This window comes from Ursus arctos, unplaced genomic scaffold (genome assembly GCF_023065955.2).
Source record: "Ursus arctos isolate Adak ecotype North America unplaced genomic scaffold, UrsArc2.0 scaffold_26, whole genome shotgun sequence".
In the NCBI taxonomy this organism is placed as follows: domain Eukaryota; kingdom Metazoa; phylum Chordata; class Mammalia; order Carnivora; family Ursidae; genus Ursus; species Ursus arctos.
Genome location: NW_026622941.1, coordinates 39,127,821 through 39,187,286, shown reverse-complemented (window position 1 = coordinate 39,187,286; position 59,466 = coordinate 39,127,821). Strand labels below are relative to the sequence as shown.

The 59,466-nt window shown below is 40.0% G+C and overlaps 5 protein-coding genes and 2 pseudogenes across 5 annotated transcripts; 6 read left to right on the top strand and 1 right to left on the bottom strand.

Moving 5' to 3' along the window:
- Nucleotides 1-1,623: 1,623 nt before the first annotated feature.
- On the top strand, nucleotides 1,624-2,571 carry LOC113257470 (olfactory receptor 8S1-like). The gene has a single exon (XM_026501621.1). The coding sequence runs from the start codon at nucleotides 1,624-1,626 to the stop codon at nucleotides 2,569-2,571; it is 948 nt and encodes a 315-aa protein (XP_026357406.1).
- Nucleotides 2,572-11,757: 9,186 nt separating this feature from the next.
- On the top strand, nucleotides 11,758-12,693 carry LOC113257471 (olfactory receptor 8S1-like). Its single transcript, XM_026501622.2, has one exon. The coding sequence runs from the start codon at nucleotides 11,758-11,760 to the stop codon at nucleotides 12,691-12,693; it is 936 nt and encodes a 311-aa protein (XP_026357407.1).
- Nucleotides 12,694-20,502: 7,809 nt separating this feature from the next.
- LOC113257369 (olfactory receptor 8S1-like) lies at nucleotides 20,503-21,426 on the top strand. Its single transcript, XM_026501568.1, has one exon. The coding sequence runs from the start codon at nucleotides 20,503-20,505 to the stop codon at nucleotides 21,424-21,426; it is 924 nt and encodes a 307-aa protein (XP_026357353.1).
- Nucleotides 21,427-28,847: 7,421 nt separating this feature from the next.
- On the top strand, nucleotides 28,848-30,136 carry LOC113257371 (26S proteasome regulatory subunit 4-like; annotated as a pseudogene).
- A 9,498-nt stretch (nucleotides 30,137-39,634) lies between these two features.
- Nucleotides 39,635-40,599, top strand: LOC113257473 (olfactory receptor 8S1-like). The gene is given in 2 exon segments (XM_026501623.1): nucleotides 39,635-40,097; nucleotides 40,100-40,599. Coding segments are annotated over 2 exon segments (963 nt in total).
- A 2,808-nt stretch (nucleotides 40,600-43,407) lies between these two features.
- Nucleotides 43,408-43,613, top strand: LOC113257372 (NADH dehydrogenase [ubiquinone] 1 alpha subcomplex subunit 1-like; annotated as a pseudogene).
- Nucleotides 43,614-51,583: 7,970 nt separating this feature from the next.
- LOC113257474 (olfactory receptor 8S1-like) lies at nucleotides 51,584-52,531 on the bottom strand. Its single transcript, XM_026501624.1, has one exon. The coding sequence runs from the start codon at nucleotides 52,529-52,531 to the stop codon at nucleotides 51,584-51,586; it is 948 nt and encodes a 315-aa protein (XP_026357409.1).
- Between the last annotated feature and the right edge of the window lie 6,935 nt (nucleotides 52,532-59,466).

Here is a 59,466-nt window from a genome sequence, read left to right as displayed (position 1 = left end):
CTGTTTCTCTGCCAGTACCGTACTGTCTTTATGACTATAGTTTTGTAATAGAGCTTGAATTCCGGAATTGTGATACCACCAGCTTTGGTTTTCTTTTTCAACAATCCTTTGACTATTCAGGGTCTATTCTGGTTCCATACAAATTTCAGGATTATTTGTTCCAGCTCCGTGAAAAAAGTTGATGGTATTTTGATAGGGATTGCATTGAATGTGTAGATCACTCTAGGTAGCATAGACATTTAAACATTTAAAATTCTTCCAATCCATGAGCATGGAACGTTTTTCCATTTCTTTGTGTTTTCCTCATTTCTTTTATGAGAATTCAATAGTTTTCAGAGTACAGATTCTTTGCCTCTTTGGTTAGGTTTATTCTTCGGTGTCTTATGGTTTTGGGTACAATTGTAAACGGGATCGACTCCTTAATTTCTCTTTCTTCTGTCTCATCGTAGTGTATAGGAATGCAACTGATTTCTGTGCATTGATTTTATATTCTGAAACTTTGATGAATTCCTCTATGAGTGCTAGCAATTTTGGGGTGGAGTCTTTTGGGTTCTCCAAATAGAGTATCATGTCATCTGCAAACATTGAGAATTTGACTTCTTCCTTGCTGAGTCAGATGCATTTTATTTCTTTTTGTTGTCTGATTGTTGAGGCTAGGACTTCTAGTACTATGTTGAACAACAGTGGTGAGAGTGCATATCCCTACCGTGTTCCTGACCTTAGAGGAAAAGCTCTCAGTTTGTCCCCATTGAGATAGATGTTTGCTGTGGGATCTTCATATATGGTTTTTATGATATTGAGGTATGTTCCCTTTATCCCTTCACTGTGAAGAATTTTAATCAAGAAAATGCTGTACTTTGTCAAATGCTTTTTCTGTATCTATTGAGAGGATCATATGGTTATTGTCCTTTCTTTTATTTATGTAGTGTATCACATTGATTGATTTATGGATGTTGAACCACCCTTGCAGCCCAGAAATAAGTCCCACCTGGTTGTGGTGAATGATCCTTTTAAAGTACTGTTGGATCCTATTGGCTAGTATCTTGGTGAGTACTTTTGCATCCATGTTCATCAGGGATATTGGTCTGTAATTGTCTTTTTTAGTGAGGTCTTTGTCTGGTTTTGAGATCAAGGTAATGCTGGACTTGTAGAATGAGTTTGGAAGCTTTCCTTCCATTTCTATTTTTTGAAACAGCTTCAGTAGAATAGGTAATATTTCTTCTTTAAATGTTTGGTAGAATTCCCCTGGGAAGCCATGTATCCCTGGACTCTTATTTTTGGGGAGGTTTTTGATTACTGCTTCAATTTCCTTGCTGGTTATAGGTCTGTTCAGATTTTCTACCTCTTCCTGTTTCAGTCTTGCTAGTTTATAAGATGCCAGGAATGCATCCATTTTTCCATATTGCCTAATTTGTTGGCATACAGTTGCTCATAATATGTTCTTAATTGTCTGTATTTCCTTGGTGTCAGTCGTGATCTCTCCCCTTTCATTCATGATTTTATTTATTTAGGTCCTTTTTCTTTTGGAATAAATAGTGAAGAGTGATGCCTTCTGGAAACTGTTATGGAAAGAAGAGATTTCAATCCTCTTACTAATTTTTCTGTAAAGAACAGTGACCACAAATGGCCTCAAGGAATCACAGTGGCATCACAGAGTTCATTCTTCTCGGGCTGTCTACTGACCCCCATGTCCAGGTTCTGCTCTTTGTTCTGTTCCTGATAATTTATCTCCTGACTCTGCTGGGGAACCTGCTGATAATACTCCTGATCCATACAGATTCTAACCTCCACACACCCATGTACTTCTTCCTGAGCCATCTCTCCTTCCAAGACCTCTTCTATTCTTCAGTCACTGTGCCCAAGCTGCTGGAGAACCTCCTGTCTCAGAGGAAAGCCATCTCAGTAGAGGGCTGCCTGGCTCAGGTCTTCTTTGTGTTTGCCACTACAGGGATTGAGGCTTGCCTGCTCTCAGTGATGGCCTATGACCGCTATGCTGCCATCTGCCACCCTCTGCTCTATGGACAGGTAATGAATAAACAGCTATGTGAGAGGTTGGTGTGGGGCTCTTGGGTCGTGGCCTTTCTGGATGCACTCATGAACATCCTCCTGGCTTTGAATATGGACTTCTGTGCGCTTCAAACCATCCACCACTACTCCTGTGAGCTGCCTTCCCTCTTCCCTCTCTCCTGCTCCGATGTCTCCACCAACTCTGCAATGCTACTCTGCTCTGCCCTCCTGCATGCCATTGGGACCTGCCTCCTGATCTTCTTCTCTTATGTCCGCATTCTCTCCACCATCCTGAGCATCAGCTCCACCACAGGCAGAAGCAAGGCCTTCTCCACCTTCTCCTCCCACCTCACTGCAGTGACCCTGTTCTACGGCTCAGCCATTGTTCGCTATCTCATGCCAACCTCAGGCTCACCTCTGGAGTTAATCCTCTCCATACAGTATAGTGTGATCACTCCCCTGGTGAATCCACTCATCTACAGCTGGAAGAACAAGGAGGTGAAAGCAGCTCTGAGAAGAATGATGATAAAATATCTACAATGTCTCAGCACAGAAGAGATATAACATGAAAGAAACATAAAGTAGAACTGCAGCAAGAAATCTCATGACTGACATTAAGTTTCTGATTTTCTGTTTTGTCACATGTTGCAATGTGTGTTGCTGATTCTCCCTTTTTAAAAATTATCAAGGAAAGTGCTAGAAGCTATTTTGTTTTCCATGGCTCAGAATCAATCCTATTCAGACACAGAGCACATAAGTCAGAAAACCTTCTCAGCTTCATAGATTTAGTTAATAACATGTCAATTCATGATTCACATTTTTTAACATCATTCAAATTATGATGGACCCTGAAATATTTTGTGTGCTGAATGTTTAATTTGAATTAACGTGTCTGGGGAAAGATTTTATAGGAATAAAATATCCTAGGTCTCTAAGAAAGGGAAAACAAAGACTTGGGCTTTATGGGGTGGAGGAAAGAGTTGTGGCTGGTGATAAGGTCTCTGGAAATAGGCAGAAATAGAAAATGTGGCCAACAGAAGGAGGTCATAATTTACTAGGTATACTAATCTCTATTGCTTTCTGTTACTGCCATAGTAAGTTACCAAAACTTCAGCAAATTCAAATAACATCCACTTATTACCTTACAGTTCTCTAGGTCAGAAATTGGAGAAGACTCCACTGGGTTCTGTTTAGGGTCTCACAAGATCAAAATCAAGGTGCTGGCTGGGTTGGGCTCTTCTCCACAGGCTCTGGAGGTTCAGATTGTTGGCAGAATTTGGTCCCTTGAGACTGTAGGTCTCAGGTCCCCATTTCCTTGCTGGATGCTGACTGGGGATCATTTGTCCTTATTGAAGCCCCTTCACTTCTTACATGGTCCTCTCCATTTTCAAAACAGCGTGTCGCCTACTTCTAACCTTCTGAATCTCTCTCATGTCCCCATCTTCTACCATCTGGAGAAAACTCTCTGCTTCTAAAGGACTGATAATAGATTAGGCCTACCTGTATAATCTCATATTTTAAGGTCAGCTAGTTTGGGACTTTCATTACACCTACAAAATCCCTTCACAGCAGTCTCTAGATTTGTGTTTGAAGAACCACAGAGCAGGAATCTTGAAGGGCCATCTTTAGAATTCTGCCTTTCACAGCATGTAAACATATAAACTAACACTCAAAACAACAAAACTAACAAACACAGAGCATAAAAGGGAATAAAGCTAAAATGATGAGGAGAGGGGAGAGCTGTGGAAAGGGAGAGGACTCAGTACAAGCAAATCGTGCTACATAGAGATGGAGAAGGAGTCAGTCTGGAGAGGGAGATCTCTGAGAAGCTGTCAAATACAGAGCATCTGTTTGTCCCAGAATATGTATGGATGTAGGGAATTCACTGCATCAATGCCTGGGACTGATCATGAAGAAAGACTTTTGCCCTGAATTTACAATGAAACCAAAATACAAAAAATGTGCCTACACAAGGTCTATGATGACCTCTTTCCACTTTGGAGGACTCTAAGCCCCGTGGTCCTTCTTATCTGTCTGCACGCCTCCCACTTCTTTATGTTCCTGTGCTCACCTGGTGCCCTCAAACCACCCTCTGCAGAACTCCACGGGCCTTCTGCCTAAAGGATATTTGTCTAAGCCATTTTTGCCAATTATCAATTCTTCTTGGAAAACATTCTCTTTCGATCTATAATTACCTAACTTTGGATTTTCATATAAGGTAAACATGTTTCAACCCATTTCAACATTCTGTTTCATTTTCAACTTATTTTCCTGTTTTGCTTCTTGCCTGAGTACTAGAAATAGTCAGTCTTGACTGCATTATTACCCAAGATAACAATATTTTATAACAACCTCAGCAGAGGAGTAACATAGAACCACTAAGGAACCTTTAGGTGTTCATGACTATCTCTTGTCCTGCAGTACACAAAAGCACAATAAGAGTTAATATGTCAACAAAATTTTGAAAAGAGTACACACTTGAATGGAATAGCTCACTACCTCATGTATACAATGCAAAGAAAACATTTTATTACCTCCTTCTGAAAACAATCTGCATACCCAAAAGCATTTTCTCTAAGCTCCCACACCACACTTCTCTAGGATACCAGATTTGTTTTAATTCAGTAACTTTAGTGTGCTTTGATATGTATATTATAATGTATGCTTGATATCACATATATTTAAGTTAAAAAAATCAACTGAGTAAATTTTAAAGATCTAATTGGCTTTATTAATTAATTCATGAATCGGGCAACATTCCGTCTAGCAAGTAGAAGGGAGCTCCAAAGGGAAGGCTTTCAAAGGTGGAGAGGGAGTGGAAAAAAGGAAATTATTAGGAAAGAATCCATTGTTTTAGGCAAGGTTGCTCTCCTAAGGAGAACAGAAGGGGCCTATCAGTAAATTTCCTAGTGTTGACCGGGAAATTCCCATGCTGACTGGCTAAAGGTTACCTTTCTGGGAGGTTGAAACTGCAGTTAGGTTATGTATTAAGTCTTGGTTTACTGACATGGGGCCTTAAGCTAAGTGATGGCATTTGGGGCCTGTGGTTTTCTTTTTAAAAATACACACACACACACACAAACACACACACATTTAGTGAGCACTAAATACATGCTTAATATTATAACTGTACCAAAAAGTAATTTTGTTACCAAAACCCAATTTTGGCTGCCTGTCACTCAAAAGGCCAATACTCAAGAGAGGAGTTTTGACTGAAAAGGAATATTAGCTTTATTCAGGAGGCTGGCCACCTTTGGAGAAGGCAAATTCTTGTCCAAAAGCCAACTCTGAGGTTTCTGCCTGGCCCAGAGAGTTTTAAAGGGGTTTAATCAGCTAAGGGAGTGCAGGGGTCTGTGACATTTCTTTATTACATGCAGGCTTGATGATGACAGCTACAGAGTTATCTTGGTGTTCTCAGGTTGTGCAAGAAGGTCCGGTCCCTTGGTGCCCCGGGGTGGTTGTTCAAGAGTATTCTGTTCTTTCTGTAAAGGAGGGCAAGGTCTAAAGAGGCACAAAAGAGGGTTGGTAGAGTCATTTGTGCAACCTTAAAAAAGAAAAACATTTTGCTAAAAGATTGCTGGCCAATGCAGTTTCAAGACAGACTTGCAGGCCTCTGCGGCTTGGGAAAGTTCTGGTCTTTCATTCCCCAAGACCAGTGGTCTGTAAATCTCAAAGAAAGCAAATTAGTTCTGTTACAGATCAAGGGCCCTAAGTCAGCAAGCAAGGAGTGTATTAATTTGCTAACCCTTAAGTTAACCCTTAAGACTGGATGGAGTGCTGCTATCACTGTACCGAATAATATACTTAAATGACAATATTATTTGTTCCAAAAACTCCACCCTTTTAAAAGAATCTTATCTAGCATACTATAAGACAATATCTATAATATGTTGCCTGATTTTATATCTTAAATTGAATGTTATGAAAATTTTTCTTTCAAGTAGGTGAGAATGAAGAAACTAAAACAAGGAGATTGTAATATGACTGTGTTATTTTCTGTTTCTTCCTTTTTGAATTCTGGTTTCATTAGAATTTCTCAAGATTAAAAGAAAAAAGCTTACTAATTCCGCAAATGCTGTATGAATCCAAGGTTTTAAATCAGTTAGGATACTTACACCTCTAGGGAGGAAACATACCTTTTTCCTCTACCGTTTCATGTTCATGAGTGAGACCCCTGTAACAAAAGACAAATTAACAAGAGAAAAGGATACAAATTTATTTAAGATAAGTTTTGTGGGACATAAGAAAAGGAAGACCAGAAGAAACAGTTAAACTCGAGTGGGTTATTTTCCCAGGTTTATTGAGATATAATTGACATACAACATCGTGTAAGTTTAAAGTGTGTAACATATTACTTTGATACACTTATATACTGCAATTTGATTCCCACCATAGCTTAGCTAACACCTCACAATGGGAATATGTTGATCAAAGGGTACAAACCTGAGTGTTTTTACAGAAAGACAGGAAAGTCATGGAAAGATGTGATAAGACAAAGGTGAGCTAAGTATAGTAAATGGGAATGGGGAGGTGGGGGCTGGTAATTAGCAAGGCCTATTCAGATTCCTCTCTGTGTCCCTTCACCTTTGGCAGTAAGGATGCTCCTTTCCTCCAGGTATAGAGGGCACTTCTCACATGAGGGTTTTATAATTTCCTTTAGGCAAAGATCAGAAAGTCCTTCCTGCACTTGCCATTTCTCAAATTCCTTCAGAATGAAATATTCAATACTCGAAGGGGCTATATTTTGGGAGAGTGATCTTACCCTAGGCTATAACTTCAACACAGAAGTTCCAAAAGACCATACTGAATAGAATCATCTGAGGCTCTTACAAATTGCAACTTATCTAGTTAATGAGTTTCAAACTGGGCTTCAAGCTATGACTTCAGGGAATACAAGACATTGGCGCCTTCACCTCCTAGGTTGCCAGGCTCAGTCAGCCAATTACTGACTGCGTAATCTATATATACCCTCTTCTCAAGGGTTTTCGGGAGAATCACTCACTATCCAGACTCTTCTATGACAGTGTTTAGAATCAGAGAGAAAATGAAATAAAGAGATACCTTAGTGGTTGGGCCTATGACCATTGGAGGGAAGCTCCTCACAGTTTTTGTTGAGGATTTGATAGTCTTACCATGTAATGAGTAGGAGAGAAAGGCAGGACAAGGCCAGAGCTCAGAAAATTCTTGTCTTGAAGCTTCTACCTTTAGGACTATCTAGCCTTGGGGTAATCAGTTTTCTGTTCTCACTGTGACTTCCAACCAGGAAAAAAAAAATAAAAGGACTGATTGTCTTTCCTGTAACGAATCTACAGAAATATTGGTTCTCATGCGCATAGAGACCATCCCAGTCCAGATGAGATCCCACCATGAAAAGACCAAAGCGACAGGAAATCTTCTGAATCAGAAAATGCCTGGAACTTGGTAATGTCCACTATGATTGCTCTGAAATTTCTCCTCTCTCCTTTCTGGTCCCTATCTTTCACTCTCCTAATCCAGCCTTCTTTTCCTATCTTCTCATTAACTTTCCGTCTGCTGGAGATTGAGGTCACTGACGCAGGAATCACATTTTCCATACAGTGGGGCCTTGGACCTAAGCAGCTACGTGGGAAGATCTCTCTATCCTCAATGAGTTACTTTGAGCATTGGGATCTGGCACATCTTGCATACTGGGTTCAAACTCTGCCCTTGTCTAGGCTCTAATAGTTCAGTGAAACCTGGGACCAACATGTGGAAGTAAAAATGTCAAGATGGGGATAGTGGAGAGTACCAGAGTATACAGTAGGTAACATCAGCAGATAACATCAGTAGAGGAAACCCTCTTCTAGGATGCCAAACCACATGTACTATAAAAAGCTCTCTCTCTCTTTTGCATTACAAACTCCCCTTGGCCCCAGTAGATACTGATGATATGAAGCACACAGAGAGAGGAGCAGATTCTGAACAGGTTTGAGGAAAAATATCTGGATTCAAAAATATCTGGATTCATTTTTCAGTTCTTTCCTATGATTTCATCCCTTCTCCCCAGTCGAGGTGCCTATCTAGATATCCAGGGTCTTTATGCCACTTACCACTGAGTAAACAAATTCCTACTCCATCCCACCTCCATTTGGTCATGGAGAATATTCCCACATTCAGTGAATAGAGGAAACACCTGACCTCTCTCTCTTCTCATTCTCAATAATCCATCAATCCCAGCGTTTGTTCAATTAACTGACATTTAAAAAATTAAGTATATGTGTTGGAGAAATTTTCAAATTCTAGAAAAGAATGATCAAAATTAATTATGGCTATTTATCATGATGGTTATTTTGCTATTGAAGATAAGTGCAGAAAATACTCATTTGGGGGCACCTGGGTGGCACAGCGGTTAAGCGTCTGCCTTCGGCTCAGGGCGTGATCCCGGCGTTATGGGATCGAGCCCCACATCAGGCTCCTCCGCTGTGAGCCTGCTTCTTCCTCTCCCACTTCCGCTGCTTGTGTTCCCTCTCTCGCTGGCTGTCTCTATCTCTGTCAAATAAATAAAATCTTTAAAAAAAAAAAGAAAATACTCATTTGTTAGGAATTGACAAATTCAGAGATGAGAGCCTCCTTAAAATAGACTTTTTTCCTGCAATTTTCTCTCTTTGTTTACTGAATCAGAGTTAATTTGGGCCATCCTAAACTACAGATACACCACAAGACAGACTGAGATGTAATCTAGATCTAAGTTCTAAGTCAGATCTCTGTGAATAGTCTGGGGATCTCTGTGAATGTTTAATATTAATAGTGGAGAAAAGATTCTCTACTTTTTTTGTCCAAGCAAAGAAAACGACAAAGACTGGAAAGTCGACTAGTTTTTCAGGATTTAATTAGTTGTGAGTCCTTTGGGCAATACCAACAACAGACTCTGGTGTCAGATCAAAGCTAGAGAATAAAAGGCAGGCTAAGAGGTCAAGGGACTTGTCAGAAGACTGTATGAAGTTACCAACCAAGGGGTGCTTCATAAATTAGCACAACTTGAATGTATAGTGCCATGTCAAGTGCAAATGAAGCATAAGGAACTAGTCTAGAAAGATAAGTCATCCCTGGATACTGGACAAGAGTGACTTAAAATCTAGAAGACAAATGTGCATGCATATAACAGTTCAACATAAGTATCTGCAAGGTGGTCTTCTTTAAGCCCAGCATAATGTAACATATAGCAGACAATTTGTGAATGAATGATTGAGTTATGGATGGATAGATGGAAAAATGACCAAAGAATAAATGAATAGAAAACTAAGTTAACGGAAAGGATGCATTAAAGAACCAATAGATAAACTAAATAAATTAATGTTCAGAAACATGAATGAATGAACAGGGAATGTCATGGGTTTTAGCCTTTCTGAGTCTGAAATGGGATAGTAGGCATGGAATATGTTAAGTACACCACCAGTTGCTCAAAACTGAGATTATCTGTACACACACATGCAAACACACATGCATACACACATACCATTTCTTTACTTCCTACTTCGTTGTCTTCTTAGTGCTGAATCCTTATCAAGTTAATGAGCCTGAAGACTTTTCTAAAGAAGGTTAGCTAAACAGTCTGTTCAATTCACTTCATTGCTTTCTTTTTTCATCCAACAAAAAGTGATAAAGGATCTACCATATGTGCTTCTCACTGGGCCAAATGTTATGGTACAGAGATGCCAAGTAATTTAGAGCATAATCACCTTCATCAAAGGACTATAGTGTCATTGCTTGGGGGGAAAAAGAAAAGAAAGAAACATGGCATAAATATTCTAACCACTAACTGCCAAAACAAGATGGTGATTCAGCAATGGGATAAAATGAGGAGAGCTGCTTACAGCGAGTTAATGATTAGCACAGAGTGGAAGTATATTAGGTGAGGTCCTTCCAGAAGAGAGGTTGATATAGAAGTAGGATTACATGAAATTTGGTGAGGTGGGACCTGTGAAAGGTAAAGAGAAGGAATCAGGGTTGAGTCAGAAAAGCCTTCAGACCATGATCCAGACATCACACTGGCAACAGGAAAGACAGAAGGAAAGCAGAAATGTCTCAGACAGCTTCAGAGTGCAGTACAGATCTGATAAACATTCCTACAAGCCAGTGGGAGGTCTGGAGCAATGACCACCCCTTACAGAAGGCATGCTTAGTCAATGACTGCTTGGGAACACTTTGCCTCTGCTAAAGCTGTGGTCAATCTCAAAGGTACTGCAACTGGATGCTTGTCAGGTAACTGCATCTTTCACTGCTGAATGTTAGTTAGTTTCTTTCTTTAAGGCAGACCCAAGTGGAGCACATCCATGGCTGCCACAGGAGGAGAGCTAACATCCTTGCAAAATACATAAGAAAAGGGGAGGCAGATTGCTCAGCAGGGATCCTGCTGCATCTCCCTCTCCCTCTCCTTCTGCCTGCCACTCTGTCTGCTTGTGCTCTTTCTGTCAAATAAATAAATAAATAAAATCTTCAAAAAGAAAAAAAAAAAGAAAAAAAAAAAGAAAAAAAAAAAAAGGAAAAGGGGAGGCAGAGGTGCCAGATGAGAAGCAATTATGAAAATGCAGGTGAAATCCTGATGTAGCCACTCATTCACTCTGGGAAGGCAAAATTCTAGATTTGAAAAATTAGAATAGAATGATCTACCCAGAATGTCTTGTGAAATTAAATAAGAAAATGTCAAATTTTTAAGAGTGCCAAAGACATATTAGGTCTTGTGGATAAAAAAAAATAGCTAGTTTTTATTATCATTATGGACTATGGGAGTTCGGAGAAGCAAATGATCACAAAGGATCTCAATAAAAGGTCAAAATTAAGATGGAGTAAAACGATAAATAACATTTTGATTAATTACCTTAAAGGCAGGGCATTTCAAATAGAGCAGATGCTCAAGTAAAAACAGAGAGAAAGCCATTCCTGTGGGGGTGCTCAGGAGCAAGTATACCCATCTGTCCACAGCACTGAGACCAAAAGAGTTGAGACCAACTGTAACATTGTCTAAATGCCATGTATGATGGAGGATCTGAAGGCAGGCCTTAAGTGAAAGTCACTGTATGGAAGAAAGACCTGGTGTCTCAGGGTCCTGTAAAGTCTATGTATATAAGTCATGGCATTGGATGAGTTACATAATTTATGATACTCATTTTTTAAAATGCAAAAAGGAGTCAGCAATACCTTCTTCCCTTATTCTTTTGCCCCCCCCCACACTCTCACACACACGCACTCTCAAACACACACATGCACACAACCATCTTTTAATCTTGTCCCCAAGGGTCAAAATATATGTTAATGTGTGGTATCAATGATAAAACTAAAGAAAGACAAAATGATACTATTAAGCAATTATGAATCTTAGGAGGGTTTTGAAATGGGTCAAGAACAGGTTGGAAAATGGAGAAGAGAAGACAAATGCTGAAATAGACCCCTACAACTCTGCTACAATGTGTAAATCACACCCAGAACACTGCTGACAAAGCATTGTCCAGTTGAAGGACACAGAATAAATTGTCATGCACTAGGTCTGAACAAATTTACAAATTTCCTCAGCAGTCTTTAAAGTAGAATAACAGCTATATGAAACACCACAGTGAGTTTGAAACCAAATACTAGATGGGGAAGAAAGGATTCTAGATAATTAATAAAGGCATATGTGAAACCTAAATAATTAGGAGTGTGTACATAAAAAAAGTCCATAACTCTGTAATTGAGTGTAATCAAGAGAAGTGTCTAATGCATCCTATATTTATTTCTAGGACACATACTCTCTAGATGGCCTTGAGAAACCACAGCACCATCACTGAGTTCATCCTCCTTGGGCTGCCTGCTGACCCCAAAATCCAGGTATTGCTCTTTGTGCTCTTTCTGGGGATTTACCTCCTGACCCTGATGGGAAACCTGATGATGCTATTGGTGATCAGAGCTGATTCCCACCTCCACACACCCATGTACTTCTTCCTGAGTCACCTCTCCTTCCTGGATCTTTGTTTTTCTTCAGTTACTGTGCCCACGCTACTGGAGAACCTCCTGTCTAAAAGGAAAATCATTTCAATAGAGGGATGCCTGACTCAAGCCTTCTTTGTGTTTGACTTTGGAGGAACAGAAGTCTGCCTACTGTCAGCAATGGCCTATGACCGTTATGCTGCTATCTGTCACCCACTTCTCTATGGTCAAGTAATGAATAATCAGCTGTATATGCAGCTTGTGTGGGGCTCATGGAGCCTGGGGTTTCTAGATGCACTCATTAACATTCCCCTGATAATGAACTTGGATTTCTGTGAGGCCAAAACCATCCATCACTACAGCTGTGAGCTTCCCTCCCTCTTCCCTTTGTCCTGCTCTGATGTCTCTACCAACCTCACTGTCTTGGTCTGTTCCACACTCCTGCATGGCTTTGGTACATTCTTCCTGATCTTCTTCTCCTATGTGCGCATTGTCTCTACCATCCTGAGCATCAGCTCCACCTCGGGCAGAAGCAAGGCCTTCTCCACATGCTCCTCCCACCTCACTGCAGTGAGCTTCTTCTATGGCTCAGCTTTCCTCCGTCATCTCATGCCAACCTCAGGCTCACCTCAGGAACTGATCTTCTCCATACAGTATGGTGTGGTTACTCCCTTAGTAAATCCCCTCATCTACAGCCTGAAAAACAAAGAAGTAAAGGCAGCTCTGAGAAGAACCTTGGTAAAATGTTTGCAACGGCACGCATAGCAAGCTACAAAGAGATGATCAATTAGGAAAGAACTACAGGCTTCAAGATATCCGTTGAGTTGATACTGCAATCTTCCTAATGGCCAACTGTTTTAGATGCCAGAAGATACCACAGAAGAGCTTACGAAGGATGCACAAAGATAGCTTGAGGATGGGGTCAGGGTAGGAGAAGGTGGTTCAGATTAAATCCTACTCAAAGGGAGATCAATGGAATATATAGTCCTCTTGATTAAAAGTTTTATTTAATCATAATTTATTCCTCTATTGTTTCATTAATATTGAGTAAAACAATGTGCTTGTATTGGATTATTTTTTAGGGTTAAATGTACAGAAAGGCACGAAAACCAGAAGATTTCACCAAAAACTGTTGAATTTCAGGGAAAGAAAAGTTATAGATTTGGGGTCTGTGGAGGCATTTGAGCTTTGATGGGAAGCCCTTGCAGATAGACAAAAGTGCTCAAATTCGGGGCGCCTGGGTGGCTCAGCTGTTAAGCATCTGCCTTCGGCTCCGGGCTTGATCCCAGGTCTCTGGGATCAAGCCCCGCCTCAGGCTCCTCCGCTGGGAGCCTGCTTCTTCCTCTCCCACTCCCCCTGCTTGTGTTCCCTCTCTCTCTGGCTGTCTCTCGCTCCGTCAAATAAATAAAATCTTAAAAAAAAAAAGTGCTCAAATTCAGGAGAGCATAATCAGCAAGTCAATGATTTGGGTGACACCAAGAACTTTATTGTTCTGTTACTTGGGAGCTGGAACATGAAGGAAAATATCACTCTATCTAGGGTAATACAGGGAAATGTAGCCCTCTGCAACAATTCACCTCCTTCAAGCTTTGATTTTTCCATTTAGCCCACTTGGGGAATGCAAGGGTTTTTAGTCAATTTTTTTTTTGTTTTTTGTTTTTTATTATGTTCAATTAGCCAACATATGTACATCATTAATTTTTGATGTAGTGTTCAACGATTCATTGGTTGTGTATAACACCCAGTGCTCATCACCACACGTGCCCTCCTTAATACCCATCAATTGTTTTGGAGTAATTTCCTTTTCATATTTTCTAGCACGGGTTTATGAAATATGTAGTATGTGTTATATAATACACCAAATTTGTATCTTCTGAGAAATTTTTCTATACTATTTATTATTTTCCTCAAAATAGATTGTTTTAAAACGTGGTTACTTATACTCATTCAATGCTATTTTCTGTCTAACAATAATGAGATCCCTAATAATACATGTTATTGATGAGGGATAGAAACAGGAAACTGTTTATCTTTAGCTGGGAAGGCTGACTTACAGCCTGCAAAGTTTCAATAAGGATCAAACATGTGCTGGTTGCTATATTCTTTAAGGGTCTCACGACTGCCTGTATATTTCACTAATAGTTAATATTGAACTGATGATAATCACCAGAAGAATGTTGCAAAAGTAGTTTTATGAGTAGAAATTCAAACAAATTTGAAGAAACTTTTGTATTCTGATACTCCCTGCAGGCCGTCTTCCCTTTGATTACTAAGCAGACAACCACTAGCCTCACACAGCAAAAGTGCAGCTCTTTCTGTCCATGGGTCCTGTCCCAGTGCTACTTAAATAAACTCACTAAGTTGTACCATACAATGTCTCAAGAATTCTTTCTGGACCTGCACCAGATGACCCTGCATCATTTTGATTAATAGGTTAATACACTGTCATTCCATTTTACTTTATTTTTTCATAACCATATGTTATCATAAAACATGTCAGGTACTGAATAATGAACTAATTAATAACACATCTGTATTTCCAATTTCTAAGTTATAGTAAGAAAATTATCAAAGTAAGTAATTATCAAAAAATAATTCTATCAGCCATATTTAGGTATATTCTCTTCTAATGCTCCTCGTACATAAAGATTTTAATGTAATCTATTGTTCGAGCAGTCCCAACTCCATGACAAATACACATGAAACTGATTTTTTTCCAGTTACTTCATTCAACTGGGCTGTATAATCTCCGTGTCCTTACACTTAAAGACATATCAGCAGATCTTTAATGTTCTAGATCACTTGTTTAATATACGTATATTCTAATTTAAGACATATATTTCATCGAAGTCTCACTCCTCCTCCTTCCCCAGTTGCAGGTTTGAGCTAGGATCTCACTGTTCTGAAGAGGCCTAATGTGGCCCAGACCCATCCCCTCTACCACCTCTTCATGGCCAGTTCCCCCAATCTGGGGGACAAAAAAAAGACAGAGGGAACAAAACAAATGACTTCCTGTAATTTGCCCTGTTGTTATTTTCTCACTGTTGATTGTCACTTGTTTTCTAGTTAGCAATGACTGACCAAAAAAATGACCTCAGGACAGCCATTGTATAAACCGGCTCTGGTGGAGGAACATGGGAGTTCTTTTTAAGATCCCACTGATCCCCTCAGTGTACAGTTCCCTGACTCAGAAGACTTGATTCTTATTCACTCTCCTCTCTCCTGCCTCTTCTATACCAGACACACTTCGCTGCCTGTTCCTGTCAAGGGAACCTCCCCTAACAACCACCTTGGATGTGACAATTTGAGTCCAAAGTCAGCTGTCTACCAAGATGACCAATTGACTCCCCACCCGTCCCCCACCAAGGAAATTCACACATCATCATGCCATACCACACCCTTCACCCCCACCCCACCCCCACCCCATCTGTCAGCTTTCCTAATTCTTCTCTTTATGGCTCAGAGAGGCACAGAGGAAAGATCAACAAGTCTACTGCTGAATCAGATGTCTAACAGAGAGATGAGATCTCAATCTATTCTGCTTGCAGGCATTTTCTGTTTTTGTGAGGTCTTCCCTTAGGACCCCATTCATTTGGTTTCTACAAAAGAAAAGCAATCCTTCCTTCCCCCATGAGAAAAGAAGGAAATGACTTCTCACCACAAACACTAAATTCCCAGTAAGGCCAATGAAATGAATACCCTCCCCAATTTGTTCTAATCCCAAACTTTGTGTTTAGCCAGGGAGGGAGAGGGTTGGTGATAACTAGTGGTAGCATCATAAGTTCTGTTATCTTCTACTAAGCCTTGAAAAGGGTGTCTGATGCCATTATTGATAGCTATTATCAAAAGTAGGGTATTTATGTTCTGGGAATATAAACTGGTTCAGCCACTATGGAAAACAATACGAGGTCCTCAAAAAAATTAAGAATGAATCTACCATATAATCTAATTCCCCTTCTTGGTATATACCTGAAGGAAATGAAAATAGGATATCAAAGAGATACATGCAATCCTGTGTTTATTGCAGTATTATTCACAATAGCTAAGATATGGGAACAATATAAGTGCCCATCAAGAAATAAATGGATAAGGAAGATGTGGTGTATGTATACAATGGAATATTATTCAGCCATAAGAAAGAAGGATATCTTGCCATTTGTAACAACACAAATGCATCTTGAGCACTTTACGTTAAGTGAGATAAGTGAGACAGAGAAAGGTAAGTACTGTATGATATCACTTATATATGGAATCTAAAAAAGCCACACCCATGAAAAAAGAGAGTAAATGATGGTTACCAGAAGATGGGAGGTGAAGAGATAGGACAGATGTTGTTTAAAGATACAACACTGTGGGGTGCCTGGCTGGCTCAGTTGGTAGAGCATGTGACTCTTGATCTTAGGGTCATGAGTTTACACCCCATGTTGGGCATGGAGCCTACTTAAAAAAAAAAAAGAAATTAAAGATACAACCTTGCAACAGGTAGTAAATAAATCCTAGAGATCTAATGCACAGTACAGTGAATATAAACAATATGGTACTATAATCATCAAACTAGCTTAGACACTTGAACCTCATTATTCCAACCACTAAAAAGAAATTATAATTATGTAACAAGTCAGAGGTGCAAATTATCACTATGATGGCAATCGTATTATATAAATGTATCAAATTAATATATTGTACACCTTAAACTTACACAAAGTTATATGTCAAATATATTTCTATTAAAAAAACCTTCATAGATAAAGAGAGCAGATTGTGGTTGCCAGAGGCCAGGGGTAGAGAGTGGGCAAAATGTGTGAAGGTGGTCAAATAGTACAAGCTTCCAGTTATAAAATAAAATCTTGGGGATGTAACGTACAGCCTGGTGACTATAATTAAGAATACCATATTGTATATTCCAAAGTTACAGAGAATAGATTTTAAAAGTTCTCAAGGAGAAACATTTTTTGTAGCTATGTATAGTGAGATGCTAACTACACTTATTGTGGTGATCATTTCATAATATATACAAATATTGAATCATGCTGTACACCTGAAAAAATATGTTACATGTCAATTATATCTCAACAAAGGAAGATATATTGCCTAAATTCCAAATGTTTAAGCTGGACACACAAAAAACTAGTCAACAAAAAAAGTCCAATACCAGATGGTTTAATAGTGAATTCTACCGAACCTTTAAGGAATTAATAGCAATTCTTTTCAAACTCTTCCCAAAAAATACAAGAGGAGGGAACACTTCCAAATTCATTCTATAAGGCCGGCATTATGATTCCAAAACCAGACAAAGACCCTACAAGAAAAGAAAATTACATAGATGCAAAAATCCTCAACAAATATTAGAAAAAAATATATATGGAGAGAGAGAGAGAGAGAGATTGATTTAAAAATCCTCTTCTTATTCTACCTTCTCCAGTCCCAACGAACCTAATAAAATTCTCTTTTAGGCTTTAAATAATTGCTTCAGTTCAGAAATTTCAAATACTCCCCTGTGCCTCTTACTGTTTACCTTTCTAGTTAACTGCAAACTGTGTTAATTAGTGAGCCCAGAACTTGGTTTCAGACTAGACTTCAGAGAATACAAGGCATGGCCCAGCTTCCCCTGGGTGCCAAATCCAGCCCATGGCTACATAACCACGCATGGCCTCTGATTGGTTGTGTTAGACGGTTCTTTTTTTAAGTAGTATTCTTAAGATAGTATTCAGAATCACAGAGGAAATAAATGAAGAGGTGGCCAGTTACTAGATCTGAGATCAGGTGAGGAAGTTTTAATGAAGTATATGCCAGTTGGAAATATGAGCTTCCTTAGAGATATTGTTCTTGTCCTTCCATATAGTGGCCTGCATTGCAGAATGACACCACTCTAGGTTAAGGTATTCAGGAAATAATCTTGCTGTTCTGGCATCTTCATTGTTTATAAAGTTTGAACTATTCTAATGCCTAATACCCACTGACAGCAAGAAGATAAAGCTATTTGTTCTGTCAAGAGTCAGACATAGGTTCTCTTATGGGGAGACTTTACCTATGATGTGTTTGTCTCAATGGGAAAGCCTGGATGCACAGGAGCTGCTTCCTCCAGGAAAAGCCAGGAGCATGGTAATATCCTTCAACATATCTGATATCCCTCCATTCTTTCTTCCTAGAAAGTTCTATGTGTGTTTTAATTTTGCTTACCATGCTCCACCCTGACCCCATCCCCCAGAACTTTCTTATACATCCCACTACTGCTAGATCCTGCCACTCCTGTTCAACCCATTCTTCTTTCCTAAGTTTGTGGTGGAACCCCCCCCCCCCCACTTCCTAGGCTACCTCCTTCCCTAGATTGGACCCTGGTGTCTCTGTTCCTGAAAATGTTCATTTATCCCAGCTGCCTTGGACAAGATATCGGAAAGATCTGTCTTCCCTTCCTCATAACACTGTGACAGGGACATCTCACAGCCTAGACATAAATCCTGTGATGCACCAGGATGCCAAAAGACTGCAGAAGGCTGACCCCTGGAATGAAATGAGAATATCAGAAATAGATGTTGACTTGTTGAAGCTACTTACTCCCCTGCTTGCACAGACCTTCTATTTGTATTTTTTTTCCCAATTACTAGAACAACCTTCCAATCTAGTTACCACTGTGACAATGTGAATAGTGTGAGACATACTGGAGAGGACAGCTATGAGAATAGTTCCAAGTGGGTTACATTGACGTTTGGTTCCCTCCTGCTTCCAGTACTAATATCCTCCTCCTCTTTCAAATTCCTCCTCATGCACATAAGGTCAAAACATGGCACCCAGCCCCAGGAAGCCTCAAGACATTTGGAAACTGACCTTCCAAACACACCCTTCATTCACTTATTCTTAATGTATCCAAAAACCAGTGTGGGCAAGCCTTGTCTAGAACACTTCAGAAATCCTCTTATTTACATATTTTACCCTTTCAACTACCCCTTGTTTTAGTCTTTTGTTCTCGCCCACGTGTAAATCTGACATCAGTCTCTCTTGTGTCAGTATGAAATAAAGCTAGAAATGTCTCTCATTCTAAATAGTAAGTGAAAGCTGATATTCATTTTCCTGTTTAAAGTTGATTTATTTTCATGCTTGGAATGTAATCTATAATTGAAAGGAAGACTTTGTCCTTGGTCATTAAAGAAATCCCTGGACTCAGTTTGAATTGCTGTTTAGGATGGTGAGGAGGGTGAGACCCCAAGATCATATGATAAAAATAGCTCCTGCCTTCATCTATACAAAATGTGGATGTTAGCACACTAATGAAAAATAGTTTTGCAAAAATGCTAGTCTTCTTAGATGAGACCCTGGACTCCCCAAAGATACTGTGGTCAGGCACCACCTTATGAGTAAAAGTAGAAAACTGGAAACTATTTTCAGGATAGACCTATGCACAAATCCTTGGTGCTCTCCAAATCTTTGAAAAGCATAAAACGAACCTACCTTTTCACTTCAATTGAGTAGATTCCAAGTAAAATGTTTGCTTTCAACAGCGTTTACAATTTTATCCATGCAAGATTCTCAAAAGTAAATCCTTCAGCTGTTTAATGCTTCACCACCACTGGATCTAGTTGAAGTCACACCAAGGAAGACATTGCACTGTTTGCCCCAGGCATACAGGTAACCTAGACTTGGGTCTAAGATGAGCTTCAGCTTGGGGTGATGGACTTATTAATAGAATCAGGTTTTTAAGTACACTTGACAAGGAAATAGCAGGATTTGAGAGGAGGCTGGAAGGCAGTTGAAAATGCAGGTCAGTGGAATAAAGAAGGAGAACATCTGGAAGGAGAACAATGTAATCAAAGACACAAAAATATATAAGCCTTTCTAATATAAAAAATGGCCAAAAAAGCTAAAATAAAGGTTAAGGACAAATGAGGAGAAAATCTGAATGTCAAGGGAGGAAAAGTGGTCTTCATTCCTGGACTTAGGCCTAGACACTGGGATAAGAGTTAGGAGAAAACTAGGGAATTTATTTCCTGGCTTTTCTACTGGTTCTCAACAGGACTCAATATCACCTTCCTCCGGGGTAAAATAGGGAAAATTTACATGCATGAAATACTCCAAGAATTGCTGTGAGAACAAACAGGATTTTTTGGTATACTCTGTATATATATAAAAAAAAGCTATTAAAGTTTAATGTGCTGTTTAGGAAGTAAGAAGATGGATTATTTTGAACAAGAAGAATGAAAAGAGGAAAAAAGGTTTAGAATATTTGCTGTAGATATGTCATATAACAGTTTTTGAAACATGACTGTAAGGATTTCTGAACTTTGGAGCATGCAGTGAAAAGTGAGTAATGCTAATGTGTAAATGAGCCAGCAATATTATTTATCAAGTAAATTCCTGTGAAACAGGAACAGAATTCTCTAAATTACATGAAGACTGAACAAGAAGGGATAAAAACTCTTCCTGAGATACAGTGAGGGCAGCTTTGAAATACCTGAGCACAAGGTCAGACTAAGCAGGGTGGGAGGGATATATAAGACATAATGATGCCCTAAAAAATGGGAACAATCATAGGTGATATCACCCCCTTTCTATTTTATTCCAAGGAAATATCCTCCACAAATGGCCTGGAGGAACCACAGCACCATCACTGAGTTTATTCTTCTTGGGCTGTCCAATGACCCCCACGTTGAGGCTCTGCTCTTTGTGTTCTTCCTGGGGATTTACCTCTTGACCATGATGGGGAATCTGATGATGCTGCTGGTAATCAGAGCTGATTCCCGCCTCCATACACCCATGTACTTCTTCCTGAGTAACCTGTCATTCATGGACCTCTGCTTCTCTTCTGTCACTGTGCCCAAGCTACTGAAGGACCTTCTATCTGAGAAGAAAACCATCTCAGTAGAGGGCTGCCTGACTCAGGTGTTCTTTGTGTTTTTTAGTGCGGGGACTGAAGCCTGTCTGCTCTCAGTGATGGCCTATGACCGCTATGCTGCCATCTGCCACCCACTGCTCTATGGCCAGGTGATGAACAGCCAGCTCTGTGTGAGGCTGGTGCTGGCCTCATGGGGCCTGGCTTCTCTCAATGCAATTGTCATTGTACTTTTGGCTATTAACCTGGACTTCTGTGAGGCCCAAACTATACACCACTACACCTGTGAACTGCCTCCCCTTTTCCCTCTGTCATGTTCTGATATCTCCATCACTACTAATATCCTGCTCTCTTCCACTTTATTGCATGGGCTTGGCACCTTCCTTCCAATCTTCTTCTCCTATGCTCGTATTATCTCCACCATCCTGAGCATCAGCTCCACCTCAGGCAGAAGCAAGGCCTTCTCCACCTGTTCCTCCCACCTCATTGCAGTGACCCTGTTCTTTGGTTCAGGTTTTCTTTGTTATCTCATGCCTCCCTTGGGTTCCTCTTTGTATTTGCTCATCTCCTTGCAGTACAGTGCAGTCACGCCCTTGCTGAATCCCCTCATCTACAGCCTAAAGAACAAAGAGGTGAAGGCGGCTATCAGAAGGACACTGGGAAAATATCTCTAAGTAGTGACAAAGACACAGTTATAAAGATTGTGTTCCTTTGCATTTCTTCTTTTCTTCCCACTTTCTCCCATACACAGTGTCACATAACTTTGAAGAAAGATTCCAGAGCTTGTCTGAACAGAGCCTGCCTATTATTCTAAGGTAGTAGTTCTTGATTTGGGTTCCTTATTTGGAAAGTCTGTGCTCTGTTGGTTGGAAGAGAACGTGAAGACAATTTTCTGCAAAACAGATTGATAAGACAACAAAATAATTAGGCTGAAAAGATATGATGATCATTTCAGGAGATTCAGGAGTGAGGAGTTGCAGAAAGAACTAAAAACAAGGGAGGCATTTATTACACAGAAGTTTTAACCTTTGCAAATCCCAACTCCTGGTAAGTTTTCTATATAAAACATTGGTAAATAGAGAAAAAATCCTATGCCAAAACAAACCAAAACTCTGTGTAGAATGTTATGAACATGAGAACATTATATACTAAAGTTACAAAATATTGCCAATGTAACCATTATTTTAATCTATCTATCCTTATATGAATTCATTAATAAACAAGAAAAAAATTTAAGTTTCTAAAGGTCAAATCCAAGCATTAGACAGATAAGAAAAGCTAACATATGAAAAGGAGGATGAAGAAACTAAAAGCACAAATTAACAAGTCAGAAAACAGAAAAACAGAATTGGGAAATAAATGAAGGCTGTAGTCATTCAAAAAGATCTATAAAATTTGATATAACTCTGCAGAATATATCCAAAAAAAGAAAGAAAAACTATAATACAACAGGTATAAAAAATAAAAAGTTTAAGGAAATACTAAGAATCATCTCAATAAATTTGAAAAGTCGGCTTTTGTTTTATTTAAGGAATATGTAACTCAAGAAAAAGAAAATTGAGCCATTAGATATGTGAAAACAAAACAAAACAAAACAAAACTTACCTCAAAAGGACAACAAGCACAGATACTTTTTCAAATGAGTCCAAACTTCAATGTTATATGAATTGTTTAGAGTGCAGAATAACAGGGAAAGATGTCAATGCATTTTCAGAGCTAAAGTAACTCTGACTCAAACCTGAAATATTATCATCCTGTAATGAATATACAGACAACAAATCTAAATGGAATATTAATCTGTTGAATCTGAAAGTATACTGAATAGCTTCTCAGCCTTATGGCTAAAATCAAGTGTAAAGTATACTGAAAGAATAACAATCTAAATAATAATCCAAGATCAAGCAAACTTTGTTATTGGTTTGATACCTTAAATCGGTAGGTTAAAATGAGAATAATCATATGTCCACCCTAATAGATTCTTAATAGGCATGAAAATAAAATTTGACATCCCTTGCGACCTCAAATATTAACAATAAAAAATTCTAATGATTCTCTCTTTAATACAAAGTATTTAACATTAAGCAATATTCGACCACATGCTTCATGATAATGACAGATAATATCAGATTGAAGAAATTATACTTTAATAAAACAAACAACACTACCACTCATATTACTTAAAAAAATTATGCAATTTCCCTCCAATGCAGTGAAACAAGATCAGAAGATGATATTTAAATTTGGAAGGGAAGGATCTACAAATATCAGAGGTGATAATGATTATCTATCCAGAAATCTAAGAAATCTCTATCAGAAATGAAAAATTATTAGTATTCCAAGAGAGTTCAGAAAGGCAAAAAAGTTTTGAATATTCTTACACTCAACAGTTTTTCTATTACTCAACAAGAGTTAAATAAAAAAATGTAACTTATAAAAATATACATTTGCTATGGCAAGATCAATATGAAATGTCAGGATTAAACTTAATAACCACTCAGAGCCCATATGAGTAAAGAAACAAAACTGAACTAAATGACACAAGAGGTGCTTGAATCAGCGGAGAATGTATTCATTAGGCGTCTTCAAGTGACCAAAATGTGGTTAACAAAAACAGAAACTGTAAAAAGACTTATCATTGAACTAGCAATAGTTCTGGAGATACATAGCTCCACAGCTACTTGAGTAGCTCAATCAGATCATCAATGATGCGGGTTCCTTCCATCCATGTGCTATGCCATCTTCATGCATTGATTTCATCCTCAGCCTTGTTGTAGGGTAGCCTTGAGACTTGTTTTATCTTGTAATGCAAGGGCCTAACTTAGGCTTTGGTTGCTGAAGCACCTTGAATAAACACACTGCCAGCTAACCACTAGATACAGAGATGCTGGTTCTTTTCCACAACTGACCCTTTGAGCCTCTTTTTTTTTTTTCTTCCTGCACTTTAAATTCCCACTCTTGTATTAAAATTCACCAACAGAGAGAGAGACCAAGAAACCCCAGGACCCCACTCTTAAACCCCATAAAAAGAGAACCCAGGCATTCTCTCCCTCTCTCTCTCTTTCCCTCCCCCAAAGACTTCACCATGTGGGCCCAGGGGTCTATGTAATTTCCAAGTCTTTTAAGTAATAAATTTTCATTTTTTCAAAGTTTCCTGATGGTTGTTGCTGGAGGGCATCTCTAGTCATAATAAGAATCACAAGGGGCCACCCAGTCATAAAATTGATTTGGAAAGGGAAGATTGTGGGAAGTTCATGGGGCCCAGACATTTCTAGTCAACAGTTCAATGATCCACAGGCTGAGACTCGCACAAAACAGTTGTCCAAGCATCTTCAGTTCTATGGATCATGGTCTTACACAACACAAACCAAAGCTAGAAGGAAAATTATTACTTTAGCCTGTTCTTGAACTTTACATAAATGAAAACATTCAAAATGCTAAAAATTTAAAATATTCAGTCTTCAAATCTTTAAAAAAATTTTTTGTTTAAATTCAACTTAGTTAACATATAGTGTATTATTTAGTGATTTATCAGTTGCATATAACACCTAATGGTAATTACATCAAGTGTCCTCCTTAATGCCCATCACTCAATTACCCATTTCCCCACCCACCACCCCTCCAGCAACCCTGTGTATTTCCTATAGTTAAGAGTCTCTTATGGTTTGCCTCCCTCTCTGTTTTTATCTTGTTTTATTTTTCCTTCCCTTCCCCTCTGTTCATCTGTTTTGTTTCTTAAATTCCACATATGAGTGAAATCATATGGTATTTATCTTTCTCTGGTTGGCTTATTTCGCTTAGCATAATACCCTCTAGTTCCATCCATGTGGCTGCAAATGTCAAGGTTTCATTCTTTTTGATGGCTGAGTAATATTCCAGTGTGTGTGTGTGTGTGTGTGTGTGTGTGTGTGTGTATCACATCTTTTTTTATCCATTCATCTGTTTATGGACATATGGGCTTTTTCCATAGTTTATCTATTGTGGACATTGCTGCTATAAACATTGGGGTGCACGTGCCCCTTTGAATCACCAAGTTTGTATCCTTTGGATAAATATCTAGTATTGAAATTGCTGGGTCATAGGGTAGTTCTATTTTTAACTTTTTGAGGAACCTCCATACTGTTTTCCAGAGTGACTGCACCAGCTTGCATTCCCACCAACAAGTTAAGAATGTTCCCCTTTCTCCACATCCTCGCCAACATCTGCTGTTTCCTGAGTTGTCAATTTTAGCCATTCTGACCAGAATGAGGTGGTATCTCATTATGGTTTTGATTTATATTTCCCTGATACTGATTGATGTTGAGCATTTTTTCATGTGTTTTTGGCCATTTGTATGAATTCTTTGGAGAAATGTCTGTTTATGTCTTTTGCCCTTTTTTTGACTGCATTATTTGTTTTTTGGGTGTTGAGTTTGAGAAGTTCTTTACAGATGCTGGATGCTAGCCCTTTATCATATGTCACTTGGGAATATCCTCTTCCATTCCATACATTGCCTTTTAGTTTTGTTATTGTTTCCTCATGCTGATGAAGTCCCAATAGTTCATTTTTGCTTTTGTTTCCCTCACCTCTGGATACATGTCTAGGAAGAAATTGCTGTGGCCAAGGTCAAAGAAGTTGGTGCCTGTGTTCTCCTGCAGGATTTTGATGGATTTCTGTCTCACATTTAGGTCTTTCATCCATTATGAATTTATTTTTATGTATGATGTAAGAAAGTCATCCAGTTTCATTCTTCTGCATGTGGCTGTCCAGTTTTCTGACACCATTTGCTGAAGAGACTTTTTTCCATTGGGTATTCTTTCCTGCTTTGTTGAAAATTAGTTGACCATAGAGTTGAGGGCCAATTTCTGGGTTCTCTATCCTGTTCCATTGATCTATGTGTCTATTTTTGTGATAGCATCATACTGTCTTGATGATTACAGCTCTGTAATACAGCTTGAAGTTGGAATTGTCTGAAAGCTATAGAACGCTTATGAAAGAGATTGAGGAAGACACAAAGAAATGAAAATACATTCCATGATCGTGAAAAGGAAGAACAAATATTGTTAAAATGTCTATGCTACCCCAAGCAATTTACACATTCAATGCAATCCCTATCAAAATACCACCAGCATTTTTCACAGAGCTGAAACAAACAATCCAAAATTTGTTTGGAACCAGAAAAGACCCCAAATAGCCAAAGTAATGTTGAAAAAGAAAATCAAAGCTAGAGGCAGTAGTCTTCAAGTCTTGATGAGGAGGTGGGAAACTTCAGTCTCCTTTCATCTATGTTTTGCTTTTTATACCCATTATGTCAGGCAAAAGAACAAATAAGAAATACTGTATTTTGTCCTCAATTTACAAGGGAATGTTCTCTATATGAACTCACCTCCAGCTTTGCTACTTAGAATCGTCTATTTGCATGTCCTTAAGAAGTCTATTTGCATGACAATTCTCTATTTGCATGACCTTGCTGCTTAGAATAATCTACAGTATTTGTTGGTCTATTGTATTAAGAGGTGTTGGACTTTAAAATCCTGAAAATGTTAAAAGAAAAAAAATAGAAAAACAGCATTAAGAATTGGTCAGGTCCCCAGAGCAACTGAACCTATCCCTCACATGTGAAATCTAATTTGCTAGTAGAGATTTTCGGCAAATGCACATTCATGTAAATGGGTTTTTCAGTGATTTAACTTGAGGAGAACTGGTTTGGACCAATTTAAACCTGGGCAGTCTACACCTGACTAGCTTCTCATGCTCTGAAATATTCTCTTCCATAAATGTGTAAAATCAGTAACAGTGGGAATGGTAGTGGGTGAAAGCCAGACTTCAATGTGTTGAAGACTTTTTTTAAAAGATGTATTTTATTATTTATTTATTTATTTATTTTAGAGGGGGGGGGGTGGGCAGAGGGAGAGGGACAGGCAGACTCCCTGCTGAGCATGGAGCCCAACACAGGGCTTGATCTTACCACCCCGAGATCATGACCTTAACCCAAATCAAGAGTTGGATGCTTACAGTATGGTGACTAACATAATATAATAAAAAATCATTAAAAAAAAAAAAGAGTTGGATGCTTAACCGACTGAGCCACACAGGCACCCCTATATTTTCTCATTTAAAATAAAGGGCTACATTCAAATCAAAACCACATTGAGATACCACCTTACACCAGTTAGAATGGCAACAATTGACAAAACAAGAAACAACAAATGTTGGAGAGGATGTGGAGAAAGGGGATCCCTCTTACACTGTTGGTGGGAATGAAAGTTGTTACAGTCACTCTGGAAAACAGTGTGGAGGTCCCTTAAAAAGTTAAAAATAGATCTACCCTATGATCCAGCAATTGCACTACTGGGTATTTACCCCAAAGATAAAGACGTAGTGAAGAGAAGGGCCATATGTACCCCAATGTTCATAGCAGCATTGTCCACAATAGCTAAATTGTGGAAGGAGCCGAGATGCCCTTCAACAGATGACTGCATTAAGAAGATGTGGTCCATATATACAATGGAATATAACTCAGCCATCAGAAAGAACTTTACATAACATTTGCAGCAGCATGGACAGGACTGGAGGAGATTATGCTAAGTGAAATAAGTCAAGCAGAGAAAGACAATTATCATATGGTTCACTCATTTATGGAACATAAGAAATAGCAGGGAGATTGGTAGGAGAAGGAAAGGAAGAATGAAGGGGGGGGTAAACAGAAAGGGGAATGAACCACGAGAGACTATGGACTCTGGGAAACACACTGAAGCCTTTAGAGGGGAGGGAGGTGGGGGATTGGGATAGGCCGGTGATGGGTATTAAGGAGGGCACATATTGCACAGTGCACTGGGTGTTATATGCAAATAATGAATCATGGAACACTACATCAAAAACTAAGGATGTACTGTATGGTGACTAACATAACATAATAAAAAATTATTATTAAAAAAAGGATTAGTAAGATGAATGCAACAGACAATGTGCTGTAATTGTATAGTACCCTTTAAAATAGAAAAGGTTATTCTGATATTGTAATAAATAGTTAATGGTTTTAAAGATGGCAAAAAAGAGAAAATATTTAAAAATAAAGATGGTATAATATTCTTCAGTAAAATGGGAAGGCCAAAATATGTACAATTTGGGGGTGGCTTATTAAGAGCCCTAATTAATAAATCAGAACAGTTAAGACCCCCCCACCAAAATAAAATAAAAAAAAGGGCTACAAAGACTATAAAAATACTAATTCATGGGATCCATGCAACCCAACATTTATATCAGCATTATCTACAATAGTCAAAATAGGGAAACAGCCCAAGTATTCATCAACTGATGAGTGAATAAAGAGTATGTGGTATATATGTATGATGGAATACTACTCAATCATAAAAAAGAATGAAATCTTGCCATTTGCAAGGACATGGATGGAGCTGGAGAATATAATGCAAAGTGAAATAAGTCAGTCAGAGAAAGATAAAGACCATATTATTTCACTCATATATCGAATTTAAGAAACAAAAGAGACAATCAAAGGGGGAGAAAAGAGAAAGACAAAGCAAAAAATAGATGCTTAACTATGGAAAACAAACTAATGGTTAGCAGAGGGAGGTGGGGATGGGGATGGGTTAAATAGAGGATGGGGATTAAAGAGAGCACTTGTCCTGATAAGCACCAGGTGATGTATGCATATGTTGAATCACTATTACACACCTGAAATTAATATTACATCATATGTTAACTAACTGAAATTTAAATGAAAACTTGAAAAAAAATAAAGGGCTAACCAGATCAAATGTTTTCAAACCTATTTTAACCCTGATTATATTAATATTATTTTAAAAGCTTTATTTATTTATTTGAGAGAGAGAGAGCGTGTGCACACAAGCAGGAGGGGCATAGGGAGAGGCAGAGAGAACCTCAGGCAGACTTGGTGCTGACCATGGATCCCAATGCAGGACTCAATCTCACAACCCTGAGATTACAACCTAAGCTGAAACCGAGAGTCGGATGCTCAATGACTGTGCCACCCATTTGCCCCTTAACCCTGATTACATTGTTTTTTAAATCCTACATAAAAACATAAACAAATAAAAGTGATTAGTCTCACAGTGGCAGTCCCAGTGGCCGAAGCAAGATGGGTCAAAGTCAGAGTGGTAGTCATGGCCCTGGAAGTGGCAAGAAGATGACAAGGATAAGAAAAAGAAATATGAACCTCCTATACCACCTAGAGTGGGGAAAAAGAAGAAAACAAAGGGACCAGATGCTTCCAGTAAGCTGCCACTGGTGACACCTCGCACTTAGTGCCTGTTAAATATACTGAAATTAGAGTGAATTAAGACTATCTTCTCATGGAGAAAGAATTCATTTGAAATGTAGCCTTTAGAAGAAAAGCAAGAGGAGAAAAGATGAAAGGTGGATGGTCTGAGGGGGACCCCAATAGAAGAACCATAGAAGAAATCATTGATGACAATGATGCCAACGTGTCTATAGCTGTGGGTTCAGAACACTAAATCAGCATTCTTTACTTCGTAGACAAGGATCTGGTGGAACCAGGGTGCTCCATCCTGCTCAACCACAAGGTGCATGCTGTCATAGGGGTGCTCATGGATGATATGGATCCCTTGGTCTCAGTGACGAAGGTAGAAAAGGACCCCCAGGAAACCTATGCTGATACTGGGGAGTTGGAGAGCCAAATCCAAGAAATTGAGGAATCTGAGGAGCTTCCTCTCACTAATTGTAATATTATGAAGAGATGAATATAAAGCCCCCAAAGAGGGGGGTCATTCTCTATGGTCATCCTGACCCAGGTAAAACCTTATTAGCCAAAGAAGTAGCAAGCCAAACTTCACCCACTTTCTTAAGAATGGCTGACTCTGAACTTATTCAAAAATACCTAGGGGATAAGTCCTAGGTATTAAGGAATTGTTCCAAGTTGGGAAAAAACATGCACGATCCATAGGGTTTATTGATGAAATTGATGCCATTGGAACAAAAAAATATGACTTAAATGCCAGTGGTGAGAGAAATTCAATGAACAATGTTGGAACTGTTGAACCAGTTGGATGGATTGGATTCAAGGGGTGATGTGAAAGTTATCATGGCCACAAACCGAAGAGAAACTTTGGATCTAGCGCTTGTCAGACCAGACCTCACTGACAGGTAACTTAAGTTCCCCTGCCCAACCAAAAGCACATCTTTCAGATCCATAAGCATGATGATGTTGACTGATGATATAACCCTGGATGACTTGATCATGGCTAAAGATGACCTCTCTCGTGCTGACATCAAGGCAATCTATAGAGAAGCTGGTCTGATGGCCTTGAGAGAATGTAGAATGAAAGTAACAAATGAAGACATCAAAAAATCTAAAGAAATGTTTTTTATGAAAAACAAGAAGGCACCCCTGAGGGGTTCTATCTCTAACAGACTACAGTTACCTTCAAGGTAATGGTTGGAAGTGTCCACACCCCTCGACGGATGAGGTTGGTACATTGCCCAAAGGAACTAATGTTCCAGTTCTCTTAGCAAAACCTGTGTATATTTTTGAGTGTGATATATAGGATAACCATGGGGCTGCCTTCATCTGCAGGTCAGGTCTCCCCAATAAAGCATGCTCCTTCTGAATGAATGAATGAATGAATGAATGAACGAATAAATAAATAAATAAATAAATAAATAAATAAATAAATAAGATTAAAGTAGACCTTCTCTGGATTAACTAGGGACTCAAGAAGATGTAGTCCCACTCACAAATGCCTTCCTTTTCCTTACCTACCAACAAGGATGAACCAAACCACTATCACTCCATCATGTGTCCCACCACTCACCTAGTCACGTCAAGACCTAAACTGCCTCTTACCTTATTTAAACTCATATTTTACATATGCAATGCCAGTCTAGGATCAATGCTTTTTAACACCACAAAAATCACACTAAATTGGCCTTTAGTACAGGGAGTACTGTTTGCTTCCTAGAATTGAGATATTTATTTCCTGACATGCTGTCAGATATTATGCTTTATAGGAACCTGAGAGGGACAAAGGGCTACATGCACTGGCCTCCAGCCGTCCTCCTGACGGCCCAGGCACACCAACTGGAATAGTCATCCATACCTTGGCCACTCCAGCCCTATGGTGCTCCACCACCCCTGCAACTGGATGGACCCGACACCTACTACTCAGAGGCCCTGGCACAGATGTTTCCTTCTTCAGGAGGCCTTCCCTGACCCCTCCAAAGTTGGCTATAAGCAGGTACAGGGAGATGTGGTTAGTTTTAAAGAAAAAACAGTAACCACAAAGATGGGGCCCCAAAAGGAGAGCATTCATGCCCATTCATCAGCTTCAGACCACTTACCATGTCTGCAGATGACGCCTATCTGCCGCACCACTTGCAGATACAGCCCCATTGGGGGCAAAGTATGGAGAGCGAGTGTGGTGATCACGGGAACATACTAAATGCTTCCAGAACAACACTGAACACCAGGTGCACCAGGAAGTTTCACCCTACACTAGCCCCATCCAAGGGCCTCCATTTCACAGCTTAGGGGATGGAAAAGCAGAGATGGGAGGTTACCTGCTCAAGGTCACACAACCAGTCACATGACCAAGGTCGCCCCCGATCTGTCCCCAAGTCCATGTCTCAATTGTAACATGCTACTGTGGTGGGAGGGGGTTGGAGAGATTACTTTGCTCCCCGTCCCAGCCATGCCTGCTTCAAAAGACCAGCCTGGAACTGGGAGCAGAGCATTCAGCGTGGGCCATAGAGATCCCACCATCCCCAGACACCCAGCATAACCATATACACATGGGCACACATACCCAGTGTTCAGGAAACCCTGCCCTCCCAGTTCCTGGCCCTGTAATGACCACAGTAGGGTTTCTGGGTCGTGGGCATCACTCTGGGCAGGAGTGTGGCTCCTGGAGTCAGAGAGATGGGAGTCTGTTCTGTCCTGTCTAGGTCCCCCCACACGGCCCCTCCTCCCTGTCCCTTGGGGAGCACTCACCATCCTGGAGAAGAGTTCAGAAACCATGTATGGGCATCTGGGAGCTGTACAAGGCAAGGTCATGTTGTCAAAAACCGACCATTCTGCTCCAGAGCAGAAAGATGTATCGTGAAGACAGAGTTTAGGTATGAAGAAGGAAGAGAGTTTATTACTTTGCAAGGCTAAGGAGGATGCAGCAGGCTAATGCCTCCAAGACTGCATGCCTGCTAGGGCTAAAAGGCTGAGGGCTGTCTGGGAAAACATGGGATCTGGGCAGTTTCATTACGAATCTGGTAAATGTGGCCAGCTGCCTTCATCATGTCTTCAAAGTGTTCTCATGACTAGCCATGCCACCAGCTATCCAGGTCATTGTAAGTCTACATTGACATCAGCAGGACATGAACAACAATACCAAGAGCCTGGAACAAAGGATTCTACAGACACAGAAGTGAAGGGGACGGGATGCTTCTAGAATGAGGAAGAGAAAAATGTATCCAGCAAAGGCGAGCCTTGCTGAAGCTCTAGTGTGTCCACCTTACTTTCCATTCACCTTTATGCCTCCATAGCGGTTTCATTCATGCCACCTGGGAGGCGGAGGTCCTGTGGGAACAGAACAAGTGGGGTAAGTAGGGCCCCTCATCACTCACCAACCCCCTCCTAGCCCTGCCTTGACCCAGCTATACGCTGTGTGAGTGAAGGGGCCACAGAGATGGTCTGGCTGGTGGAGAGAAGCTCCCCTCTGACCATGGACTCTGTGTTGTCCTTCACCACACCAGTGCAGCCTGGTGGGGAGGCAGGAGGTCAGGCTGGGTGGGGTTCTCCTCCACATGCCCCTCCCCAGGCCTTCACACAGCCTCCCAGGTCACCTTTCTAGGGTCCTGGGAGATGTGCACAGTCTAGCTGTCCTGGCCCCTCTTCATGCCTCACTGACCTGGGGAAGGAAGACAATGTCACTAGTCCCCAAGGTTGTGCTCTCCCCTCATATGCTGCGTCCACTCAGGGCACCTTCCAATGCCCTCTTTAACTGCTTACTTTCCCCCTCCACCACTGGGCTCCCCAGCACCAGACCCTCAAGCTTTCCCATCATAGCCCTGACCAGGCTGGGCTGTCTCTGTGGTGTGGGATCTGGTCTCCTGTGGGCTGTGAGCCCATAAAACATCGGGACCAGCCCAGAGCACGTGCTTAGTGAGTGTGGATGGACCAACCAAGCTGCTGCTTCTACCCTGACAGACATACCCGCACCCCAGCTCCCCCTCCCCTCCAGGGCTGAAGTGAATGCAGCTGCTGGTCCTGAGCCTCACAGGAGCAAAACCAGCCACAGTGAGGTTGGTCACATCTTGAGGCTAGGGGAGGGGCAAGAAGTGAACCAGCAGGCAGTGCGTGGGTGACAGACACCCAGCCTCCACGCCACACTGTCTGCCTCCATTTGGGAACAGTTCAGGCTTTTATCTGCTCACCAGCCATCTGTCCCTCCTTCTGGTGACAATGCCTATTTCCCTTTGGGGAAACTATCACCCCTATGCTACCATGGACTTGTCAATCAAGGCCTCCCCTGGCCAAGGAGTTGGATGAAACTTGGTAGTCAGGCATTTAATCCCCTAGTGACACAAAATCTGCAAGCCACAGGAATCCTTCATCCCATCTGCACAACCCGAGGAAACCACGTCATGTCGCCACTATGGACATCTGACACCTGATACCCAGTTCTGAAGAACTTACCAGCAAGTCCCACCTGAGGGCCTTTGCACTTGCTGTCACCCCCTCCAAATTCACGTGGCTCTCTGTCCCTTCATTCAGGTCCCTGCTCAAATGCTGCCTCCTCCTTGTTTCACCTCCTCTATCAAACAGCACCACCCATCACTCTGTCTCCTTATCCTGTGGTTCTTGGTGGTGCTGGCCATCGCATCACTGCACGTTGGGTTATGTATGTATTACCTGCAGAGTGGGGATTACAGGAGGGCAGAGATCTCTGTGCTGCTCACAGCTGTGTCTCCAGTGCCTGACACCTAACAGCTGCTCAATAAAACTGAATGATGGAGGGGAAAAAAAAGGAGGACATTTAAAGATAATGCCTATTCCCACGTAGAACACTTAGATGGATGAGAAAGAACACATCTTATTCATTCTGGGATCTCACATCTCTGTCCTGCCTGGCACTCACTTTTTACTGAAGAAAGGATGAATGCATATTTTATCGATGTTTGCATCACTTTATGTTAAGGGTAATATGGCCTCCTTGTTTGTTACTTATATGGAAGCCCCATGGAAGTGTTGATGACTCTACTCAGCCTTAAAAAAGAAATAAAATTTTGACTTTATTCATTTAAAAAATCTGTTAAATTATTATTTAAAAAACTAAAATGAAATAAATAAAAATAAAAAATAAAATGAAAACCCTCTGTATGACTTACTACAAACAATTCATTACATACTTCAAAGTACTACTATTTAATAAACTCTTTAAAATTCATTATATGCTTAAAGTAGAAACTCTACAAACCTAAGAGTGAATAATATTCCGGGGTGGAGTAATTCCTCTCCTTTCATTATTATAGTGGATAATCCTGTTAGAGAAATAAGGAAAACTCAAATGTCCACTTGAAATGAGCTGGACTTTGGTCACTAATATGTCCCAGCTCAGCTCCCTCCACGGTTTCTCAGGGCATTCTCAGGCCTATGAAGCCATCAGGAAAACGTCCATCTCCCAGCAGTTTTCCTTTAAATCTCTTTTTATTCTCTCGTTTTGTTCAGCACCCCCACCTCCACCCTAAATCTAGTAATGGTCTCTTCAAGGCTTTAAATAATTGCCTTAATTCAGAAACTTATAATACCACCCTGGAGAGAGCCCCTGTGCCTCCAACTAAACTTACCTTCCTAGTTAAGTGCAAACTGTGGTTAGTGAGTCCAGAGCTCGGCTTCAGGCTGGGACTTCAGGGAATACAGGGCAGCAGCCCAGCTTCCCGTGGGGGCTCTGACCCAGCCCACAGCTGCCTAAGTCCAGAGGGCCTTGATTGGTTCTGGTAGATGCTTCTTTCTTTCAGTGATGCTCTTAGAAGAGGGTTCAGAACCACAGGCAGAATGAAGGAAGAACAGGCTCACTACTGCACCCGAGAGCATGTGAGACGGGATTCATAAAATGGGCACCTGTTGTTCAGATTAGGAGCTTCTTTAGACAAGTTGTCCTTGTCTTTTCATATAGTGGCCTCCATTGAAGAATGTCACTACTTTCCTTCAAGGTGGGCTGGAGAATATTCCTGATGCTATGATATATCCAGTGCTTCCAGAGCTTGACTATTCTAATTTTCTTCACTCACTGACAGCAAGGAGAATAGGCTAGGTACTCTGTAAAGAGATGCTTCTGACAGGGGTTCTCTTACCGGAATTTACCTACTAAGTGTCTGCTTGTGATGGGGAACACAGAACACAGGGAGTTGCCTCCTCCAAGAAAAGCCAGGAGAATGGTAATGTCTTCGCCGGGTTTCTGGTGGCCCCCCTAGTTTTCTGCCTGTGAAGTCCTCTGTCTGTTTCACTTCTGCTGTTTATCCTTTCCCCCATCTCCACCTCATGATCCCTTCCCTTTGTCCTAAAGCTTGAGGCTCCTGCTACACCCATTCCTTGTCCCTAAGCCAGAGGTGGGAACATCCCCCTCCCTGAAAGACCATCTCCCTGGATGGGACTCTATATCTCTGTTTGTCTGAATGGTGCATTTGTTCCAACTGCCTTGGACACTTTCTCTCCCTCCCCGCTTCACACTGAAGACAGTCACATTTAAAAGTCTAGGCAACAACCCTCTCATGCTTCTGGATCCCAAAGGATTGCAAAAAGCTGACCCCTGCAATGAAACGAGGACATCAGAGATAGGGACCACACTGCTGGAGCCACTTATTTTCCTGCTTGCTCAGTACAACAGTTAGAACCACAGTAGACTTGTTGGCCTTGTTATTGAAGTCACCTGAGAACTAGTCACCTTGAGACACCGTGAATACTGCGAAGGAGCAGGAGAGGCAGCTCTGAGAATCACTTCAAGTGAATGAAGATCGTCTTAGGTCCCTCCTGCTCCCAGTGCTCACACCCTTCTCCCCCACACAGATTCCTTCCCAGGCACCTAGGGTCCGAATGCCACAGCCCAGCTCACAGGATCCCTGGAGCCTCCTTGCCTAGTCTGACCTTCACACACCTTTTGCTCATTTCTTCATTCCAAAGACAACTTTAAGAAGCCAGTGTACAAGGCACTTCTCCACACACTAAAGATTGTCTCATTAACTTATTATTTTTTTATATAAAGATTTTATTTATTTATTTGACAGAGGGAGAGAGACAGCGAGAGAGGGAACATAAGCAGAGGGGTTGTGGGAGAGGCAGAAGCATACTTCCCGCTAAGTAGGGAGCCCGATGCGGGGGTTGATTCCAGGACCCTGGGATCATGACCTGAGCCAAAGGCAGACGCTTAATGACTGAGCCACCCAGGAGACCAAGATTCTCTCATTTAATGGAAATATGCTGTCAAGTAGCTTCCTCTTTGGGTAAGATCAGGGCAATTAAGATCACAGCTCCTAGCAAAGTTTTTCTCAACTTTGGGCTTGATCCTTAAGTCCATGAAGTAAATCTGTGATTGGCTCTATTAACAGCTCAATTGGAGAAGATACTGATTTTTCTTAACCTCCTGAGAGGCACAAAATCATAAACATACCCAATATCCTGCTGCATGTCTTTGTAAGAGAAATTAATCACAGGACCAGGTGTCTGATGGTGTGAAGTGTCTGTGTTGGCAAAAGGTTGACACAGGCGTGCATCTAAGACACTGCTGAAATCCTTTCCTTTGACAGCTCCCACTGTTCCATGGCCAGTTTCCCCATTTTTCCCTTTAGTCCTCCTACTCACAATCCATGTTCTACATTTGGCGTTGGTCTGCTATAGCTCAGGATTAAATGAAGCCAATATATTCCCTTCAGAAGAGAGACTAAAAGTGTGCTTTATTTTTTTGTTAATGGATCGAGGATTTATTTTTTATATTTTTATTTTTTAAGAGATTTTATTTATTTATTTGACAGAGAGAGAGAGAGACAGCCAGTGAGAGACAGAACACAAGCAGGGGGAGTGGGAGAGGAAGAAGCAGGCTCCCAGCAGAGGAGCCTGATGTGGGGCTCGATCCCAGAACGCTGGGATCACTCCCTGAGCCGAAGGCAGATGCTTAACGACTGAGCCACCCAGGCGCTCCTGATCTAGGATTTAAATGGAAAGAATTATTCCTGGTTATGAAAGAAATCACAGGCATCAATTTGATGTATTGTTTAAGAATGGTGAGTGGTGGGGGGGAGGGAGACTCCTTTCTTTGTGACAACTTGAAAATCAAATGAGGGAAGTAGCTCTCTTGCCTTCATTTAGGGAAAATGTGGGTGTAGGGCAGGATAGAACAGGATTCTCCGCAGATGTTACAGCGTTCTTCAGATGAGAGCTTGAAGCCCCTGTGGACACTGTAGACAGGTGCGTTTTGTGAGTGCTAATGGAAGAGTGGAGGTGATTTTCAGGATAGCCACATCCATACATATTTTGAAATACATAGATCTTTGGAAGAATGGCTTCCATTTACCATTTTGCTTGGCTTGTATAGATTCAGACATAGTGTTTGCTTTCAACAGTATCTGCAATTTAACCACGCAGGATCATCAAAAGTAACTTCTCCAGCCAGTGATGCTTCACCAGCACTGGATTGAAGCTAATGTCCTGCAGACACGTAACGGTGAACATTGCCCTATCTGTCCTGGCACAGAGGTAACCCAGACTTGGGTCTGAGATGGACTGACGTGGGGCTGATGGATTTGTTGATGGAATCAGAATTTAGGCATTCCATGATGTAATTTAGTGTCTGGTCATAGATTGCTGGAAAAGCTTGATGGGTCAGAGCCAGGGCTCTTTGGATCAGTAAGACTAAATATTTCTGTGAAGACAGAAGCCTATTATGGGATCAGACTGTGGATTCTCAGACGAAAACAAAATCCTGGTAAATTAGCCTCAAACATCCAACTGAGGAAGGAATCTTCACACAGGGCAGTGACTCACTACATAGTCTGAGAAGTTAGGGGTCAAAATGATTCTTAGTATCATCATTAATCTAAATGGCTATTATCTGGTCCTCCTGATTACACAGCCAACACCTAGAGCAAGAAGATGAGAATAGTTGTTTAAAAGAAAATTATAAGACTCTTCCTTTTGACCCTCACTGGGCAGTAAAGGAATAACATGTCCACAAAAAGAACACAAGCTACTTCTTGCAATGGTGGCCACAGTGCTTGGTGATTCTACCAGTATGAGAGCATGGGAGAGAGGATGAGCAGCCTCATGAGACGGTGTGCTCTGTGTAGACCATAACATCCTTGAAATTCAGCAGCAGGTCTCAGTGCTGTGAGTGTGCAGGCCGGGAGCAGCGGTGGACAGCAACGTCAGCAGTGCTCCCCACAGGTGCCAGTGCTGTGGGGGCCCATGGAGTAAGGGATGAGACTGTGCTGAGGGTAGTCAAGAGGTCTTGTCTGAGGTACACAAGAGATGCCCCAGAGAGTCTCCCAAAATAATCAGACAGAAGTTTGAGAGGTAATCAGAAGCTAATGGCGAGACAGAGCCAGAGAAATGCTGATTTGTGATTGTCATTGTCAAGTTGTGGCCCATATTCTCATGAGCTCACAATAGGGAGGGGAAAACTGAGATAGATCTCTCACAAGAGACAGACACATAATTCAGACTATGACATAAGGTACCTGAGAGCAAGTGGCCCAGTGGTTTGAACAGAGAACTATGAGTTCAAGGAGGGAGCAGTTGGGATGGGCTATAAGGAAAAAGGCAGGGTTATAGGTGACATTGGAAGGTCCCTGAGAGTCTGGATCAGTGGAATTAAGAGGAGAATACACAGAGAGGAAGATGAGCAGAGACAGAGAAACAAACAGACCTTTCTGGTATCAAAAGCAGCCAAAATGGCCAAAAGTTTAAGGGCAGGTGAGGAAGAATTTAAAGGTTCAGTAAGAAAAGTGTTTCTCATCACTGTGGACTAAGCCTAGACATTGGGCTGTAATTAGAAAAAATAACAGAATTTATTTCCTGTTTTTTTCTACTTGTTGTCAATATGACATTATAAAATATCTCTTAATATCAGACTTCTTACAGGTAAAATGGGGATAAAATTCCTTACCCCAGGGCTAATAATTTCTTATCCAATCTTACAGAACAGCCTTGAAACAATTTAGATTAATGTTTAAGAACTCACTCTGTTTTTAATAAACACTTATTAAAATTAAATGCTCTGTATGAAGTAAATAGCAGGGAGACATGATGACTTTCATGGGCCCCAGGCAATTTTGCCTTCCTAGGCCCCTTTTCCATAAAACTATATTAAAATTTATACTTTATGATTTCAACTTACAAGATGATTATAATCTACTCTGTATTATATTCATTTTTTTTCTAATCTTAAAAGAAATTTAATTTTTTTCATGAGCCACATAAGAACGGTACCTACTACGCCTAATGCATATCAACTCTAGTAGGATCCATTGGATGATTTTGAACAAAAAATTATGATTGAGAAATTGAAGAGAGAAGGTTTAGAAGACCCTGCAGATATGTGCTGGAATGTTTTGGATTCATAAGCTCAAGCAGAATGCAGTAGAATCTGAATACTATGATTGTGTAGGTGAACAAGAGAGATTCATTTTTATAGTTAAATCCCCATGGAAAAGGAAAAGGATTCTTTGAAGTATGCAAATACTGTGACGCAGGATCAACAATAACCAAACAGGATAAAAACTCTTCCCTACATACAGTGAGGGCAGGTTTGAGATCTGAGCAGAGTGTAGGCAGAACAGGGAGGGAAGTATGGTAAGAGGGGTGATGACCCGAAGCAGACAGATCTCATCCTATTTCTATTTTATTCAGGGAAATCCCCTCCACTAATGGCCTGCAGGAACCACAGCACCATCACTGAGTTTGTTCTCAGTGGGCTGTCCAACGACCCCCACATCGAGACTCTGCTCTTTGTGTTAGGTCAGGGGATTTACTTTCTGACCATCAGGGGGAATCTGATGATGATGTTGGTGATCAGGGCTGATTCCCACCTTCACACTCCCATGTACTTCTTCCTGAGTAACCTGTCCTTCCTAGACCTCTGCTTCTCTTCTGTCACTGTGCCCAAGCTCCTGAAGGACCTTCTGTCTGAGAAGAAAACCATCTCAGTAGAGGGCTGCCTAACCCAGGTGTTCTTTGTGTTTATCACTCCAGGGACTGAAGCCTGTCTGCTCTCAGTGATGGCCTATGACTGCTATGCTGCCATCTGCCACCCACTGCTCTATGGCCAGGTGATGAGCAGCCAGCTCTGTGTGAGGCTGGTGCTGGCTTCATGGGGCCTGGCATGTCTCAATTCAGTGTGATTGTGCTCTTGGCTCTTACCCTGGACTTCTGTGAGGCCCAAACCATACAGCACTACACTTGTGAGCTGCCCTCCCTCTTCCCTCTATCCTGCTCTGATATTTCCATCAGTGTTGACATCTTGATCTGCTCCATCTTATTGCATGGGCTTGGAACCTTCCTCCCAATCTTCTTCTCCTATAACCGTATTGTGTCCACCATCCTGAGCATCAGCTCCACCTCAGGCAGAAGCAAGGCCTTCTCCACCTGTTCCTCCCACCTCATTGCTGTGACCCTGTTCTTTGGCTCAGGGGTGATTCGCTACCTTATGCCCATGTCTGGCTCCTCCTTGGATTTGCTCCTCTTCTTGCAGTACAGTGCAGTCACGCCCTTGCTGAATCCCCTCATCTACAGCCTAAAGAACAAAGAGGAGAAGGCAGCTTTCAGAAGGACTTCGGGGGAAATATCTCTAAGTCGTGACAAAGATATGGTTACAAAGACTGTATTCCTTTGAATTTCTTCTTTAGTTCCTACTTTCTCCCACACATAGTGTCACGTAACTTGGAAGAAAGATTCCAGAGCTTGTCTGAACAGAGTCTGCCTACTATTTTAAGGCAGTAGTTCTTGATTTGGGCTCTTTATTTGGAATGTTTGTGCTCTATTTGTTGGAAGAGAATGTGAAAACAATTTTCCACAAAACATATTGGTAAGACAACAAAATAATTAGGTTGAAAGGATATGATGATCATTTCAGGAGATTCAGCATCTGACTACGAGGAGTTGCAGGAAGAACCAAAAACAAGAGAGGCATTTATTACACAGAAGTTTTAACTTTTGAAAATCCCAGCTACTTAAAAGTTTTCTAAATAAAACCTTGATAAATAGAAAAAAATCCTATGTCAACAAAACAATAAAACTCCATGTAGATGCACCAAAACCCACAAGATACCTAGTAATAAACCTAACTGGAGAGGTAAAGGCTCTGTACTCAGAAAACTATGGAAAACTTATGAAAGAAATTGAAGAGGAGACAAAGAAATGGAAAAATATTCCATGCTCATGGATTGGAAGTACAAATACTGTTAAAATGTCTGTACCTCCCAGGGCGCCTGGGTGGCACAGTTGTTGGGTGTCTGCCTTCGGCTCAGGGCGTGATCCCGGCGTTCCGGGATCGAGTCCCATATCGGGCTCCTCTGCTGGGAGCCTGCTTCTTCCTCTCCCACTCCCCTGCTGTGTTCCCTCTCTCGCTGGCTGTCTCTCTGTCACATAAATAAATAAAATCTTAAAGAAAAAATGTCTGTACCTCCCAAAGCAACCTACACATTTAATGTGATCCCTATCAAAACACCACTAGCATTTTTCACAGAGCTGGAACAAACAATCCTAAAATTTGTATGGAACCACAAAAGACCCCAAATAACCAAAGTAATCCTGAAAAAGTAAAGCAAAGCTGGAGGCATCAGAATTCCAGACATCATGTTATATTACCAAGCTTTAGTGATCAAAACAGTATGGTACTGGCACAAAAATAGACCTATAAATCAATGGAACTGAATAGAAAACCCAGAAATGGACCCACAACTATATGGTGAACCAATCTTCAACAAAGCCGGAAAGAATATCCAATGGAGAAAAGATAGTTTCTTCAACAAATGGTGTTGGGAAAACTGGACAGCAAGATGCAGAAAAATTTAACTGTACCACTTTCTTACACCATACACAAAAATAGATTCAAAATGGATGAAAGACCTAAGTGTGAGACAGGAAACCATCAAGATCCTAGAAGAGAACACAGGCAGTAACCTCTTTGATATTGGCTGTTGCAACTCCTTCCAAGACAAGTCTCCAAAGGCAAGGGAAATGAAAGCAAAAATGAACTATTGGGACTTCTTCAAGATAAAAACCTTCTGCACAGCAAAGGAAACAGGTAACAAAACTAAGAGACAACTTTCAGAATGGGAGAAGATATTTGCAAATGACAAATATCTGATAAAGAATTAGTATTCAAAATCTATAAAGAACTTAACAAGCTCAACACCAAAAAAACCAAATAATCCAGTTAAGAAATAGGCAGAAGACATGAATAGGCATTTTTCCAAAGAAGGTATCCAGATGGCTAACAGACACATGAAAAGTTGCTCAAGATCACTCATCATCAGGGAAATGCAAATCAAAACCACAATGAGATACCACCTCACACCTGTCAGAATGGCTAAAATTAACACAGGAAACAACAGGTATTGGCGAGGATATGGAGAAAGGGGAAGCCTCTTACACGGCTGGTGGGAATATAAACTGGTGTAGCCACTTTGGAAAACAGTATAGAGGTTTCTCAAAAAGTTAGGAACAGGGACTCCTAAATGGAGCAGTCAGTTGTGCATCTGACTCTTGGTTTCTGCTCAGGTAGTGATCTTGGGTCCTGAGATTGAGCCCCATATGGGGCTCAGGGAGGAGTCTGCTTGGTATTCTCTCTCTCTGCCCCTTCCCTCACTTGTGCTCATGGTTTCTTTCCTTCTTTCAAAAATAATTAATTAATTAATTAATTAATTAATTTTAAAGTTAAGAATAAAACTACCCTACATTCCTGCAATTACACTACTAGGTATTTACCCAAAGGATACAAAAATACTGATTTGAAGGGACACATGCACCCTGATGTTTATAGCATCATCATCAACGATAGTGAAATTATGGAAAGAGCCCAAATGTTCATTGACTGATGAATGGAAAAGGAAGATGTGGTCTATATATACAATGGAGTATTACTCAGCCATCAAAAAGAATGAAATCTGGCCATTTGCAACAATGTGGATGGAGCTAGAGCTAGAGTGTATTATGCTAAGCAAAATAAGTCAGACAGAGAAGATAAATACCATATGATTTCAGTCATATCTGGAATTTAGGAAACAAAATAGATGAACATAAGGGAAAGAAAAAAGAGAGAGAGAGAAAGGCAAACCATATAACATATAGTTCTCTTAACTATAGAGAACAAACTGAGAGTTGCTGGAGGCAGGTGGTTTGGGGGTGGGCCAAATGGGTGATGGGTATTAGGAGGGCACTTGTTGTGTTGAGCACTGGGTGCTGTACATAAGTGATGAATCACTAAATTCTACTGCTGGAACTAATATTACACTGAATGTCAACTAACTAGAATTTAAATAAAAACTTGAAACATTAAAAAAAAGAAACTAGGGAAGGTTAATAATTTAAAATATTTCCCTCAGAAGTTTAAAGTTAAGAAGTGCTACTCTAAACCTTGACGTTTAGTCATCTTAATGGGGTCAGGAAGGAAGAGTTAGGCCCTGGCAACTGTGGTGGGATGTGGTTCAAGATTCTCCCTAGGATTGGAATCATGGCTCTGTGCTTGATCATCCCCAGCCTAACCACTGGGCATATCCACAGCTTCAGTAATGCGGGCAAGGAAAACAGGGTTGCCTATTATCCATATCAGTGGAATCTGATACAAAGAGATAGGCGCATCTCTGGAGTTACTATGTGTGAAAGGGTTTGGAGAATATCGACTAAGGAAGCATTTCCCTGAGTAATGAAAAATAACTCGGTTATGCTCATCTACACTTTCTAGAAGGTTATGTAGTGTATTAATGTAGAACATAATTAAAAACAACAAAAAAACAAAATTAAATTGTTAAACCTTAGTTGTCAAACAATTAAATTTTCTCATAGACACAGGCCCTGGCAAAAACGGTAAGGGAAAAAAGGCACTAGTGAATGGCTATGTGCCTAGTGTACTTATAATTTATGTGATACATACCCTGGTTAAACTAGCTTCCAGGAATGGAAAGGCGGAATTAAGAGTGGAAAAGTTCAGAAATGTTTTTCTCAAGTGACATGGCCTTAAGGAATGAATATGGAGTGTCTGTCTAGGAGAAACTGTATTTTTCCTTTTTGTCATTGAATAGAGCACATTCTGCATAATGACTGTAGAATTCCTCTGCTGCTAATTGTGCTGCTCTTATTTGCAGTTTGACAAATTATTGTCTTTAGTGGAAATGGCTGGAATTCTCTAATTTTAATTAAAGTAATCTTATTATTTCTCTAGAGTTTCATTTTATTAACTTTCAGATATAGATAAATGTAAAGAATTAATCATGCAATGTATTAGGGTTAGCACATACTTTTGATTTCAACAAATTTTGGGGGAGTATGAATTATTTTAAGAAAGGTAGATTATAAGCAATGATTATCAAAGACCTATTTTTAATCATTTGTTACTTGATATTTAATGTAATAATATTTTATATCAAATTATATATGCCTCCAATTGACGGCTAATGACAATGTGATATGTAAGTATATTAAATACTGTTGAAACTAAAAAAAAAACCTCTAAGTAGAATATTATGAACATGAGAATATTATATACTGCAGTTACAAAACATTGCTGGTGCAACCATCATCTTTATCTATCTTATATGCATTCACTAATAAACCAAAAATTTAAGTTTCTGAAAGCTCAGATCCCAGCATTAGAAAGATAACAAACCTAACATAAGAAAGGGAGGATAAAGGAACTAAAAGCACAAATTTAACAACTCAGAAAACAGAACTGAGAAATAAATCCAGGCTCTAATCATTCAAAAAGATCTATAAAATTTGACATAGATCTATAGAATATGGTCAACAAACAAGGAAAAAAGAAACCAATAATACAACAGTGATAAAAAGAATAAAAATTTTAAGGAAATACTAAGATTAATCTCAATAAATTTGAAAAGCAAGCTTTTATTTAATTTTAAGGAATATGTGATTCATAAAAGAAAACTGAGCCATTAGCTGTGTAAAAACAACAACAACAACAAAAAAAACCCAGAGAATTAGCTCAAAAGGGCAATAAGCACAGATAGTTTCTCAGATGCATGCAAACTTCAGTTACATGCAGTTTTTTAGACTACAGAATACTATGGCATATAGTCAATGCACTTTCAGAGCTCTAGTTACTCTGATTCAGAACCTGAAAAATTATCATCCTCTAATGAATAGAGGATGAATAGGTTACATGAGAATAATCATGTGTCCACCCTAATAGATTCTTAATAGGCATAAAAATAAGATCCAATAACCATTTAGACCTCAAATATTTAATAATAAAAACTAATGATTCTCTCTTTAAATATAAAATATTTAACATTAAACAATATTCAACTACATGCTTCATGATAATAACAGATAATATCAGATTGAAGAAATTACACTTTAATAAAACAAACAACACTACCACTCATGTTACTTAAGAACATTATCAATTTCCCTCCAATGCACTGAAACAAGATTAGAAGATGATATTTAAAATTGGGGAGGGGGGATCTACAAATATCAGAGCTGATAATGATTATCTACCCAGAAATCTAAGAAATCTCTATCAGAAATGAAAAATTAGTATTTCAAGAGTTTAGAAAGGCAAAAAATTTTTGAATATTCTTATGATCAGTAGTTTTTCTATTAATCAACAATAGTTAAACAAAAAAATGTATCTTAGAGAAAAATATCCATTTGTTATGACAAGATCAATATAAAAACTTCAGGATTAAACTTAATAAGCACTCAGAGCCCATATGAACAAAACAACAAAACTGAACTAAATGACACAAGAGGTGCTTGAATCAGTGGAGAATGTATTCATTAGGCATCTTCAAGTATTCAAGTGTGATTAACAAGAACAGAAACTGTAAAAAGATTTACCATTGAACTAGCAATAGTTCTGGAGATACATAGCTCCACAGCTACTGGAGTAGCTCAATCAGATCATCTATGACTCAGGTTCTACCCATCTATACATGTGCTATGCCATCTTCATGCATTGATTTCATCCTCAGCCTTGTTATAGGGTAGCCTTGAGAGTTTTCTCTTCTGTAATGCAAGGGCCCGACTTAGGCTTTGGTTGCTGAGACATCCTGAATAAACGCACTGCCAGCCAACCACTAGACACAGAGATTTTGGTTCTTTTCCACAACTGACCATTTGAGCCTCTCTTTTGTTTTTTTCTCTTCCTGCATTCTAAATTCCCACTCTTGCATTAAAATTCACCAACAGAGAGTGAGCACAAGAAACCCCAGGCCCTCTCACCCTCAACCCCAATAAAAGGAGAACCCAGGAATTATCTCCCTTTCTCCCTCTCCCTCCCCCAAAGACCACCCTTTGTGGGCCCAGGGGTCTATGTATTTTTCAGGTCTTGTAAGTAATAAATCTTTTTTTTTTTCAAAGTCTCCTGATTGTTGTTCCTAAAGGGCATCTCCAATCATAAAAAAGACCACAAGGGTCCACCCAGGCAAAAAATTGTTTTGGAAAGGAAAGACTGGGAATTTTACGAGGCCAAGGCATTTCTAGACAACAGCTGAACTATCCATAGGCTGAGACTGGCACAAAACACTTGTCCAGGTGGCTTCACTTCTAGGGATCATGGTCTTACAAGACACAAACCAAAGCTAGAAGAAGGAAAACTGCTACTTTAGCCTGTTCTTGAACTTTACATAAATGAAACCATTCAAAATGCTAAAAATTTAAAATACCCAGTCTTTAAGTCTTGATGAGGAGGTGATAAACTTCAGTTTCCTTTACCTCGTGTTTTGTTTTTTGCACCCATTATCTCAGGCAAAAGAACAAGTAAGAAGTGCTGTAATTTTTTTCTCTGAACTTACAAGGGAATGTTCTCTAGATGAACTCACCTTCAGCTTTGCTAATTCCAATTGTCTATTTGCATGTCCTTAAGGAGTCTCTTTGCATGACGATTGTCTATTTGTATGAACTTGCTGCTTAAAAGAATCTACAGTATTTGCTGATCTATTGCTTTAAGAGGTGTTGAATTTTAAATCCTGAAAATGCCAAAAGAAAAAAATAGAAAAACAGCATTAAGAATTGGTCAAGTCCCCAGATCAACTGAACCCATCCCTCGTATGTGAAATCTAATTTGCTAGTAGAGATTTTAGGCAAATGCACATTCATGTAAATGGGGTTTTCAGTGATTAGACTTGAGGAGAACTGGTTTGGACCAATTTAAACGTGGGCAGTCTACACCTACTGACTAGCTTCTCATGCTCTGAAATACTCTCTTCCGTAAACATGTAAAATCAGTATCAGTGACAGTGGTGGTAGGTAGAAGCCAGACTTCAGTGTACTGAGTAAATAGGACACAGAAAAGAGGGCAGTGATTCACACCACACTCTCAAGGTGTTTGGATTTAAAGAATGAAAGAGGTAAGTAAAAGAAGGGGTGTCGAGGTTGAAGACATTTTTTTTTTAAAGATTTTATTTATTTATTTAACAGAGAGAGAAACAGCCAGCGAGAGAGGGAACACAAGCAGGGGGAGTGGGAGAGGAAGAAGCAGGCTCCCAGCAGAGGAGCCAGACGTGGGGCTTGATCCCAGAACTCCAGGATCACGCCCTGAGCCGAAGGCAGACGCCCAACGACTGAGCCACCCAGGCGCCCTGAGGTTGAAGACATTTTTAACAATGAGAAAAAGACCTGACTGTACTGACACGCAGTGAGAGAAGGAGAAACTGAATGTAGAGAATTGAGAGGTTCAAATAGAAAAACTGCTAAAAAGCACTTTATATTAGGCTGGTTAAGTCTAATCCCTCCTTCTAGACTAATCACTAGAACCAAGGAACTTGGGTATAATAATGGTCTACACCCAGGTAATGGGCCTGTCAGAGAGCAGAGGTTGGGCTACTACACTTCAGATACAGCAAAGCCCAGAGGTTGGGAGGTCACCCCTAAAACACACCCTTTGTTTGCCTCCACTGTTTAGATCTGCCCACTGTCCTCTTCCTCCTCCCACTGATACTGCACTTTGGGTTCACAGAGTGCCTGTAAATCTCACTCCCAATGTTGTAACAGCCAACTGTAGCACTAATTTTGGTAAGTCATCCAATAACCTGATCTCAAATTCCTATAGCATCTAACTTAAGCCATGGTTGCTCAACTTGATTTCAGCCTTGACCCTTGAGACAACAATCATTCATCTTATTTGGATGGTTCCACCACTGTTGTCTTTAATCTCTGATGGAATCTTACTCCCTGCCAGCTCCTCACTTTTCCACCTGCACTATGGCTTTCTAAAAACTCTAGTTCTTCTGGGGCGCCTGGGTAGCGCAGTCGTTAAGCATCTGCCTTTGGCTCAGGGCGTGATCCCGGCATTCTGGGATTGAGTCCCACATCGGGCTCCTCTGCTGGGAGCCTGCTTCTTCCTCTCCCACTCCCCCTGCTGTATTCCCTCTCTCACTGGCTGTCTCTCTGTCACATAAATAAATAAAATCTTTTAAAAAAATAAAAATAAAAACTCTGGTTCTTCAGCCTGTCCCTTCATTCTACCCCTCACCATCAACCTCCCCCCCACCCAGAGAGCTTCATCTGATTTATTTCTGTGCATTGATTTAGCAGCTTGCAAGTCTGCACCTTCAATATCTTGCCTACTTGTTCTTTTATTGCATTCACAAGCCCTACTCTCTCCATTTCTATATCCAGGACGTTACCCTCCATGGAATTTTGTTTATGCTTCAAACATAGCTTAATCACTCAGAAGTAATAGTCTTCTTTCTCCTTAAAGCTAACAAGTAGCTTGTAGTAGATGAACTTCATTTACACTTGACAGAGTCTCACTTAATCCTTTCTTCCATGCCCAAAATTCTATCTCTATATATCACATGACTTTAATGCTTTCTTTCAGTGCCAGTGAAATATTTTATATGGATAACTTCTATACCTGAAATGTGTGTGTGTGTGTGTGTGTGTGTGTGTGTGTGTTTGGACTGTGTAAATCTTTTACCACCTTTCCCTGGACCTTGATTCATCATTGTTTACCATTTCACTCTACATTCTTAACTTTTTCTGCTCTATAGGCATAACGTGTACCTACAGGTAAAAACATTTTCCCATAGGTATAAACATTTAAATATGCTATTTCATCCCAACTTAAAAAATAACATAGTTATTCTTCCTCACCACTGTGGCCCTCAGCCTTATATCTCTCCTATCTTTAAACTACTGTGCACCAATTTATAAAATATTGTTCACCAACTAAGACTGTTAAGGTACAAGGATGAATAAAGACAGAACAACAGATATATAAACAGGTAACTATATTGCAATAATGTATTTGTGTTTTCAGACTGACTACAGGGCACTTCTAGAGCTAAGAGGATGGATACTTACACAATCTTGATTGGGAGTATCAGATGAAATTCATGTAAATCAATAAAATAAATGGATAGAAATCAATTGCATTTCTATACATTAATAATGAGATAGAAGAAAGAGAAATCAAGGAATCAAGCCCATTTACAATTGCACCAAAAACCATAAGATACCTAGGAAAAAACCTAACCAGAGAGGTAAGCGATCTGTACTCTGAAAACTATAGAACACCTATGAAAGAAATTGAGGAAGATACAAAGAAATGAAAAAACCTTCCATGTGCATGGATTAGAAGAACAAATACTGTTAAAATGTCTATGCTACCCGGAACAATCTACACATTCAATGTAATCCCTACCAAAATACCATCAACATTTTTCACAGAGCTGGAACAAATAATCTTAAAATTTGTATGGAACCAGAAAAGACCCCAAATAGCCAAAGGAATGTGAGAAAGAAAACTAAAGCTGGAGGCATCAAATTTTGGACTTCGAGCTCTATTACAAAGCTGTAGTCATTAAGACAGTATGGTACTGGCACAAAAACGGAGACATAGAGAACCCCAAAATGGACCCTCATCTCTATGGTCAACTAATCTTTGACAAATCAGGAAAAAATATCCAATGAAAAAAAGACAGTCTCTTCAACAAATGGTGCTGGGAAAATTGGACAGCCAATGCAGAAGAATGAACCTGGACAATTTCCTTACACCATACACAAAAAAAGACTCAAAATGGATGAAAGCCCTAAATGTGAGACAGGAATCCACCAAAATCCTAGAGGACGACACAGGCAACATCCTCTTTGACCTTGGCTGCAACAACTTCTTGCTAAACACATCCCCAAAGGCAAGAGAAAAAGGCAAAAATGAACTATTGGGACTTCATCAAGATAAAAAGCTTTTGCACAGCAAAGGAAACAAGAAATGAAACCGAAAGACAATTGACAGAATGGGAGAAGATATTTGCAAATGTCTGATCAGATAAAGAGATAGTATCCAAATCTATAAAGAACTTATCAATGAGTAGTGATGAGCACTGGGTGTTATACGCAACTAATGAATTGTTGAACACTACATCAAAAACTAATGATGTACTATATGTTGGCTAATTGAACATAATAAATAAAAATAATAGTAACAATAAAAATAATAAAAGAACTTATCAATCTCAACACCAAAAATCCCCAAATAATCCAGTCAAGAAATGGGTGGAAGACATGAACAGACATTTCTCCAAAGAAGCCATACAAATGGCCAAAAGACACATGAAAAAATGCTCCACATCACTCGGCATCAGGGAAATACAAATCAAAACCACAATGAGATACCACCTCACACCAGTCAGAATGGCTACAATTAACAAGTCAGGAAACAACAAATGTTGGTGAGGATACGGAGAAAAGGGAACCTTCTTACACTGCTGGTGGGAATGCAAGCTGGTGCAGCCACTCTGGAATATAGTATGGAGGTTCCTCAAAGTGTTGAAAATAGAGCTAACCTATGATCCAGCAATTGCACTACTGGGTATTTTACCCCAAAGATACAAATGTAGTGATCCAAAGTGGCACCTGTACCCCAGTGTTTATAGCAGCAATGTCCACAATAGCCAAACTATACAAAGAGCCCAGATGTCCACCCACAGAAGAATGGATAAAGAAGATGTGGTATATTTTTTGAATATCATCAAAAGATGAAATCTTGCTATTTGCAACGATGTGGATGGAACGAGAGGGTATTACACTAAGTGAAATAAGCTAACCAGAGAAAGACAATTATCATATGATCTCTCACTGATATGTGGAATTTAAGAAACAAAACAGAGGATCATAGGGGAGGAGAGGAAAAAATGAAACAAGATGAAACCAGAGAGGGAGACAAACCATAAGAGACTCTTAATCATAGGAAACAAACTGAAGGTTGCTGGAGGGGAGATGGGTGGAGCGATGGGGTAACTGGGTGATGGACACTGGGGAGGGTATGTGTTGTAATGAGCATTTGGTATTATATAAGACTGATGAATCACAGACCTGTAGCCCTGAAACAAATAATACATTATATATTAATTAATTATATTTAAATAAAAGAAGAAAAAACGTGAATCATGAATTGACATGTTATTAACTAAATCTATGAAGCTGAGAAGGTTTTCTGACTTATATGCTCTGTGTCTGAATAGGATTGATTCTGAGCCATGGAAAACAAAATAGCTTCTAGCACTTTCCTTGATAATTTTTAAAAAGGGAGAATCAGCAACGCACATTGCAACATGTGACAAAACAGAAAATCAGAAACTTAATGTCAGTCATGAGATTTCTTGCTGCAGTTCTACTTTGTTTCTTTCATGTTATATCTCTTCTGTGCTGAGACATTGTAGATATTTTATCATCATTCTTCTCAGAGCTGCTTTCACCTCCTTGTTCTTCCAGCTGTAGATGAGTGGATTCACCAGGGGAGTGATCACACTGTACTGTATGGAGAGGATTAACTCCAGAGGTGAGCCTGAGGTTGGCATGAGATAGCGAACAATGGCTGAGCCGTAGAACAGGATCACTGCAGTGAGGTGGGAGGAGCAGGTGGAGAAGGCCTTGCTTCTGCCTGTGGTGGAGCTGATGCTCAGGATGGTGGAGAGAATGCGGACATAAGAGAAGAAGATCAGGAGGCAGGTCCCAATGGCATGCAGGAGGGCAGAGCAGAGTAGCATTGCAGAGTTGGTGGAGACATCGGAGCAGGAGAGAGGGAAGAGGGAAGGCAGCTCACAGGAGTAGTGGTGGATGGTTTGAAGCGCACAGAAGTCCATATTCAAAGCCAGGAGGATGTTCATGAGTGCATCCAGAAAGGCCACGACCCAAGAGCCCCACACCAACCTCTCACATAGCTGTTTATTCATTACCTGTCCATAGAGCAGAGGGTGGCAGATGGCAGCATAGCGGTCATAGGCCATCACTGAGAGCAGGCAAGCCTCAATCCCTGTAGTGGCAAACACAAAGAAGACCTGAGCCAGGCAGCCCTCTACTGAGATGGCTTTCCTCTGAGACAGGAGGTTCTCCAGCAGCTTGGGCACAGTGACTGAAGAATAGAAGAGGTCTTGGAAGGAGAGATGGCTCAGGAAGAAGTACATGGGTGTGTGGAGGTTAGAATCTGTATGGATCAGGAGTATTATCAGCAGGTTCCCCAGCAGAGTCAGGAGATAAATTATCAGGAACAGAACAAAGAGCAGAACCTGGACATGGGGGTCAGTAGACAGCCCGAGAAGAATGAACTCTGTGATGCCACTGTGATTCCTTGAGGCCATTTGTGGTCACTGTTCTTTACAGAAAAATTAGTAAGAGGATTGAAATCTCTTCTTTCCATAACAGTTTCCAGAAGGCATCACTCTTTGCTATTTATTCCCCTTATCTTTCCCTATATATTCCTTCCTGCCTGGTCTGATCTCCATTTTCATAGCCCTCACATCTGCCTACAATGGTTCCAAGGAGTCCTTCTCCTCCCTGGCTCTCTGCTGTGCTGTCTCTGAGCTCTGGATCAGCCCGACTGGAGACTTTTTCCTAATAAGACTAATTTATGCAGGGGTATGATCAACTATGCAGCCCTACCAGAAAACTGTCCCATGACTAAGTTACACAATCCTTTAGCTGGGTTCTTGTGTTCTGCTGCACTTCTCATCTTTTATGAATTTCAGAAGACAATCTGGGGAGGCTGATGCAGATCTCAGCTCACCTCTATTACCTGGTTTTTACTCCCTTCTTCAAACCCCTTGATGGTTCACTAACTGATTAACAATAGCAGAGATGTGTTTGTGTAGCAGTTTATTTTTGCACAAATGACTTCCACCCATTTTTTCCACTGTGTGTGTGTGTGTGTGTGTGTGTGTGTACAGAAGACGGTGAGACAAGAGACTGAATTCATTTCATAGGTGTGAACATTTAACCCTGATGATCCTAGAATTTGTCTAGATCTCTACTCAGTTCTTTGAACAATAAGGAATTGAAGGCTGCATTTGATTGTAGAACACGAGCTTGTCTACTATATGATCTGCTTAGAGAAAAAGCCAAACTCCCTGGTGTGAATTTCAAAGCATTAATCACCCAAGGTTCTCTAGATGCCCCACTTCTGAGGCCAGATAGCTTTGCTTGTTCCTCATCACTCCTGTTTTCTCTGATTTCATTCAGGCTGATGTATTTTGTGTTCCTATTAATTGATTTACATCTTATATATCTTCGAATTCCCACCTTATTTACCACCTATTCCATGAGTTCTTCTTTGATCACTCCCTTCTCTGTTCTCACATAAACCTCTGGGAAAATCATCATGAGCCACATTTTTCCAGAGGATGAAAATAAAGCTAAATAAGCTAATTCAAGATTCTAATTACTCTTTAGTCTAGGATCTTAAAACCTTGTCTGCTTTCCTTTTCTGTGTAACAATTCATCAACACACTGTAAGTTTTGGCATTTTTTGTATTACTATTTTGCTTTATCACCTAGTGATACGTGTGAGTATCATTTCTTGTGTCCACAGTGAGAGTGCAGTTTCATGGAGGGTGGGAATGATTTTCTAACTCACCCCCATCAATATTTAATGGACTTTGACTAAATCATTGTCAAGTAAGCAAATACAAAAATTAAGAAAATTGAACATATTATGTAGTAAAAACTCTTGGAGATTATCTCCAGGTCTAGAAAGTCAACTTCAAGTTATAGTCAAGGGCAAAGCATTTAAGGGGGCCTGGAATTAGAAGAGAAAGGGAAGAGGTGGAATACTTATCTCCTTCTTGCTGTAACAGACTGACAGAGAATTTATTCTTTCTGAAATCGCTAATACCTACAGATCTCTGCTTCAGAGGGATCACCCCATACTTTGTTTAAATGTACAATATCCACCCATGTTATTGAATAAACACTTTTGGGTGTCTGTTCACTATAAGGTACTGTGTTGTGCATGCAGTTGAAGACAATTCTCCATTGCACTTTTGTTGACTCTTGCATGAATGCATCTACCTGATTATTATCTAGGTGTAATTAATCCCCCTAGCCTGTTTTTTCCTCATCAGATGCAACCTATGGATGTACATTCAGATTCAATCTTTCCTTGGATCCTCCTCAGTGCTTTGCTATCTGGCCCTTGAACTCCAAATCTTTCCTGGGCTCTCTACCTTTTGTGTCTACCACACAAATCTAATCTTGATGTGTCTCACAGGACTTTCAATAAAAGGTAAAATCTTGCTCAGAAGGTAAATTTCCCAGTCCTTGAACTTCCTCTCCACCCTATTCCACCCCTGCTACCAGGCCTATCAAATATATAACTGCCAAACTTTGAGCCCTGATTTAGAATATGTATCTGAATTACGTATGAGTTCTGTCCAGTGTGTATCTGTAGTCCAGCGGGTTGGCCCAAACTAATGAAGACTCAGCAATGAAGAATGACTGCCTGCAAAAGTCAGTTTTATCTTTGAGTCCATAAAACTCTAAAAATATTTTTGACACATTGCTTTTTATAAATCTATTATCTAACTTAAACCTATTCAGCAAAAATGCCAGTAAGTTTTACAAATCATAGTTCAGGTCTTTTAAAAACTAGGAACATAATATATTTTGTGATAATCAAACAACAATACTAAATGTGAGTTGTATGAGATGTTAACTTGTAATTTGTTTTAATGTTTAGCTTAAAATAAAACCAAAACCAACCACATGCTAATATACCATCCCAAAAGTTTCTCAGAGATGCCCTTTTCCTCATTGAGTGTCAGTATGTTTGTTTCTTCACTGAGGTACAGAATGCAGCCATATCAGGTATCAGGGTACTCATTCTAAACTATCCTATCCTGCTCATTTTAGGAGTCATATTGGGAAGAAGGCTGATGATATTTATTATCCCCTAAAAAGTCCATAAAATCCTTTTTTTAAAAAGATTTTATTTATTTATTTATTTGAGAGAGAGAGAGAGCACAAGTGGGGAAGGGGAAGAGGCAGAGGGAGAAGCCAACTCCCCGCTGAGCAGGGACCCTCCCCCAAAGGCAGATGCTTAACCAAGTGAGCCACCCAGGTGTCCCCATAAAATACTTTTGAAAGGAAACAACTCTCTGGATTTTATATTAACAAAAAACACTGTGAACAAAATTCATTCTTGTCAAGACTGTGAACATTTTTAAGAATTTGGAATTTAGTATTCAAATGAGAGAAATTGGTCCAGTTCTTCTATGCTTACTCTCTATTGATTTGGTTAAAAGGACCAAATCTTAGCATGAAAATACTCTAGTATCTTCAGAAGATATTAGAGAAGCTGCTCATATGGATCCAAAACCTGAAAACTTTTATCCTGGAATGGAAACACCACAGGCTATCAGGGAGACAGCTACATCATGTGACCTTATGACCCACTTCACTCCAGGCTCAAAGCGCAGATCTTCTGACAAATGATATCTTCTTTCAAAATAGGACAATGTCTTTAGGTTAATCTTTAAGGAAATGATAAAATGCTAATACCAAAATCTTCTCACTTACCTCCAAGAAGAAGGACAGTGAATTCAATTCAGCCCAAAGTTTGAGTGAGTGGTTCCAGATCTAAAACTGGTTGTGAATGTAGGGAGTCATGGGGCAGTTCCTGGGAAGGTAGAGAGGTAGGAAGAGCAGCTCAAGGGATTCTCCCAAGACTTTTTACCAATTTTCCTTGAACTGCGCACAGAACAAAAGCAAACTGATTTCACATTCCACATTTTTTTTCCCCAGAGACCATCTTAACAGAAGTAGAATATAAAGTTGAAATCAAGTAGCATTATAAATATTCACCATCTTCCTTTCTACTGAAATTTCAACATTTGGGATTGCTTTTACCAGACTGAGTTTGTGTCTAATGTAAGATTAGACAATTTTGGTAAGGGTCACACATCAAGACAGTTATCAAGTCTTTAGATCTAATGAGACTGCCTGTGTTTTCCAGGGGACAACTAGTTAAGGACCAATAATCAAAACATGAGACTTAACTTCAATAGGTGCCTGATACTTGTCCTGGTATAGTTCAACTCAGAAGATGTTGAGGTCTTTAATTAAATTGTTGATAAGTGAGGTTAGGAGGAGAGAAAGCTGAAATGCTTCAGTACTTACAGAAGGGACTTGACGACCAGAATGAATTGTTATAACTAGGTCCCCCATTGTTCTTTACATTAATTATTTCAGCAGGGATTATATTTGGCATGGGTAATACGAGCAGAAAAATGAATTCTCTGCACATACAGGACTGAGGACCTGGGAAAAGAGAGTGTACTTCAGGGCACCAATATTTTCTGGTATTTTCTGCCAAAATTCATGGATTCCCCTTTCCTAATGATTAACATTATTCAGTGAGTAACCATTGATCTCCTAATTACCTAAAAGAAAACTTGAGGACAAAAGCCCAGTAGAACATACTGAGAAATACAGACACAGCTTAGGGATCACTGAGAGGCAAAGGTCTCTCTGTTGTGTAGAAATGAGGTGAAAAAGTGAAAAGCGATGTCTCAGAGATCGAGAGAGAGAGGGTCCAATGAGAGATGTTAATAAAACCATGAAGTGACTAGAAAGCAGTTGGGAAAAACTTTCAGAAAAATCATAGAAAATACTACCATACTCCAGTATTTTCTGGTACAGAAGACATTTCGTGGCTCTTTTCCTAAGTAGACCTTATCTGAGGTTCTAAGAACTTACACTTCAATGAAATAACTCTAGGAAAAACAGCAACTTTTATTTTTCCAGTTGGGAGTCACAACGAGGGCAGGAAGACAGAATGCCCGAGATTTAGATTGTCCTGAAGTTCTGGTCATCCATGTCTCAATTGGCCACGCTGAAAAGATTTTCAAATCCTCAATAAGTGCAATTTGGTGAGAGATTTCTTTCAGATGGTCTCAGGCCTCGTTACTTGGTGTCTCTTCATTTACTTTCCTCTGTGACTAAATATTGTGTTCAAGAGAGTAAATCTCAGCTCTAACCTCGCAGAAAAGCAGTTGTAGTTCATGCAGTTAGTTTTTGGCTGGCTGAGCCTGGGAGCTCAAGAGAAAGGTGGAGCATTAGCCTTTATTCCCTGGAGTTAGAGCCTGAACTACATGAGTTAATTAGGGAAGTTGCATTTTGTAAGAACTGCAGGAGATGATCTCAGATCTGGCTTCAGAACTTGATGTAGAAATTTTACTGGAAACTCTTGGGTGAGAACTCCTGGGTGTCTGGTGTTTTTTCTTTACTTTCCTCCCTCCCTGCCCCCCTCCCTGCCTGCCTTCCTTCCTTCCTTCTTGAGTTTTCAGCTTTATTGAGTTATAACTGAAAAATAAAATTTTATATTTTTAAAATGTACAATGTGATGATTTGACATATGTATGCTTTGTGAAATGATTACCACAATTGGATTTTTAAAAAATATTTTATTTATTTGAGAGAGCGAGCGAGCGAGCGAGTGTGCATGTGTGCATGAGCCTGGGTGGGGGGTGAGTGAGAGGGACAAGCAGATTTCCTGCTGAGCGGGAGCCCACTTCAGGGCTGGATCCCAGGACCCAGATATCATGACCCGAGCTGAAGTCAGACACTTAACCGATTGGGCCATCCAGGCTCCTTGACCACAATCAGATTAATTAGCACACTCATCACCTTACATAGTTACATGTGTGGTGAAAATGCTTATGGTCTACTCACAGCAAATTTCAAGTACACAGCAGAATATTATTAATTATAACCATCATGCTGAACATTAGATCCCCAGAGATTACTCATCTTTTAAAAATTTTTTAAATAATTTTTTATTATGTTAGTCACCATACAGTATATCTTTAGTTTTTGATGTAATGTTCCATGAATAAAAAAAATATTTATTTGTCTTAGAAAGAGAGCATGAGCAAGGAGGAGCAGAGGGAGGACAGAGAGAATCCTAAGCAGTCTCCATGTTCAGTGTAGAGCCTGATGTGAAATCTCCATCTCACGCCCCTGAGATCATGACCTGAGCTGAAATCAAGAGTTGGACACTTAACTGACAAGCCACCCAGGTGCCTTATTCATCTTGTAACTGAAGACTTGCACCCTTTGACTAGCATCTTCTCATTCCCCCACCCTGCAGCCTCTGGTGGCCGCCATTTGTTTCTTTGCATTTGGCATTTATCTATCTATCTATCTATCTATCTATCTATCTATCTATCTATCATCTATCTATCTATTTGGATTCCAGATATTAGTGAGATCATAAAGTATTTGTCTTTCTCTCTGGCTAATTTCACTTAGTATACTGTCCTTTAGATTCATCCATGTTGTTGCAAATGGCAGGATCTCCTTTCTCAGGCAATGTATTCCATTGCGTATATATATATACCACATCTTTATCCATTCATCCATTGATGGACCCTTAGGTTGTTTCCATGTTTGCTACTGGGAATAATGTTGTAATGAACATGGGAGTATAGATATCTCTTCAAGATACTAATTTTGTTTCCTTTGGATATATACCCAAAGTGGAATTGCTGGATCATTTGGAAGTTCTTTTTTTTTTTTTTTTTTTTAAGATTCTATTTATTTATTTTAGAGAGAGAGAGAAAGAGAGAGAGAGAGAGCATGCATGAGCAGGGGGAGGAGCAGAGGGAGAAGCAGACTCCCCACAGAGCAAGGAGCCCGATGTGGGACTCGATCCCAGGACCCTGAGACCATGATCCGAGCCGAAGGCAGACATTTAGCCAACTGAGCCACTTAGGAGCCCGTCATTTGGTAGTTCTATTTTTAATTTTTTGAGGAACCTACTGTATTCCATAATGGTGGTACCAATTACAATTCCACCAACAGTGTCCCAAGGGTTTCCTTTTCTCTGCATCTTTGCCAACACATATTTATTGTCTTTTTGATCATAGCCATTCTAATAGGTGTGAGATGGTATCTCATTGTGGTTTTGATTTAAATTTCCATAACAATTAGTGATGTTGAGCATGTTTTCATGTACTGTTGACAATTAGAATGTCTTTGGAAAAACGTCTGTTCAGATGATTTGCTCATTTTTTAAATTGGATAATTTTTTATTGTTGTTGAGTTGGATAAGTTCCTTATATATTTCGGATATTAATCCCATGACAGCTAAATGGTTTGCAAATACTTCTCTAATTCTGTAGGTTGCCCTTTCTTTTTGTTGGTTGTTTCTTGTGATGTACAGGATCTTTTAAATTTAATAGTCCCCCTTGTTTATTTTTCCTTTTATTGTATGCTTTTGCTGTCATATAAAAAAAATTAT

Coding starts and splice junctions, on each gene's coding strand:
- LOC113257474 (XM_026501624.1), bottom strand. CDS start 52,531: ATGGCCTCAAGGAATCACAGTGGCATCACAGAGTTCATTCTTCTCGGG.
- LOC113257471 (XM_026501622.2), top strand. CDS start 11,758: ATGGCCTTGAGAAACCACAGCACCATCACTGAGTTCATCCTCCTTGGG.
- LOC113257369 (XM_026501568.1), top strand. CDS start 20,503: ATGGCCTGGAGGAACCACAGCACCATCACTGAGTTTATTCTTCTTGGG.
- LOC113257470 (XM_026501621.1), top strand. CDS start 1,624: ATGGCCTCAAGGAATCACAGTGGCATCACAGAGTTCATTCTTCTCGGG.